The sequence below is a fragment of the Physcomitrium patens genome, chromosome 6, assembly GCF_059467195.1.
Source record: "Physcomitrium patens ecotype Gransden chromosome 6, ASM5946719v1, whole genome shotgun sequence".
Classification (NCBI taxonomy): Eukaryota; Viridiplantae; Streptophyta; class Bryopsida; order Funariales; family Funariaceae; genus Physcomitrium; species Physcomitrium patens.
Genome location: NC_143415.1, coordinates 9859244 through 9931332, shown reverse-complemented (window position 1 = coordinate 9931332; position 72089 = coordinate 9859244). Strand labels below are relative to the sequence as shown.

The window sequence follows — 72089 nt, the reverse complement described above, 5'->3', positions numbered from 1 at the left end:
TATAAATATAATTTATATTATTTTTATAAATCTAATAAATTTTAAAGGATTTATATTGGTTTAAAATCTAATTTTTTCCTCAACTTGTAAGATGATTTTTTTATCTTAGTGTATTAATTGCAATTAGAAGTCTACTTGTGATGGTAAAATTTACTTCTTAATCCAAATTATAAAATGAATTCAATTAAGAATTTCTTATAATTAGTAGTATGAAGTAAAAAATACTATCAAAAAAAAAAGGAGAAAGTAGGAAAACATAACAAAAAGAAAGACAATCAAACAAATATACACTTTAAAAACTAATCACAATCTATTAACTAGATTTTAATATGGTAAAAATTAATAAATAAAAATAAAAATAGATTTAATATAAGTAATTATTTTAATTTTACAATGACTTCAAGAGATATAAATCCAAATTAATATGAATATTTAAAGATAAAAAAATAAAATTTTAAAAATTATGTAATTAGATTTTAATTCAATAATAAATTTGATGAATTAGGTAAAGATTTAAGCTTCATCAAGGCTTACAAGTGGTGTGTACGGTGTCTTAGACGAAGATAAGATTAAAACCTTAATCTTATCCTCCTACCTACATTTAAGGTACTACAATCTATTTGAGATATATACACTTTTCTTCCTATATTTATTAGAATAGTTGTTGGTCATTCTAGTTTCTATTTATAAAATATTTCTTTTAAAATTTTTAAATTTATTAAATTTAATATTTAAAAATACCTAGTTAGTCTTAGAATCTTAAACGGCCTCTAAGTCTTGCTTCAATTTTTTATGATGGTATCTAAAAGCAATAAAATTATTTTTACCAAAGTATTATAAATATATTTTTAAAATTCCTAAAAAATTATAAATAATTTTAAAATTTTAAAATTTAGGATATTTTGTTTTTAAAAAAAAATTAAAGCTACTTTATCCTAAATATTTTTTTATGGCAATAAAATCAACTTAAAACAACTAAAGAAACTTGTTTTCTTTATAAGTCATTAGTAGGTCAAGAAGTTATTTCTTATGCTTTTTTACATACTAACTATTGTTTATAAGTTTTTAATAAATAATATTTATGAATAAAGAAGAAATTTAGATAATAATTTCAATAAATAAATACAAATTATTAAAATTAAAAGAATACTAAATCAACAAAAATAATTACTTTTAAACTTTCTTAAGACTTTATTTTATGATTTTTTTACTTAAAAAGAGTTTTATAACTTATAAAACCTTCTAAATCCTTATTAATACTTTTATTATCAAATAAATTCTTTAATTTTAAAAAATTTATATTTAAAATATATTGATACATTTTTTTTAAAAAAAATCACTAATTAAGATGTATTAATAGGACTTATACTACTCAATATACTTCTAATTTCTTTGATCGTGATATTTTTATTTATGCATTTTTTTCCAAAATTAAACTTGGTTTATAGAATTTTAAGACTATTGTCTATTTTAAGTCTTCTATTGTGTCATATAAATAAATCAAATTATTTATTTTAAATTTTAATGATCTAAATAATAATATTATATTATTTGGAAAGAAAAGAGCTAATGAAATGCTTCCGAAATTTCTCATAAATCTCTTTTAGAATTTTTATTATTCTTAAATTCATGAAAATCTATAATAATATTATTATAAGTATAAAAAATATATTATAGATCCTTTATGTATTATTCTTATGTAATTAAATTAGTCTTGTAGAATTAATAGAAATACAAATCAATAGATATTTAAGATTCTACCAAATAAAATATTCTATAGTAAATATGATTTTTTTAAAACTTGATTTAAAAATATAAAAATATAGATTTTTAATTTTTTTTTATTATAGCCTATTTATTTGATCTAATTTATCTTTTATTATATAGAAAAAAATCTAATAAAAGTCTTAAAAATATTTTTCTTCTTAGTGCTAAATATCTCTTCTTATTCTACACCTAAAGAATAATTTTATCTTTGAATTTCTTTTTTGTAATATCTTGATAATTTATTTAGCTAAAAATATTATTGAAGATTCTTTTAGATTAATAATATCTAGTCTTTTTTTGTTTATTGACTAAATACAAGTATTTCAAGCCACTTTGAAATGCATTAGAGATTTATCATTTTTTCATATACAATTTCTTATTAATTTCTTTGGTATATCTAATCTATGCTACTAGAAAATAACACACACACACACATACACACACACACACACACACACATATATATATATATATATATATATATATATATATATATATATATTAATTATATTTAAATTTTTATTGTATTAGAAATTCACTTTTTTCTAGGTTTTGATTACAAAAAAACTATCCACGAGTTTGATATCAATAAAAGACCAAAAGGTATTAAGAAGAACTAAAATCCATATTTTTATTAAATAAAAATAAATCTTAAATTTCTTAAAAATATTGTATTTTTTTTCTTAGCATTTTTTTGATAAGAGAATGATTTATTAAAGTCATATTCAATAATATTCTAATCTCTTCAAAAAAATTTAAGAAATCTTATCTAAGAAGTTATCTAATAAATTAATCAGTAGCTCTTTTTTCTAATAACATATGAACACTATAAATATTTGATATTTTAAGCTTATTCCTTGGAATATCTTTAAAAATAAATTAATAATATTATATTTTTGAAGAAAGAAATAACATAAGATATAAGATATTTAACATAAAAATAAATAAAAATACAATCATTTCATAATTTTGAGTCTATCAAAATCTCTTTTATAACTAGAGTTTATCTTAAATATTTAAAAATCTTAATTTTAGCTATAAGAGCTTACTAAGCTCTTGTATCTTTTATCCACATAATTTGTACCCTTATAAAAATAAAACATTGCATCTTGGTTAGACGTTACAAATATAATTTTTAAGACAACCATTTTAGTATGGTCATTGAGGACTCTTATATTACAAGATATTTATTTATTTATTATTATTATTATTATTAATATTATTATTGTTATTATTATTATTATTTTGCAATACAAGAATTATAAAAAATAAGATAGATTAGATATTACAACTTAAAATTTGTATATTTTTTTTCCAAAATATCTTTTGATGGAAGTAATAAGTTGAAAAAATTTAATTAAGATCTTTCTTAATTGTTCTTAATTGAAGAAACAACTATCTATTTTTTTGAAAAATGATTGTTGGAACAAAGAAAGAAATCTTTAATAACAAAAAAATTCTTGTAATTAACAATATTGGAGATTTTTTTTAAAGTCTATTAATATTATAAGACCTTTTGTATTAGCAATGGTACTACCATTGAATATATTCAAGCAATGGTACTACCTTGAATATATTCCAACTAAATTCTTTGATTTATTACAAAAATTGAATGTGGTTTTATAAGTTTGATTATAGATATTAGATATGAATTTGTATTATTTGGTTTCCATTGGTATCAATTGTTTCATTAAAATTTAATTTAATATTATGCTCTAATTCCATAATATAATGTGCATAAGGTAGATTATTTTTTGATATATTATTCTCTTAGTGTGTCACAATTATCTTGCTAACTATAAGAAATCTCTATTAATTTTAAAAGTTGAATATAAGAAGATACTATTTTAGGCTTGTAAACTTATATTATGTTACATATAATAGATTAGAGAGTAGTGTTGTATGCAAAAATATTATGTATATCAAGATCTTATTGTTTCAATACTAAAGTGACATTATTATTTTTTTTTAAATCCAACATTCATTTGACACTACATGATCTTTGTAATATCTAAGACATTATAGTTCTCTTATTATTCTCAATTGAACCATGCTTGCTCTATTTTTTTAATCTATGAGTTGCAACATTTTATATATCTAATTGGTAATTGTATTTGTTGACTGTTGATTTGCTAATAGTGGTAATTTTGAATGTAGAAACATCTTATATTATTAAAGATGTGCTATTTGATGTACTTAGGTATTTAATTAGAGTGGTAATTAATATTTATTCTTGGTCAAGTTGCTATACAATCTCTTTTATGGATATTAACATAAAAGTCTCTTCTATTGTAATTAGGTCCAAATTATTGATTGATTGTTCTACACTAATTGTATCTTATTCATTGTATTAATGTCCCTTCTTGTGATAGTTATTTATTATTTAATTTTTAATTATTTCTTGATTATTTGAAGGCTATTTAAACTTATGAATAAAAGGACATTCTTTAATTCTAAAAGTCTATAGCTAGATAATACATACATTAGGATTTTATATAGTACTAACATCAAAATTAAGAATCCATGATTGTGAAGTACACATACTTGCTATTGTGCAAAATAGTAACAAGATAAGAGTTCATTTTAGAATATCTTTAATTCAATCAAGGCTTGTATACCAAGAGAGTCCCCCGTGCAAAGGTTGTGGCTACGAATCAAGATTGCATGGTGGGTAACGCATTCTTCTTTTTGGAATTGGTAAAGATCAATTAGAGTTGATTAAACATCCCAATTTGGATTATTTTTTCTGAAGCCAAACCTTTGGAAAAGCTTTTGTAAATGCAAAGAACACATGGTGTTGTCAAGAACTGAATAATGATACTAAATCAAATTGGTATATAAATTGGTGCAATTTAAGAGTGGACCTAAACAACTTATGAACAATATGATTTTTTAATTTTTTACTTATTAGACCAGTATTTGAATAAGTACTATTATCTGCCTGTAACTTTAGTTTTCAGTACAAAAATTACAAAAATAAATCGTTGATTTTTAGCTAGTCTAATAGTAGAAAAATGAATCTAGAGATCATTGTTTTGTTTTTTTTTTTTTGTTTTTTGTTTTTTTTTTTTTCATTTCATGATGGTTGGAATCTAGTCTCTTTCACAATATTTCTTTAACCATTACTAAGATAATTAAATAATATAATTCTAAAAAATGAATAATATAGATTTTTTTTTGTGACAAGATGGAACCATAAAAATTCAATTGGTAATAATTATTATTATCACATTAAAGCATAGATATGATTGTTTAAAAAAATAAATAAAACACTGAACTTGTCATAATTTTGAAACTTGAAAATGGTTCAAAAAAGAAGACTTATAGAAATCTCTTAATTTCAATATAAAAATCAAATGAAAGGACTTTAATATATTTTATTTTATTGATACAAAACCTTATGTAAACAGAAAGAAAAAGAAACAGAAACAGAAAAATGTTGCATGAATATTTTCTTTGGTGACTGCCATATAATTATATTATAGTATGGTTCTTCAAAAAAAATAAGTTGATCTTCAAAAAAAATAAGTTGATCTTCAGCATGCTATTATGAAAGAAAAAATTTAGTAAATAGGAGGAGTTTGCTTTAATCCTAATCATGCACAAGAGAGAGGATTGCATATACACCTAAGAAAACAAAGAAACACCTAATGTAACAAGAGTATAAATTGAAAAGAATATTTTAATAATGTAGAAGTTAAAAAGAGTTAATAAAACCATACAAAGAAAAATTATAAATAGTGAGATGCTCCATAAAAATAAATAAATAAATAAATAAAATAAACTTACTTAAGATCTACTTATAAAGTTAGAAAGATGAAAAATTCATGAATTTAGAGAATTAATGAGCAATATGGCACTTACTGAACATCACTTGTGCATTTTACACTTGACATAGCACAATCAATTAGATTGAAGACTAATTCAGAAAAAGAATCTATTAAAAGCAAAAATATATATCAAATTCTGACAAAACCAAATTACATATACTAAAATACGAACTCATTAAATTTCAAAGAAGATAGAGTTTAAAAAAGAGTACATGTAAAAACACTTCGTGATGCTCTTTAAAAAATTACAAATATATATATATATATATATATATATATATAGTTTTATTTATTTTTTTAAAATATATAGTGAATTTAAAGTTAATAAAATTAAAAACAAATCTAATTTAGTAGTACTATTATATATACATAAATTTTAAAATTAAATTGAAATAAAAAATCTTGTTTTTTTTTAGGAAAACAAATATAGCAAAAAAATTAAAATATCTTAGAATAAAAATCTAGAATAGAATTTAAATCTTTAGAAAATAAGTTGCTATTTTATTTAACCACAATATAAAACATAATAAACTTCTAAGAAAAAACATGTATCTAATCCTTAATATCGCACTTGTTTTAAAATTTAGTAATATAAGATTAAAATAAATCTAGTAGAAAATAAAAATAATTAAATTAATTAGCTAATTAAACCTAAATACAAAAATGATGTTTGTAGAAAGCCACTTAGAAAAAAAAATCATAAAAATTTATTAAAGTTAACATACTTTAGAACGTGTCTTCTAAAAATTCTATAAAATTCTTCATATTGTTTGAACATCTATAATAATTATAAAGACTACAAGATGACAAATACCAGGATATATCATAATTAAATCATTTAGAGATATGATATTAAAAAATATATATTATTTAATTTAATAAAATAAAATAAAATATATCAGATATAAATAGAAATTCATAAAGATTAAAAATATTAATTTAAAATTTTATAAAAAATTTTAATCTTATCAATAAATATTTCTTAGAATATATTATAAAATAAAAATTTAAAAATAGAAAATCCTTACATATAAAAAAAGTAATAAAGATATTTTTCAATAAAAAAAAGTTAATTTGAGATACTTCTAAATTTGAACCAATCATACCACTTATTATTAATCAAATAATTTATACTAAGATACTTCCAATAATAATACATCATATTTTTATAAACATAATCAAATAAGATTAATTTTCTTTCTTTTTTACAAATGTTTTATTAAATGAGTATATAATATTTTTTTTTTCAATATATTCCATGTATGTACTCAATCTCATTTCTTTAAATACCACAACATATATGAAGATTAATATTTTTTTAAAAATATTTTAAAATTAAAAAGAACTATTATATTACTGTGTGGTTGCATCTTATGTGTTTTTAATCATAGTCAAACTATCAAATTCAATAATCTTAGTAGTATTAGATTAAAGAACTTAAAAAGATCCAGCTTTGAGGATGACAACAGATCTTTATACAATATATTGATAAAACATCTCTTATGATTTTAAAAAAGTACCAAGATTCGGTTGAAATTTAATTTGAAATAATATATTATTTCAAGGTATTAAAAAATATTTTTTAAGAAAAAGTACTTGATTAGAATCTAGTATTTGTAAACTGAAAAACAATACTTCTACAACTAATCCAAGAATGTTTTGCATGCAATAGAAAATAAGAAATATACAATTTTATTTGTTGTATTTAGGATTAGTGTTTATTAGACTATATTTTAAGAAACCGCAACCCTTTTTTATTTTTTATTTCTTTGACACAATTAGGATAAAATAATGTGTAGGTTACTAGAGATTAAATAAATAATATTCAAATACCTAAAATCGCATTTTCAAGTAATTGCAGCACAAGCTTAGAGAATTGAGTATATATGTTAAAATTAGTTAATAGCTGAAAAAATATAGAAAATTATATTACTATAAAAAATCGATAGATTTCACAATATATTTCTTCTATGTCTAACACTTGGCATCTTCTTAACTATCTATAATCTATTATAGCTTTGTAGCAAGACTCCTATTGTCATTTATTTATTTATTTAGTTTTTCATAAGTTATTTCTTATAATATTTGGCCATAGTCTAAAGGACTTTATTATACTATTAAACATATTTTTCTTTCACACCATTCTTTTGAATTTTTGTGTTGCTTCAATATTTTTTGTAATACCAATTGTATTTTTTTAAATAACTTAAATTTAGAAGAGAAGTCTTTATAATTATTTATTCTCTCTTTGAAAAGACTAGCCAATGGCTAGATCTTTTAGAGCTAGTGGCTAATTTCTATATAATTTATGTAACCTAATTCCAAGTTCATTTAATCCAAGGACATTCCTAAAATCAATGAAGCATTATTTTATAGAATCCTAAGTTGCAAGATTAGCAAGGAAGATAAATGTCTTTATTTGATTGTGATCTTTAGGGATTGACAGCTAATTTATAATGATAAATGATCTAAATTAGCATTTCTTTTATACAAGCCTTTACTATAAACCAAAAAATCTTCAAATTAAATTTGTTATTGTCATTGAATTTATCTCTACACTTGAATGTGGTTAGTTCAATTTTCATGGTATTTTTATAAAAGGTTTATATATATATATATATATATATATATATCAAATTTGGTAGTATATGCCATGATATTAATTTTTAACTGTTAGTATTGTATTTAAGGATTTTGTTTGCAATAGTGCTAAAGAATAACTAACCATCTTCATTATTTTCATCTAAGACTTTGTTTTATTAACAACTTGTACTAAATTTGCAAAACCTTTGGCTCCTATAAAGATTGATGCATGTATGTAGATGAAGTGTTGTTGTCTAGTTTGAGAAGACTTGACTACTTTCAAACCATGAATATTTTAATTTTTGAGTACCTAGGGAAAATAAACAAAGTATTGAGATTGATATAAAAACTTGAGTCACTTTGTTGGAAATATAATTTAATATAAAATCTTTTTTTGAGCTATAGAGTTCAATCTAATCTTTAATTTGATGAAGTTGCACAGCATTATATAATATGAATCTCCAAGATTTGATATATTTGTTTGATAATATTGCAATATGTGTGATTATTTGTTCTTTTTTTAACTATTTTTTTTTATTGGCCTCTTTAAACATTATAAAGTAGTTAGTTTTTTGAAATATAGATATTGTTAATTCTTTGTCTTTTTTTTTTTTTTTTTTTTTATGTAATTGAAATCCTCTTGTTCATAGAATATACATATCAATTAGAAGAAATTCTTTGTCCACCTATAAAAACTTATTAGTATATTTTAAGGTTTAGGGTTTATGATTTAAAGAGTGCCTATCAATTTTAAATAGTCAAATTAATTAAGGATGTTTACAACTTGTTTTTCTAAATCTTCTTTTCCTTTTAAGGTCAAGGTGGAGACATCAGTGTATTGCCCTTGTGTTTCATATAACAAGATTACAAGTACACAAAGATGCCCTCAACCATAAAACCTATATATTACTCAAAAATAAATAAAGTTTGTCTCTATCCATGGAAACTTAGAACGAGATAGTTAACTCAATGCATATATTCTAGCATGACATAAGAACTACAAGATAATCTGGAACAAGAACCAACATTAAACAAAGTGTTGTTAAATGTGATTATTAAGATTTATGTTTACCACCCTAAATCTACTTAGAAATTTAATCTTTTTAATTAGGTTTTGGTTGAAGCAAACATAAAGTACCCATGTACTTGAAAGTTTAATTGACAAGATGAGTCTCTGCAAGCGTAGTAAAAACAACACCAAAATTCAGTCTGGTTGTGGTCCAACAGTACTTGTTAAATTTTTAAAAAGATGGTCAAAGTGGGTGCAGGTGGTTGAGATTATTAGAAGCTCAAAACATCAACACAACTTATTCCTTAACAAAGAGTGGATTAGCTAGTGGGGGTTAAGTTACACAGTGCTTGAAGTATTCAATGAAAAACACCCCATCTGTGAGAGGCATTTCTATGCAAAGTTGGTTCCGCATGGCTACTGAAAGGCTGTAGCATACAATCTTGCCGCAATAGAGTTTTCCTCTGTTTGTGTCAGGAATGAAAGTGCTGAACGAATGAATGAATGAATGAATGAAAATAAATGAACCACCAGTAAGCTATAAATGAGCAGGCTAATTCCATGTCCACCTGGAGCGTTCCACAGTAGAATCTTCCCCTGTGCTGTGCTGTGCTGTGCGGTGCCTGTGGCTCTGGCGGTGGCCCTGCAATTGCAATTGATGAGCGCTCCTGAGCCAGCCCAGTTAAGTTAATTCAGGGGATCAGGTCCCATTGACCTCCCTGCAGGCATTTGGTGCTCTGCCCACTTCTTGCCCCCCTTTGTCTCCCGTAAATTCATCCATACATTCTCGCTTGCTTGCTTGGTTTGCCTGGCACAGTCTGAACCTGGCAAACCTCCTTTCCGAGGTCCTTTTTTCAAAAATCCTCGGAGCAGGAGATTGATTGGGGGCTGCAGGATTCTTTTCATGAGAAGGGCGTTTCGTTTGGGGCCAACTGAAGCCGCAGCCTTCCAAAAACAAAAACCCACCAATCTCTTGAGCCCACCAACTGCCTCAGATCCTAAGTAAGTTAGTAGTAATAGTAGTAATAGTAGCAGCAGTACCACCTCAACCCTCCCCCTCATCACTGCATGCACTGTTTTAGATGGCTCTGGGAACTCCAATTAAACACTGTATTTTACCACAAGATTTTTCTATATATGTGTATATATATATATATATATATATGTTAGCATTCTGTGGTCTGTATTTCCTAGGTGGGTAGACCTGCAGGGGTGAGTTAGCATCCTCTGCCTGATTTGATTTGTTGTGCAGAGTGCCTTGGATTCAGTTGGTCAGTCCCCTGAGGGAGAGCAGGACATAACATGGTCCACTATGCGACAAATCTGTTTTTCTGCATTATGTTGTGAATTGTGTACTCATGGAGATGAACACTTTTGGGACATGACACTGCCCTGGACATGATTTGTGTCAGAATGGGGTTAAGATTATGCTTCTCCTGAAGGAAGGAAGTCTGATTGATACCTTTTGGGGTGATCCCCATCTGAGCAATTAAACACAATAAGGCTGGATTTTACTGATTCTTTTTTCTGTTCATGCTTAAGATTACTTTGCATGTTACTGGCTCCTAGTGTACTAGATAATTTTCATTATACAAGATTTTCAGATATTATAAATAAGTACATAGGTGTTGCTATTGCCACCCCAATTTTTGTTACTACCACTACAAGTTGTCATCCACCACATGCCACCATTATTTTTGCTATTGCCATCACAAATTGTCCTAAACTCCAAACATCTTCATGTAGAAAATTTTGTTCTTGAACCCCAACTTTAGACCATGGCATGTCCATATTACACAAACTCCAACCCTATCTCTGTCTCAAAGCTAACCTTCAAGCCCTTGGTAGCAACACCGCAATGCGATTCTCTTCCCCCACCTAGTAACACCACACAACCTACAAAACCCAACCCCTCAACAAACTCTCAGACTTGTATTCCCTTCACACCCACAACATCCAAAATATATTGGAGAGTGAAGGGGGTGGATTTGACCTCCTATCTGTAACTAACCCCACAGCAAATGACTTTTCTGTGTACTTACACCTTGTTGCAAAGTCCAATGAGCAAAAACTGACTAGCTTATTTGTTCAAGATTAAATATTTCAAGTCAAAATAGTTAACAAAAACAGTAATAATAATAATAATAATAAGGTCTATATGCTTTCTTTTTTTGAATGGATGTTCAGATGTAAAAATTTCACCTCATGAGAGTATGAGCATGGAAAATAGTTGAGGGAAGTGGGTATTGATAATACAAAAGTGCCTTTCCAAAGTATTTTTATGTCTTCATTACTTTTGTTTTTGTTTAGTTTTTCAAATTAATAACACAGAGAATTATATTTTTTTAAAAAATGAAGTATATGCTTTTCCCATTCTGGTTGGACAGCACTCTCACAAAGGGCTAATAAATCCTTGCAAAAATTACACACATATATATATATATATAGAGTACATACATCATATATAGAGTCTATGCCTTTGATAGAGAATCAATACAAAGCAGTTAAAGAACCTGAGCACTAAGCCCTAATATCAGATCAGTAATTAAAAAAAATCCTACATGTTCTTTGATGGATTTTCATAGTTGGATTTCCAAAGCTGACAGAGACCAATAGGTCAAAACTCTCTGCTGTTAAAAAGGTCTTTGATGGCATCTTCCAAGGGTTGTTTTTTGCTGATGGCCTTTGATTAAATTCTTAAGGACCACATGGATGGATGAATGTATGTGCAAATGTATCAAGATTTTTAGATGATTGTATTCTTGTAAGGTTCTAAGTTATTTTTCTAAGCATTCTAAACTTATTTCTCTCAATGAGTGCCCTCCAAAGGGAAACAAATATCTATGCATGGAAAAGATTTCAATTGTTTAAGACCTTATCATTGGCATGGATCCAAATGATAGATATGATATAATACAGGTTTGACAAGAACAATAAACACCAATGTAAAGAAACAAAGCTCCACTCTCCAAAACTTCCAGTGAGTCTCAACAATTCTATTCTTCCATGGTGGACATTGCATGTAGACTGATGATGTAGTCACAGAACAAGCATCAAGTTCTAACAATAGTTGAGATGTGATGTCATCAAGCTCCACCAGTAATATTACTTTAATTAATATTATTTGCAAAGTCTTTTTTTCTTGGCTCAACATGCATGTGTTTATTTGTAGTGCTTGGACTACAAGCACACCCCAAATTGCCATATGTACACTTATTATGTCTATACACACCTGAGACCTCTAATTGGCTAATCTAAATCTCTTCTCTCTTATCTTAGCTCGGAAGAAGAGAGATGAGTGGGACTTGCACAGGGTCAAGGAAGAAGGGGAGAGGGGACTGGGACCCATGTTGGGACAAGAAAGAATGGATCTGGATCAACCAATCAAAGATTGTGGGTGTATGTATAGACATAATAAATGTGCATATGGAAATTTAGGGTGTGTTTGTAGCGTGACCTGTACGGAGGTGTGACTTGGCATGGTTCAATAAAAGGGAATGGCTATTGTCTGTCCTTGTGGAGGAGCAACCAATAAGATGTCACACAGTCTAGTATCTTCCAGTCTGTCAGCCTGGCGTGCAACAACATCCTCGTTCATGCGCACATCCGCCCGCCAGCGGTTTCGTGTTCTGCTGTGGGCGTCGTCGACTGAGTTGAATGAAGAGCGTCCTCCTGGATGTGGAGCCTGGTGAGGGAGAAGGGTGACGTTGGTGAGACAGGCTGTGGCTCTCAGCTCGACCCATCCAAGCCCAGAACAGCAAACAAACCAGTACCATCGTCTGAAGCTGGCCACCACCATTGTCGTGGAAACCCCTGACTAATTCCTCCACAACACAATCCCCATCATGCCTCTTCTTCCCTGTTCGGATCAACGGCTGGGTGGTTGTGCTGGTGGGGCTTCTGAAGCTAATCTACACATTTCATCAATGTGATCATGGAATCGTCTAGTGTGGGGTGGGGTTGTGATTGACGAGAGACATGGACCATGTCGCACAGTGGAATCAAAGGGCGTTAGCACTGAAATATTTAGGGTCGAACGGACAAAGACAAAACAGGTGAAAAGCTGTGATGGGTCCACACGGCTTTTTATCTCCAAGATTCACTCAATCCTGAAGTCTGTTTTGTGAGCATGTTACAGGATTTCTCGTTTCAAACTATGCGCTTGACGACATCAACGTTGCCTTAGCCCCTGACGACCAAGTCCATCCACGTCAGTCTGGTTACGAGAATCATGACAGCGCAGCAGGAGGTTGTCGTGAAGCAGCTTGCTATCCTACTCTTTACTGTTTGTACGAGACCATTCTGTATCAGTTTTTGTTAGAGTATTGTAGTGGACGTCTCACCACTGCCAGAAATCCCATTTCTCCATGCTAATAATTAGAAGCGACATTCTTGGGGCACCGCTTGTGGATCCACACCGACTTAGAGATTACACTTGCAACGTTGGCACATCTAGCGTAATTTTGCTTCCTGTTCAGACTTCCTAACCGTGAAGTTGTAGCCGTGTGGATCAGTGACTACCTATCCACAGGGGCTGTTATCAAAAATGCTGGATGGTGGTCAAACTTCAAACGATCAGATTGTTGTCGGGTTTCGACACCCCGGAAAGGAGAAATACACTGCAAAAAAGTGGACAAGAAATCCAGCAAGTAACATTTCGCTACAAGGAGTGTTTCGAGTAGGCTACATAAAACACTACTTTCATACTGGCCTTACCATCTAAACTCTGTAATATAGCATTCGACCCCTCTCTTTAGCTTTTAGGTGTTCCACACAGCTGCATAAAATATAGAAGTACAGTTGACCCTCCCTTAACCGATATGATTGTTGGAAGCCAAAATGTATCTAATATTGGAGGGTATCAAGTTACAAAGTGACAGATTGTGATTGGTTGATGAGTGTCAAATTGTGGTTGGCTAATATAATGAAAACATGAAGGGAGATTTCACATTTTGGAAAATGCAAAAGTTGGTCCCGAGGGTGTTCTCCAACTTTTACAGACAAAACTCTGTAGAGTTATGAAGTAACGTACTTATTTAGCAAACAAAGCAGAGCAATGTCAAAGATACTTACCAATGTGCAAAAGCTTGCAATCTACCAGAAAAAGTCAAAAAATCCATTTATGAACTAGAAAGAACTTAAAACATGGACAACACATGATTTCAATCTCCGAAAACTGCAATTGGAAAGTACTATTAGCTTGATTCTCAATAAGCGCCAGTATGAGAGCCTCGGCCTGTGTGGATTCTCTTCAAAGCGCCAACAACTTCCACCTCATCCTCAGTTAGACGAAGTGTTGGCTAACTGGGTTTTGCAATGCCAGTATCGGGGTGTTGCACTCACCGATGAATTAATACAAGAGAAAGGAAGAAAATTTGCCATGCTCCTTAGCATTGCATATCAGCTAGGATTTTCAAATTGCTGGGTTCAAAAGTATAAGCAGTGACATAGATTTCGAGCATTCAAGTTGCACAATGAAAGTGCATTGGCTGACATTGCTGCAATTAAGGTATCTCTTCTTGAGCTTCAAGCAAAGACCAAGCGGTATGCCTTCCATAACATTTACAACATGGAAAAAATTGGGTTATTCTACAATCTCTCTCCCGATAGGACAATAGCTGTTCGCCAGATTGCAGGAATGAAAAAAGGATAAAACGAGAATTACCATTGCTCTTACCGCCAATGCAGATTGCTCAGTCAAATTGAATCCTTTTTATATTGGCCATGCATGGAAATTGCGCTGTTTTAATAAGAAAATCAGCAAACAACTTAATTTTTTCTACTATGCAAACAAAAAAGCATGGATGACTGCCTAGTTGTTCCAATGATGGCTGAAAAAAGTCAATGAAAGGATGAAAATTGAAAATAGAAAGATTCTCTTTCTGCTTGATAATGCTCACGTTCTGGAAAATGTTGAATTGTCAAATATGGAGATTGTATTTCTTCCACCAAACACAACTTCAAAAATTTAGCCTATGGATGCAGGGATCATCACTGCCTTTAAAAGGCGTTATCATCGCTTTCAACTACAAGAATGAAACATGCGAGTTTGATATTTCTAAAGTCGATCAACTAACAGCAATGCATTGGTGTAATGCCGCGTGGAACAATATTCTTGTGGACATCATCAGCAATTGCTTTAAGCGTATAGGCTTACTGGACATTGCACTCATAGACCAAGAAGTCGAATTTGAGGAAGCAAGCATCAAGGATGAACTTTTAGCCATAGAGCAATTGAATATTTGCAATCCAATGTCAATTGAAGCTCTTCTAAACCCTGTTGAGGAAGAAATTGCCCATCAACAATTCACAGATGAGGAAATTGTCGAACTGGTGGTAGGCAACAAAAACGATGCTGATGAGGTTGATGAGTTGGAAGAAGTGGAAACGGAAATGACAAACAGAGAAAGTCTGCTAGAAATTCGTCAAAATCCTTGACCTTTCAATCTCTTCGCATGTTGCTGCCCATAATATTGCTCGCCAAATCCCGAATGAGCTGTGATGCCAAAAAAAACGTGAAACATTGCTTGATTCTTGGCTCCAACGTTTGCTGTAACATCCCTGCATAGTTAGCTTTGTTCTTTACTTTTGTTGTTTTCCTTCATTGTTCTGTACACATTAGTAAACCGATTTTGCTCAAGAAATACATCGGATATAAGAGAGAAGAGGGTATTTGTTTACGCCATAAGAACGCAGTCGGTGGAACTCATTTTGTATTGAATATCGGAGGGTATCTGTTTCCAGGGGATCGGATAACGGAGGGTCAATTGTACACAAACTCAGTATAATACTTAGAAAATAGTCTAGGCACGTGTGTTCAAGCATTGAAATTGCTCACTGGAACGTTAGGATTTAAGAGACCGAACAAAAATGCTTGAAGTCAAAAGTTTTACTCCTGGGTGAAATGTGCAGACTGCAAAACATTAGAACAATTTTCAAAGGCCTCCTGGTGATGGTAAAGTCGAGCTGGCAGTTGCACTAGCTGGTCCTCCACACTGTTAAAATAATTTTCCCCATAGACTTACTTTCTTATGCAGCAAGGGAGCCGGCAAATCTGTCCTTGTAGAACTTGTCAATCCATTGCTCTGTCTTGGTTTTCTCCTTCTCGCCCGTCACTTTTTCTTCGAATGGAGTGCGAAGGAAATTATTCAAAATTTGTTGACTACTACCCAACCACTCCACCCTTGTATTCATTGCCAAGTGCATACGACGTTAAACTGCAGTACACTGCATCTCATCAAGCATGCACAGTTATAAGCAGCACATTTAAAATTTAGGATAACTTTACAACAAATGAGAAATCCCTACTGATAAGAAAAGTCCTCTAATGAAATAAAACTGCTTCTAATATCATTAGGAAAAGGAATCCACAGACCAAGATAATTTTTTCTAATCTTTAGCTTGTAGGACAACTCATCATGGGCTTCGTAGCGACTGCAAGAAAGATTAATTGTACCAAGGTGCAGCTGCATCCATATATTACATTAACCTACGATTACAATAAGACAGAAATTAGTCAAATAAAGACGCAGCCTTAGACTTGCAGTTACGCAGCAAGCTGCTGATAGTTGATGTAATTTGAAAAGGGCCCAAATGGATGATGGACTGAAATTCAGAGTCAGTCAAGAGCAGGGTTATTATATTATATCACTTTTCATCAGCTCATCGAAGATGCACCCATGAAAGTTGTACTCAGCAGTCGGCTTACTGTGCTGAATCATAGTTTTTAAAAATCGAAGAAAAGGATGCAGGACTTAGGGTCACAATGTGCAGGAAAAAAATATATGAAACTCTAGAGATGTGACAGAGTTCATCAAGTCTAACCATACAGTACTAGATGTCAAGTATCTTGCAGGACTGAAACATCGTCATGACTCACCCACATGAAATTTTCTACTCCCATTAACAGTTGTGGATTCACTCCATCTAAAGATAAGATAATCCGGAATTACAACTCAGGAATTGTTAAGAAAACTTAAGCTCATCAGCACGTTTCTCCTGTGAACACCCCTATTAAGCGACGCTAACATAGTTGTATTAAGTGGACATGTGGAGCGCGTATGCAATACGTCGATAGAAGTGAACCAAAAAGCACAAGAAACGCTGAAGTTGAGTGACAAACCTCTAGCAACACACTCCATCAAGAGGTTAAATTTTCGGGATGAAAACGACCGCCTGAGTGCGTGTCTCGTTTCGACATTTTTCGCACAGCTTGTGCGAATGTAGTAATAAGAAATTCATGATCATGCAAGCTGTGTATCCCTGCTACCACCGCAATTTCCTGACAAGGTTGCAGAATAGATTCCATCTGCATACAGCGCTGTTCAATTACATTGAAACAAGAGTGTTTCCACTGTTGAAGCTCCAAGTCTATATTACAATCACCTAGTTCTCTGTTGTGATTCACATTGACGCATATTTAGCAACAGATGGGAGAATACAGGCCCAATGCAAGATAGAAGTTCGTACATCAAAGATTGGACTGCATACATGACATATTAGTACGAAAAATATGCCTTGTCAAAGTTTTAAAAAAAGTTGTATACTAATTAGGTGATGCTTTGTTTTAAGCTCGTTCCGCAAATGATCAAGACTGTTAGTCATAAAGTTTATAATTGCCGGAGATATAATTGCCGGTGGTCCAGACAATTAGCAGTAGAGTGTCAGACGTTGACTCTGTTGCTGTTGCCTGGGCCTCGAAGCATAGAACTTTCTGGATTCGCTCTGTTCTGCATAGAAGTTAATCTATTAAAAAAAACAAGTAAATTTCTCCTATTGCTTGCCAGCAATAACTTGTGTGCTAACAATAGACTTTGAAGCATGGCGTAATCAATCCACAATAATTCCACTGAACGTGGACAACGCAAAGTTCTGCCACCTCTACATACACTTGACTAAAATTTCTTTGTTTTAATTCCTCTTCGGCCAGAGGAAGCTGGGTTGTCTCTATATGGAAAAGATCACATTACAAACATGAAACAGGAATAGCCCCGATCTCGAAATAAAGATCCGACCATCATCATCTCAACAAAAATCTCTGATATTCACGGTAACCAGCAGACCAATAAACGAGAAAGTCATAAAAGCCCATAAACCCTAAATACAGTCATGACATGTTTTAACAAACTGACCAGAGTTTTCTAAGCTTTCCAACCAAGACAACGAAGTATTACGTATCTGCGATCTTTAGCGATGTAACACAATAACTCACGTAGAGTTTAACGTCCAGCATTTGCATTTTCTCTACACAATAGGGACGATGAAATTGAACAATTGACTTCATGAGGTGGTTTTACTTATCCTGATCCAGATGGAAACGGTAACTCAAATCGTTCAAAAACGCTCTGAGCACCGCGTTTGACCTCAGAAGGTACGGGAAATGAAACCTGAATGTTATGAGCATCACAGCATCACAGATACCTCTGCTATCATTAGAATATACTCCATGACTACAAAACGGGCTGATTGCATTGCTTCGCTACTAACGTGCCTCTAAAAGTGCAGCTGTCATGGAAAAGGGTTCACACTTCAAGTTCAATCTTAGACAATTAACTTTATCAATGCAGTAATCAATGTTCGACTAAGAATCGACGCAGGCACTGGGGCACATGCACATGAGAGTGAAGGCGCTCGCTCGTAATCTTCGACAAACTCTCCCTGAGGTCCTGAAAACTGCCGTTCTTCCGTTGTGAGTGCCCGAGATATCTTCGAAACTGGTCCTTCACAGCTCGAATGGCCTCCTGCTCTACCAGGAGCTGCACGACTGCGATGATCAGCGCCAAAGCACATCTACTACCCATTTTTCTGCCACTTGTTTAACTTCGTCTGTGTCGTCAAACCATCATCAAATCGTGTCCATACGCTTGCAAATTTGCACTCACTATTTTTCTTTTAAAACTGCTCTGATTAGCTCCATCTCCGAGTGAAGCAATTCACAACAAAGTTCTTTCAGAGCAAACCCTTCTCGTCCGTGATCAGGTGTCCTTCACTCGCAGTATCTCTCGTGTAGAATGAAGTTTCTAAGTTCCACGTCTGCTGGTGGTGACTGTACATTGCCACCTAGGCAACAACGATCCCTGTCTTACGACCATCGATCGTGACTACAAAGTAAGAGAACTTGTCCGGCAATGAGTAACACAGGAGTATTAATGAACATTACGAAGTAATAATCTCTTTACACATGCATTTTTAGTCCTCAGAGTCACACATCTATGAATAATTCTGAATTCCTCACAAAACGAGAAGCACACAAACTATGTCGAATTAATGAGGAAAAAACTAAGAAGAAGAATAAGCAGATAGAATTGAACAGCTATGGAGCTGCGTAATTTGCCTTGCTGGGAACACGAAGACGGAATCCGACAAGAAAGCTTTACATCGCAAAACTGATCAAATAAAGAGGTTCCTTTATTTTTACACAAACAGGTTTGGTGACATATTCGTTGCCACTTGTATGGAAGATATCGGTTTGATGATTGTCATCAACAACCCTCACAAATAAGTTATAACACTGCAACCTGCAACCAAATCCGGCTTCAGAAACAAGTAGTGTGCTCAAGGAATATATCCTGCCGCAGCTTAGATGCGAATGAATCTAATTGTTGATTGATTTAAAACTTAAATACATAGAATCTTGTATTTTTTGGCCAATTTGTTTTATTATTAGTATTATTTAGGGACAAAATAGTCTTTTTAAGATGATCAGGTTTTTTTTAATCAAAATCATTAAAACTCTTGTCTAAAATTTTTAAAAATATATCTATTTTGTAAAAAAAACAATATGTAGTATTTTTTATTAATTAATTTTGGACTTTCTATCTATCTTATAATTATAAGATCTTATTGGATTTACTAAGAATTTAAAACTAATTTTTTTTATTATCTCTAAGGTAGTATTGAATAATAAGGCATATTTAAAATCTCTTGAAAAATGGTGATATTAAAATACATTGTAGTAGTGTTATTTTTACAATATAATTGATATTATTAAATTAAACACTAAATTATATCATTTTTATAATTCTACAATTCAAAATTTAGCATCTCAAATAAAGAGAGAAAAATAGACAATAAAAAATAATGACAAATATAATATTATTTTTCTAATATTATTATAATTATAAAATAAATAATAAATAAAATAATATTATTGATATAATAACTAATGAGATATTAGAATAGAAATTATATATATAATAGCAATAATTATTAGATTATATACAATTTCTATTTGATGCATAATTATCCATTCATTTACTATATTAATCCATCATATTGTGGAAAATGACGAGGGTTTGTATGAGAGTTAGGAAAAGGAGAAGCAAATGAAATGAAGAAGGTTGAGAACATAGGGAATATAGGCTGAAAACAAAGGGAGTTGGAATGAGGGCCATGACTATAATCATGGTTTCTAGAGATGATCTATTTCTTTATTGATGGTTCAGATATCATGGGTTGATTTAATAAATGAGTAGATCGTTTTACCAATTTTAATTTATAAATAAAAATAAAATATATAATTAAAAATAATAAAATATTTAATATACTTAACAAATTTTTTATTTGCATTACCAAAAATAATTCCAACCAATCTCTTAAACTATAAGACTTTTTATCATTGATCGATAAATGATAAATAACAATATGTACTTTACTAAATCTATTTTCAAGTATATAAACTCTTAAACTATTTAGCTTAGTATCTTCTATTTTAATTTTTATACAACAACTATTAAGCCTTATATTGTACTTACAATGACAAAATACATATTAAATTAAGTAAAATATTAATTTATAATCAAATAGAATAAATAATTTAAATAAAATAGATGCTATATCAATCCAAAAATAGTTATTTATAACATTATTATAATAGTTTTTGTAAATAATTTTTAAATAAAAATAAAAAGTTTCTCAAATAAATAAATTATTGATAATAATGTAGAGATTTTTAGACTAAAAGATAATCTATTTTTATATTAAAGAAATTATTTTAGATATTTTTTATGATATATATAAATATATAAATAGATAATCATATATATAAATATATAAATAGATAATCATATAGTTAAATATATAAATATATAAATATATAATTAAATAATTAAATAATAAATTAATTTCTAATTTCCAAGAATATGTCTTCTTTTAATATGTTTATACTTTATATAATGAATTTGGTTCTTTATAAAATATAAGATATCTAACTATAAGTCAATAAAATATTTCAAAAAATCTATTAAATCTTATTATTATTTTTTAATTATTTTATTTTTATTAAAATTTTTATATATATATATATAATAAAAATATTTTAAAAAATAGTAAAATTATAAAATACTTCATTATATTATTGTAAATAATATGAATTTTATTGATTCAATAATTCTTGGTTTATAAATGGTTTAATAAGTGAATCTATTTTTATTCTTTAAATCATAGTTTTTAATTTGTATTATTTAAATGAATTTAATTTTTTTTGTCTTTTTATAATTATTTTCATTTATTAAAAGATTTAAATATAATATTTTATTTAAATAATAATAATAATAATAATTTTTTTAATTTTTTAGTGATTTTGTAAAATACTCTACATTCAACCACATATTTGGAATATTTTAAAATATAAATAATATCATCTTAAAAAAAATATTGTCCAAAATTGGTAATAAAATTTTGAAAATACATATTATGTATTGCAAATAAATACTATTTATTTTCAATAACAAAAATATTTCTTATTAACTTTTTAGTAATTATTCAATGTACATAGCAAAGTCTTTAATGAATTCTATATATTTTGTGGTAATAGAATATTCCTAAAATCAAATTTAATCATTATATCTTGATAAATTTAACTCTAATATGTCATCAAATATTATTTAATTATTTTTTAATGTAATAAAACTTTAAAAAAATATATATATATATATATAATATCATTAAAGTATCTTTTTATTACTTCAAATTGATAATAAATATTCTTGTCCAAATAATTTAATTATGGCAATGTATCTTATACATATTGCACAATCTTCACTATCTTGTAATTATCAATGATAATTTATTAATTTAAAAAACTTCATTAATTCCAAGGACATTTCTTTAAAAATCTTACATTCAAATTACAATTCAATTCTTAAATCCATCATGCTATCAAATGTTGCATCTACTTTTTTCAAATCAATGTAATTCTTGAAAGCATCTAAGGTGCTAAAAGAATCTTGATACTAATTATAGTTTCTTATATCTACTTATATATAATATATTCAATGATGAAAACACTTGATTTCACATTATATGCAATCTTTAGCTTCTTAAAATCTTCTTACAACTCTTCTAGCTTATAGAATTTCTTCAATCATAAGAACATTTCTTTTAATATCTCACAACCATAAAACCATAATATTTTCAAAACCTTTATATTATCACATGTTGCATCAAATTTCTTCAAGTTAATGCAATGATTGAAATTTAATCCTTGAAGACATGTAAGCTAATTAAAGCTTCATAGTACCACTTCTAATTACTCACATCCGCCTATATCTAAGATATTCAATAATATCAATTCTTCAAATGCATCATGTGCAATCATTAGCTTCTTACAATTTGTAAACCTTAATTTTTCTAACTTAGAGAGATTTTAATAGTATCTCTTCTAAATTCTCACATCCATGAAACAACAATATTTTCAAAGCCTTCATACCATAAACATGTTGCATCTACTTTCTTTAAGTTGATGTAATCATTGAAATATAATAACTTAAGGTAATAATGAATAATATAATAAAGACATTTAAGGTAATCAAAGCTTCTTAGAACGACTTTCAGTTACTCACATCTACTCATATTCAAGACATTTAATAATATCAATCCTTCAAATGCATCTTATGTAATCTAAATCGTCTTGTAATTTTTAAATGATAATTTTTTTGACTTTGAAAGCTTCTTTATTCTTAAAAGCATCTCCTTTAAATTTATACTTCTTTCTAAATTTAATATTCTTAATTCTTTTAAATCATTCATCTTTATAATTATTAATTTTAGATTAATATAATTTTTGATCTTAAATACTTTAAGTTTCTTAAAGTTTTTAAAAGCTTTACATATTTCATCCAAACTTTTGTAATCTTTCAAATATATCTCAATTAGAGAAGATTCATAATGCATACCACTACCTATACTTTCAATTTTTGTACAACATCTCAAATTTAAATACTTTAGTGTCTTTATATTTTCAATCATACTTGCAATATCTTCCAAACTTATAAATTCTTGTAAATCAATACTTTCTAATCCTATTTTTATTTTTCCAATAATATCTAAATTTATAAGATTTGAACAACTTTTAAAATTTATAATAGTAGATGTATCTATAATAAATGATCTCAAAAATGTAAAGCCAATTGATTCTAATACAACTAGTTTTATCATATGTTTATATTTTATAATGTCTTAAAATACTTTCATATTATTTTCAAATATTAATATGGTATGTTCTTTAAGAAATTGAATCCTAAACCATTTTAATTAAATAGATTGTTCTATAAATGAATTTATCAACTTTGATCTTTTACATTTCATAAAATTTAATAAATAAATATATAAAAATTTAATATTTATACTTATATAAGGTTTTAAATAATTTCCATGTTATACAAAAAAATACCTCAAATATTTATAATATCTTGTGATATAATGTACATTTACATTTTGTATTTGAAAATAAATCTATAATATTAATTAATATATAGTTCAAAAATAAAACATTTGTATACTATCCTATAATATATGCATTCTATAATTTTAAATAAAATAATAAAATCTATATCATATATCATAAGTAAAATTGGCAAATGATTCATTATTTTTATTCTATCTCCTCACTCCATCAAATTCTTCTCTAAAAAATCTTTGATCCATATCACATAATAAATTATGAATGCTTATGATTCCATACTATCACGGACATACATATTTACTCTGATAATTATCTAGATAATAAGAATAGATAGAAGTAAGTCAAAGTAGATAAATATGATAATATCTTATAAGAATCTTTCTAAAAGCTTTATAGATGCTACTTTTCCTTTATGCATGTCTATAGGTGATTGGTAGGTTGAAAACTTGGCAAATAAGGAGGCCACATGTTGACATGTTGACCATTTGTAGTACAAGTTGGACATATGGCGCACTTCTAGAAAACTTGCCTTATAAATTAGACATGTGTCCTGCAAGTTGGACATGTATTAGAGGTTCTATAGTATGTTGCCTTATAATTCTTAATTAAGTAGTATATATAGAGGCAAGAGTAATACCTTCCTCACTCTTCTCAACTCCTTTCTTGCTTTTAGTCTAGTTTCAAGAGACTTATGTTTTCTAGTCTTTGGCAATAGTCATTCCAGTTCTTCCTTGAATATACATACTTTCTTCTATTTTGTCACTTTTCTTTTGACATTGATTCCACGAGTTTATGTATCTTCCTCCAATTTGTGTCTTTGACACATATTCATCAATTTTAATGAAAGATTTTTTTTTTTTTTTTTTTTTTTTTTTTTTTTTTTTTTTTTAAGTTTAAATGAATACTACTAGGATTTTTGATCTCATATTCATAAAATTAGATAATTTCATATTTTGGAATTATTTCAAACCATATGTCTTTGCTAAAAAAATATATTATATCTAAAAAAATGGTATTTTTTTATTTATTATTGAATTCATCAAAATAAGGCTTTAATCTTGTTCAAATGTTATTAGAATTGTGTCACATTATTATTCTTTTAAGTCTTTATAAAGCTCGCTCTCATATACAAGTTCTTGTTTGTCCATTTAAAGAAGAAATAGCAATTTCTAAACTTAAAGGATGTCCTACAAAAGCCTTAACTATTTCAATAGATATTTTATATAAATATAGTATTTTAAAATATTCATCTTGAAAAACTTGCTTAAAAAATACATGTGTAGATTTAATTTTTGTGAGTGAAAGTAATTCTATTTTACCTCCTTTATATATATAGTTTTTAAAACATCCCATTTGTAACTTCTTACTATTAAGTTTTTTATTTTTTTTATTTTTATCAAATATTTTTATATTTATCAATTATTAAAAAATCTTAAAATATCAAGGAAATAAATTAAAATAAGATAAATCTTAAAATATTCTTATATAACTCAAAAAGAATAAATATTCATTCCAAAAATAATATAGAATTAAGATTAGAATGGCTATTGCTAAAGATAAGAAGAATATAGACTCTTGAAACTAGACTAAGAACAACTAAGGTATTGATAAGAGTAAAAAAGACTTCATTCTTGCCTCCATATGTATTATCTAACTAAAAGCTATATTGTGGCATTCTATAGGACCTCTAATATGTGTTCAAATTGTAAGATATATGTTTTAATTTACAAGGCAATTGTTTTATATGTGTGCCATATAATTAGCTTGTTTCATAAGCTACCAACATGTGTGATATGTGGCTAATTTGTTGACTAAGTTTCTAACCTATAAATACATGTAAAGTCAAAAAAATGCCTATATAACTTCTAAGAAGCTTTTCTAGAAGATATTATGAAATTGATCTATTTTTATTTACTTCTATTTAATCATATAAAAAATTATTGGAATAAATATGTATGTCCGTGATATTATTCCTTCTTCTAAGAATGAATTTGATGAAGAGTGGTCATAATATGTTAAAGAAATTCAAAAAGCAGTGACTTATATTTATAACATACTTTGCTCTTTGTTCTCTTTGAAGATGGTTGATAGGTCTTCTTAGCCATCAATAATATCTTATACTAAGGTAAGAAGACCACCTTATTATTTGGTCATTTTTGAAGCCTCCATAATTCTTTTCAAATAAAACATTTGGAATACTATCAAAAGTTATTCCAACTTCTAATAAAATCACTAAACATTGAGAGTATCTTTCAAGGTTGTGATACTAAATATATTGTATCTCACTATCTATTTGAAAAAAAAAAATCATTCTTGAAGATCCTCATCATGATTACATTTTCTTAAAGGCTATGATAATTACAATATCTTGTTCAATAAGTCAGCAAACAATAGTTCTTCAGCTAAATCTCTTGTTTGTTGATTTTTTTTATCTTTTTAATACTACAAATACAAAATAATTACAAATAAGGATAGAAGGTAGAATGCTATCTTTCCTAGAGCTTTTTTCTTTTATAGCAAAGATTTGTTATTTTTTATCTTCATTTTAATACATGTTATTAATGAAAAGCTTCAATCTTCTTTGCTATATTTGCAAGATTCTTTACTAGATCTTATGTACATTCATTAATATCATATTTGCACAAATGAATAAGATATTTTAATTTATTTTGGCATTGCCTTGAATGTAAGACTTTTTCTACTTCAAATTGTTGATTATTATCTATTTTTATAGGAAGAAGTGGCATTTGTCTTCTTTTCAAGATATTCATTGTCTTATATGGCTTAAGATGAGACATGTAGAATATGAGATGGATCTTCATAGACTATAATAGATATAATTAATAAGCAAGAAGATTGACTTTTTTACAAATAAGAAATGATTTAAGCCTATAATAATACAACTTGTCATAAAGATAACTAATCTTAATATTGTGACAAAGTAACCATTTCTTGTTGCCAACATGGAATTGAGATTTCTTTATGATAGGCATTTACATTGGTCTTTTGTCATTGTTGAGATTCTTTTAATTATATCTTTATTATTATATATAGCTCAAATAAATGATTTGTCAAATCTTCTACTACAAGATTATTATCTTTTAAGAAGTCAAAAGTATCAAATCATGGATGATAATAATAATAATTAGCAAATAAAGATATTTTTTTATATAGAAAAATGTATTGTAATATTATAAGAAAATTCTATTAATAATAAATGAGTTGTCTAATATTTTTATTGATAGTTGATAGTATATCTCAAATACTATTCCAAAACTTAATTTATATACTCTATTTGTCTATCAATTTAAGAATAATAAGCCAAAGATATCTTTATGTCTATCTTTAGAATTAAAAAAAATATTTTTTAAAATCTTAATATAAATTGAATTCTCCTATCTAATACAATATCATTCAAAAATCCATAATAATAATAGATGTTGTAAAAAAAAAGCTTAATTATTTCTTTATTAGTGATAGATTTTTTACATAGTATAAAATATGCTATCTTGATAAAATAATTTATTATCACAAATATAGAATCATGCAAATTTGATACTAAAAGATTTGTATTAAAATCTATAGAAATAAAAGACTATGGTTGTTCCGGAATAGAAAATGGCTAAAGAAGTCCATAAAATGAATGACAAGGAATTTTTGATCTTGAAAAAATATTACATGATTGTATGAAGCTCTTAATTACCTTTGATATTTGAAACAACCAAAAATATTTTAATATTAGTTCCAAAGTCTTATTGTATCCAAAATACCAAATTGTTGAAAAGTTATGAAGAACTTGAAGAACACATAATTATACTTTATATTATAAAAATAGAATAGATTATTCTTGAATTTGAATTTAGAAGTATTATAAATTTTTTTAAAAATATTATTAATATTATAAAAAAGAAGATTAGAAGACATACTTGATTGAATTTTTTTGAAAAAAGGTTGAATCAAAAATCAATTTTGATTTCATTGCTTGAAGATAAAAATGCTTTGACTTCAAAAAAATCATTTTTTATTGATTAAAAGCTACATCTTCTTCTTATGGTGCAAGATAAGAACATATAAAAAAGGTGCTTGACAAACCTTGTTTTTTGGATCAATAAATGATGTTGAAATCAAATCTTGATAAAGATATGCTTTAATAGACTTGGCAACAATTCAAAATACATGTTGATATGAAGTATTTGAGGTTATTATGATTTGTATATACAATGATTGGACTAAAAGTTTTTTTTAGATAGAGATACTATTCTTGAAATGAATCCATAATTATAAAAAGCTTTTTATTATAGATCTTATAGTTAATCTTTGTTGTTGAAAATTTTCTAGAATTAAAAGCTATTATGTAGAACTTATCATTTTCTTCTATTTGTAACAAAATTATATCCATAGCAAAGTTTGATGCGTCTATTTCCATGAAAAATGCCTTGCAGAAGTTAATGCAAAATAAGGTTGGTGCAAAAACAAATGATGTCTTCAAGGCTTGAAAAGATGCTTCAACTTTTTTTTTCTATTCAAGTTTGACTTTACGTATCAAATATATAAGAAGAGCCACAATATAAAAAAATTCTTGATAAAGATTCAATAATAATTGAGTAATTTTAAAAATATTGTACATCTCTAATTATTTTTGAAATCCTCTTATTCATAATAATTTGAACCTTCTTGGGATCCATCAGAAGGCCTTTTTTGGAAATAATGTATCCTAAGAAGTAAAGTTAAATAATCTGAAATATACCTTTTTTCATCTTTTCATATAATCTTATATCTCTCAATTTTTGTAGCATATAATGAACATGAAGTTCATATTTTTTTTATATTTTTAGAGTAGATTAAAATATCATCTAAATAAAAGACAATAAAATCATCAAAAAATTCATGATAAATATCATTAATAGGATGTTGAAAAGCAGCTAGTGCGTTTGTGAATTCAAAAGGCATTACATTATATTCAAAATGTTCATATCTAGTTCAAAAAGTAATCTTTTATTTATCTCCTTTTTTGATGTAGACCAAGTTATATGCTCTTTATTGATCTATTTTTATATAGATCTTTGCTTCATTGAGTTGGTCAAGAAGTTATAAAATTAAAAATAAAGGATATCTATTCTTAATAGTAATCTTGTTAAATCCTTAATAATCAATGCATATTTGTAATGATCCATCTTTTTTCTTTACAAATAAGATATGAGTTTTTACTAGAGATTTAGAATAGTGTATAAAATTTTTAATCAATTTCTTATCAATATATTCTTTTAATATAACCAACTTATTTTGATACAAGTTGTAAATTGATCCAAATGATAGATGAGCTCTTACTTAAAGATCAATTAAACAATCAAAAGATCAATATTTTGGAAGAATATCTATATTTGTTTTTAAAAAATATCCTAAAAATCTTGATACTAACTAAGAATCCACTTGACGTCTTTCTACCATCAGAAATAGGTATGGAATTTATAACAAAAGATGATCATTTTTTTATTGCATGCATGAAATTTCTTGTACCTATTAATAAGATTTGGATGTACTAGAATTATGTATTTCTACTTGATTAACAAAATTTTAGGTTAAACTTCAAAAAAAATTAAAATGATGAAAAATCTAATCTATTTGAAGATTATATTTTTTTAACTGTAATAATCTTAAAATAATTAAGTTGAAAGAAGATTTTATCACATTAAATATTATTATGCTATTATAGTCTTTAATTTCTACATCTAAAAAAATAATCTCATGAGTAACTTTTCTAGAAGACAACAAATGACCATATATGACTTATATATATATATATATATATATATATATATGAGTTTAGTTTTTTTGACTAAAGATATTTTATTTTTTTTAATAAAGTCTTTATCTATAAAATATGCTGAGGCTTTTGAATCTAATAATGCAAAGGCTTTGTAAGTTTTAGGTCCTAAACATATATCTATAATAAAACAAGATGAAGGATTTGACAAGAGAATAAGATCTATATTAGATATTATACATGATTCCAACTGCATGATCTATATTATAGTTGAAAAAATTCGTTTTCTAATACATTGTCTTCTTTGGCTACCATGCTTCTTATTTTGTGATTGTATTATTATTTTAGATAGTATTAAGCAATGTATTTAGCTTCTCCACAATATAAGCATAAACTACCTTGATGACATTGAGTCTTTTCTTACTTTGTAAGAGATTTATAATACATCATATTAATTTGTATTGATTTTAACCTTATTGAATAAGTTTTTGAAAATTTTGGAGTTACTACCATTACTTGACTTATTTCTCTTGAATAAAATCTTTGTTCTTAATACTTTAAAAATAGTCAATTATTACATATGATGGCTTGAACAATAAATCATTTTAAAGAGTTTACTTTTGACATTGTTAATAATATTTATTTCTTATCAAAATTAATTGATAAGAGCTTTGTTATTCCAATCTATATTATAAGTAAGGATTTGGAATTCAACAACATATATGGTAGCTGATTTTGATCGTATTGTATAGATAAGAGCTTGGTCTGTTATTCTTTTTAGATTTCTTTCTCTAAATGTGGTCATAATTTTTTTTTTAAATAAATTCAAATCATAAAGGAGCCGTGAATCTTTTTCCATCAAAGGTAAAAATCAAGAAAAAATAATTCCAAATAGTAATGTGCTTATGAATCCAACATGAGTAAATCCATTAAGATATTAAAAAAGATTCAACTTTAAATAAAACTTAACTTGTTGCAAAAATCCTTGAAATTTTGATCTTATTTAATCAAACCTCTTTGGCATACTAATCCTTGTTTCTCTTGTTCTTATAGAAGCAAGACTTTTTGAATTTGGTTGTGATACTAATCTATTTGCTTCTTTTAATTACACAATTTCTTAGCATAGATTGTGAACTTCTTTTATTGGTGTAGGAATTGTGCTTTTGTGGTTGGTTTTGGTGATGTGTGAAATTTCTATCCTAAGAATATTCACAAGTTCATGAAGATATACAATAGTTGTAAATCAATTCTCTCTTCCCTCAAGTATAGCATCCATGGTTTTTTCTTTTATTTTAAATAACTTAGTAAACTTACAAATCAAATTAAAGAAAGATAATTTATAATTTCTAATATTAAATAAAAATTTCTACAAAAAAGAATGATTGGTTCTTTTTTTTAAAAAAAAATCAATGTTGAAAAATTAAATTATTTGTTTAAAGATGAATAATTTATAACCTTTAAAATATAATAATAAAAGTGAGGTAATTCACTCACTTCTAAAATAAGTAAAAAAATCCTTGCTTTTATATACTTATGTACAATATTCTTCATATTTCATAAAATAAATACTCAAATACCATAAAATTTTGATATATAGCTTTTTAACTTATTAATACATATTTTTTAAAAAATTGAGCCAAAACTTCATCTAAAAACTCAAGATATGGCTCCAACCATTACTATCAACAAAATAATTCACTTAATACCTTTGAATTACATATATTGTCTTCAATGCTCTATAATTCCTTTATATAAATTCCAAATGCAAAAATTCTTTTATAAAAAAGACATCGGCCTTGAAATCACCTTTGCTATTGCATGTCTTGATTTCCAAAAGCTATTGTACAATTCTTTGTGTCCTCAAAAGAACAATAGTATGCCTTAAAAAGTCATCTTAACTTCAAATGGCTATAATTTCATCACCTTAATTCTAAATCTTCTAAAATTTGTAAACAAATTGTAGTTCAAATTCTAAATCTTATAGCTCTTGTCTCTAATTTTCAAATACTTCTTCTAAATTTACCGAAATCGTTATTATGATTGTAGACAATCTCTTGAGACCTTATTGGGCATGACTTTCGACTAATAGGGATAAAGATCTTCATCTCTTGTTGTCATCCATCCATACCTTATTTTCATCTTTCTAAATAAACTTCTTAGAGATTTGGATCTTCATCTTTGAGCTCCAATCTTTTCTTTGAATTTTATATTAAATATCTAAATCTTATATAATTTAAATATTATAATAAAGATAAGTAAATCTCAAAATAAATTTTCTTACATCAATTTTTTTATATTAATCTACTAGCCATTCTAATATATATCAATACTTATAAATATATTATATTTTTTACTTAATTTTTACATACTATAAACAATTACAATACAATAGCATTGACAAGAATGAAAAAGGCTTCACTTTTGCCTACATATGTACTATGTAACTAAAAGTTAAGTAGCAACATTCTATATGATCTTTGATATGTGTCCAAATTGCAAGACACATGTCTTAACTTACAAAGCATGTTTTTTATATATGCACCACATAGTTAGCTTATTCTACAAGCTATTAACACATGTGATATGTGGCTAACTTTTTGATCAAATTTTAATCTATAAATACAAGTAAAATTAAATCCATGCCTATGAAGCTTTTAAGAAGCTCTTTTAGAAGATATTATGAAACTAATCTATTTTTATTTACTTCTATTTAATCATATAGATAATTATTGGAATATAAATGTATGTTTATAAGATAAAATTGTGTATTTTATTATGAATAAGAAGATAACTCTTATTCTGAAGTTTCTTGGCTAATAATTATTTTCCTTCAATGAAATCTTTTGATTCATCTTTTGCATCCAAATATTTTAAGATCTTGTTTGATTCTACCAAATAGTTATTTTTTAGGGTCTCACATGATTATATTTTATAAACAAGATATATTATCAAAAGTTATTTTTACCTTACTATCTTTGCCATATAATAAAGACATATTTTTATTGCTTACTTTTGTATCAATTTAAAGGTGGAAATTCCTTACCAATATTTTCTTGCCTATACCAAGTATTCCAACTATATCAACTATATCATTTTGTAAAAGTTTTTATTCTAGCTTTATAATTCTTATTTGAAAACTTGATTGGAAATTTATGACATTATTAAAAATTTGTAAATCAACATATAATTACCAATAGTGAAATATTATTATTGAATCCATTATATTCCTAATTCTTTTATAATTTATACATATTTATATATACATACATGTATACAAATAAATTTAAATTTAAAAATAAAAATTTTTATAATTATAAATTAATTAATAATTATATTTAAATAATTATTATAATTTTTTTTTCTAATTTTTACATAAGGCCACAAAAAATATCTAAATTATATGCATATTCTATATTTGTGGCAATTGAATATAATTTAATGAATATTTATTCCATACTTATATCTTAGAATTTTATACAACTAATATATTTTTTATTCTTTCTTCTAATATCAATTTCTTGCATTCTATAAATTTCATACGTATTTCATTAAATAAAGTTCATTTTGAAAAAATTTCAATGATGAAACACCTTTTGATTATTGCTATGGAGTTTTGATGATAATTTATACTTTATAAACTCAACATTCTACTTTCCTCATTTTTTAGAATATCCTTATCATCAAAACCATGTTTATCTTTTGTCAAAATATTACTGGATATTATTTTAAAGCTAAATTCATCTATTTTTAAAATGGTCCGTACTTTCTTAATAATATTGTTTGCATGATGACTTTCAAATAATATGGTTTTTGTGATTCTTTTGAAATCTAACCATGTTGTCACACATACAACTACAACTTCATTTCCTTTTAAGAATGTGGAATATTTTTCAAAGTTCAAAAGAGGAAATTCCAAAATTTTTTTTTATTGTATGCACTACTCCACTTTCATATTGTTGAATATAACTTTGCTATTGTAATATGTAATTGATAAATTTTAAATCATTTGAATCATAGAAAGCCTTATTTGCTTCATTATATAATCTTACATATAATTCTTTTTCATCTTACTTAATTTCTTTCCAATTACATGGATCAAATTGGTTACACCTTTCAAGCTCTAATCTTATATATAGTCCTCTTTTATTTGCAACTTCACAAATTATATTATAAAACCACTCCGATTCCAAGAGAATCTCTTGATATGTTTCTTAGTTAGACCTTTGCATCAAAACACGTAGTTGCCAATCTTTTATACAACTTTCTAAAAATACCTTTGTCTTCACAATAACTTGAAATAAAACTTCCAATATTAGTTGAAAAACATAAAGATGAGGTCAAAAAATTGTTTAAATATCTTTCCTTATTTTTTCTAATATAAACAAAAAGTTCTTACATTGTCTTGCATTGAAATGTTCTTTCATTTTGAATTTGAATGCTCACAAATCCTAGTTCTGAAAAATCCATGTCTAATAAAAGTTTTATTTGTTTGAAAAAATTGACACAAATATAATACATGTATAGTGCATTATCCATCAAAATCCAAATAAATTCAATCAAATTTATATACATCATTTACAATTTCAGTATTATTTTTTTAATTTCACATTTTTGTTAATAGTGAATCTAGAAATGGGATTTTATTAGAAAAAACTCATCAATCGATCCAATTTATTGTTGGAAATCCAAGGCTCTTCTAATTAAGAATCAAATAACAAATAATGGCAAATCCACCAGTGTTGGGCAGTATACTCACAATTTGGAAAGATAACAAATAGAGGGTCTAACTAGACAAAAGTCACCAATCCAGCAGACTAATTGCAAAAAAACTAATGCTCCTCCAACTAAGAACCAACTAACAAACAATGGTGTATCTAATTATATTGAGTACTACATTCTCAAAGCTAATAAGATCCAGCCAACATCAATATTAGATTTTTTTTTTTTTTTTTTTTTTTTTTGTTAAAAAAAAAAAAATAATCCAAAAAAGAATTCTCCTAGCCTGGGCAACCAACTTCTATTGATGGATGGATGAGAGAAGCATAAAAAAAAAAAGAAAAAGAAATTGATATAAATATATTTAAGAGAGAATTTAAAATAAATTAAAGAAAAAATTACCTTAAATTATCAAAACTTGATATTCAAAGAGGACCACTTGTCAACCTAGGTTGAAATCAGATCCTAGGGCACAAAATCATGCATCTATGATAACTTTAGGATTTTTTTTTTTTTCAAATCAAAGAATAAAATTTGAAAAAAAAACTTTATAGGATTTTTTAAAGCATTGGTTTTGGGCAATTTGAATTTATAATAACTTTGTAAGAGCTTTACAAAGTTAGGGTTATTTTTGGTGAATCTAATTTTATAAAATAAAAAAAGGTTTATATTTGAAAGAAATTTTTGAATATGGTAGTATCTATTTATTTAGTAGATTATACATACCAAATAGATGATATAATTTTTTCATTGTGTGTTGTAAATTTGAGCATGATCAAATAGTTAGATTGAAGGATATTGAACTTGAAATAGGTTAGGGTCTTAGAAATGGAGTTTTGAGGGTCAATGAGGGTTTCTAAGATCTTTAAAAATCTATAAGTTAGGTTGAGGTGAAATTTATATGCATAGATAGTAGAATTGATTTCTAGTATATATTTAAATTTTGAGAGATATTCAATAATGGAATTAAGAGAATTCGGCTTAGGAAGATTAGCATCAATATTGGAAAAGGAAGTTGGCCAATATCTATGTGGTTTTTAGAGTTTATCATCTATTTGGTATGTAGGATCTTCTTTAAATTTTTTGTGCTTTTTACTAACTTAGTTTTTATAAGATGTGCAAAGTTTGAATCAAAATCAATGGTTTAATCATTTGTTATTGAATTTTTAATCTGTTATAGAATTGTTAAGAATTTTATTTAAGATTTAAGATTTAAGATTTGATTTAGGAGTGATTAAGGTTGGTTTAGGATCTAAGATTTGGTTAGAATTTTATTATGATTTAAGATTTGTTAGGATTTAATTAGAATTTATGATTTTTTTAGATTTGATTTAGATTTAACTAGGATTTGATTAAAATTTGATTAAGACTTTATTAGGATTTGTCTAAGATTTGTCTAGAATTTTTTTATGATTTGATTAGGAATTGATTAGGATTGGTCTAGAATTTAGGATTTGATTAAAGTTCAATCAAGATTTAATTAGGATTTGATATAGGATTTGATTAAGATTTATTAAAATTTTAGTTAAGATTAAATTAGATTTTTTTTAGGATTTATTTAAATTTTTTATTTTTATTATTTCTTTATGATTCTTTATTTTTTTTAAAAAAAATATTTTTAGTATTTTTTTAAAGATTTTTGTTATTTCTTTAAGATTTTTTTTTGTTTTTATTTGAAATTAATTTAGGGCTTCTTTTTGATTCTTTTGTAATTTCCTTTAAATTTATTTTGGATTAATTAAAGTTTGATTAGGATTATTAAAGTTTTTTTAAAGTTTATTTAAGATTCTATTAGACTTGATAGGATTATTGTTGTATTTCTACTTACCTTCTATAATTTGGTGCCTAGTATATTTTCAACTAAGAATACATGTAATACAACATAAGTAGTGAATCCGACATGAAAGCTTGAGGCGGGAGGTCTTAGAATTTGATTATTTTTATTTTTATTTTGAATAAATGGAAAATGATGTCATATTACATGTATTCTTATTTGAGAATGCACCAAGTTCCTAGTTGTGGAAGGTAAGTAGAAATGCAATAATAATCCTATTAAGTCTAATAGAATCTTAAATAAACTTTAAGCAAACCTTAATAATCCTAATCAAACTTTTAATAATTAAAAATAAATTTAAAAAGAGTTATAAAAAATACAAAGAATTCCTAAAATAATTTCAAAGAAAAATAAAATAATCTAAGAAAATAATAAAAATAGAAAATTTTAAAGAAATAATAAATAATCCTTTAAAAATACTAAAAATAAAAAATTTAAATAAATCTTCACTAAATTCTAATTTAATCTTAGTTAAAATACTAATGAACTTTAATTAAATTTTAGATCAATTTCTAATCATAATTTTAATTGAACTTTAATCAAATCTATTATCCATACAAATAATTTTTATTCTAATCCAATTGGAAAATTTTTGAAGAACTTAGAGATACTTATTGACCATCAAACTCTAATTTCTCGGACCTCAACCTACAAAAATCCTCATATGCTTTAATCTAACTATTTAATTGATCTTAAATTTTGCATACATATTAATAACAAGTACACTAAAAAATTGCCCAAATTTCATCCCTATACATACCACAAAACTCAAGAAACCTTCAAATTTATAAACATATTTTTAATTCTCAAAACCTAAATCCATTGAAAATATTATTAAATTTGAAAATCTCTCAAAATCTCAATATTGATTCAAATGACATAAAACAAATGCTTAATAATCTTTTCTCATTTTTTTCTCAAATCTTACTTTTCAATCTCTAAAAGAATCTTGGAGTCGCCATATAGGTACAATTTTTTGCCTTGAGGTCTCATTTCAATGCATATTGACACTTGGTCTTCTTTAAGTATTAATTTTTGATAATTTGAGGTAAGTTCTACTTTAATCTATTATAAATCCTTTCTTAAACATGTACATATTAATTTCTTATTTTATTTATTTTAATTTGACTCATTTATGTCTCTACAAAGTAAATAGAAGTTCCTTCTATGAAAAGCATCATTAAGATTAAATCTTTTACTACTTTTCTATCATTTATGCTTATTTTTCTACTATATCTTTCTATTAGATTCTTCTATAATAACATCCATATTTCTATTTTTTACTATTTAGTTGTGTTACTATATTCCAACAAGAGCAAGAGTTTTAAAGGAGCTATAAGAAGAGCTTCAAGTGAAGCTTCTAGTGGAGTTTCTACTAAAGAACAAAGTATGTACATGGATCCAACCATTGCAAGCATGTTTCAAGCTTTTACATTATCTATGCAACAATAGCAAAGTAATGATTGCAAGAAAACTTTGGCAATCAAAGTATTATAAGCACTGATTAACTAAATTGACCAATTTGATGGAAGAAAAATTTCAAAGTATTTAAGATTTTATGTGGGAGAAATGGAATTAAATGAGGTTTTTGAAAAGATGTTTGAGTTATTTGGATTTGCTACAGTATCAAAGATACAAAAACATGTTATATCAATTATAAAGCATTATAGGAGTTCATAGGAAATATTTTTACATATATTAAAAGAAAAATATTTCTTAAAAGATATCAATTGTGTTACTAAGAAATTATTTTTAGAATTAATTAACCTAACAAGAATTTATAAGCAGTAAAGCTATTAAAAAAGTTTAAAAGATAATATTTTTAATTATTGAAGGTAGAAAGATTAATATTGGAGCTAAAGAAGGTTGAGTTATTTCTTCAAGCTATTGATAGAGAATTATAAGAAAAATTGAAATTGCTTCTTGAAGACAAAGAAGAAGATGAAGGATTGACAATGAAGTAGAAATGATTAAAGATGCAATGGATTTATTTACAAAAGAAGAGAAGAAGAAGAAGGATAGAATTAATATTCTAAGAGTAGTATAAGCACCTAAAACTTAAGTGTATACAATACCTCCAACAATGCCCATTATTTAATTTCTAGCATTTACATTTAAAAAAAAAGATATAAGAATTGAAGAGATTATACATGGTATATGAGATCTTTAAATCAAATTTTTAATATCTGAAGAAAAGACTTCTATAAAAAATTTGAAGGCTATTTCTAAATAAGAATATATACAAAGATATATTTGGTGTAACAATATTTCTCCTATTAGAAAGAATTGCAATGAATTTAATAATATGGTACAATAAAGAGTCATTTTTTAGATAGATAGAAAGGTGGCATTAAAGCATATAAAAAACCTCTTTCAAACCAATTTTAGCAAAGAAAGTGTGAAAATATTAATTCGAGACTATTTAGTAGTATATAGAGTAGTAACACAAGAAAGTACAAGTTATAGTGCTAGGATGGATGATGACTTTAATAGAAGTATAGAAACAAGTGAATTTTGGACTTCTTTTATTTCTATGATGCAATAAGGAAAAAACGTCTCAAGAAGCATTCTTAAGAACTGCTGCAATAATATGTAGTATAATAGATTAGAAAGAACTTATAGACACTCTTTCAATTCATGCAGATATTACTAAAAGCCAACATGGAGCCTTGATGGAAGGAAAGAAATAAAGAAATTTTGATGATATAAGAGAAGAAATTCTTCTAAGAAGCAAATTCAAAGAAACAAATTTCATGAAATAGCTTCATAAGAATTGCCTAAAAAAGATACTTTAATAATATTGGAAGAAAAAATAAAGTAGAAAAAGGATAAAAGTAAATTAATAGCTTATAAACTACTCTTTGATATTGAAAAACAACAAATTTAAAGAAGGTGTTGAAAGAATATGTATTAAATGTAAAAATAAGATTTATATTGAAAGAGATTTTAGAAATTGCAAAGAAGAAGTTTCATGATATTATTATTGACAACATTAAAAAGAAAAAACAATCAATGGATGAAGTTAGAATAAATCATGCTATTGATGTAAAGATATATAAGGATAAAGAAGAGATTGACAATTGTTATAAATAATCACTAAGTAAAAGTAATGGTTATAATCAATGAGTGTATTTTGAGGATTATAGTAATAAAAAATAGAAGCTTCAAGCCATTATACTCAAAAGCATTGGACAAGGACAATTACAAAAGTATTGGTGAAGGTGGGAGATAAGAAGAACCAATTGTTATTTTAATTGAATAGGATTCTAAGATAAATCTTATGTCTAAGGATCTTTATAAGAGGCAAAGGTGGCTAATTGATATAGAGCATAGATAAGTAATACGAGCAGCTAATAACATATAAGGTAAATTATAAAGAATGTACTTGGATATTAAAATCTAAATTAGAGATATTACAATAGAACAACATTTTTTTTGTTTAAGATAGAATATCTTATCTAAAAATTTTAGAATAACCATATATTACGGTAATAACAATGGAAACAAAAGTATTTGATGATGGTTTAAACTATATATGGATATATAATAAAGATGGAAGAAAAACAATATAATTTCTAATTAAGCCTCTTAATTATAAGTAAAATCAAGATAGGCTAAAAAAAAGCTATTGCCAAGAGTTATTGAAGAAATTATAGATTTTAGAGAAGTACCACTATAAAATAAAATTATAGAGGTATAAAAGAAGAAATACCCTTGTAAGTTATTGATATCTTTGATGCAAGTTTTATTGGTATTTTTGAAAATAGAAGTATTATATACAAAAAAGTTGAAGATTTAAAAAAAAAATAGATATATATATATATATATATATATATATGATATTAAAAAAGAATTATATATGTTAGAAACATTAGAAGATAATAAGAAGATTTTAGGTGTTTATGAAGAAAATAGATTGAAAGATTCTTTGAGATTCATTGCATCTATTGAAATTAGAGATGTTGATAAGATTGTGGAGATTCATTCAAAGGACGTTTGTTTTATATTTGAATCTTTTCAAGGACAAAAAGTTATTAGAGAGACCAAAAAAAGGGACTGATATGCCATAACAAGTGATAGAAAATATAAAAGAAAAAAAAATTACTATAAGGATTTCACAATAATTTATGGGCATGACATAGGAAAATTTGAGCTATCCTTGCTAAACTTAAAGAAAAGTATTGGTAAAAAAATACATATTGAGGTATACTTTATGTGTAGAATGATGTGAAAGTTATCAAATATATTCTAATATATAATATTAAGATGGTTTACATCAAGGATATCCTTTGGCTATTTATTTTAAAAGGATTATTGATTTTCTTATTATAACAAGTGAATTATGGCAAATGAGATATTTGATCTTAATTTGTGAAGATTTATCAAATCTTCTAGAAGAAATAAATTCTTTAAGATAACATGATGATTTTAACTTAGATAGCAAAAATGATCAAGAAGATTTAGATGAAAAAATAGAGAATATAATATAAATCAAACAAGATTTGGATTATTTGATGCATACCAAAGTATGCATAGATTCAAAGAGGGTGAATGTTGTATGCTAATACAATTATATAGTGAAAAATTAAAATATGGATATAATAATAGAAGAGCATAATAAAAAGGTGTAGTAGAAAAATAAGGATAAATGATAGAAAGATAGTAAAAGATTATTTAAATACTACTTTTTATAGAAAATACTTCTATTTACTTTGTAGAGGTATAAATGAGCAAAATCAAAGTAAGTAAAATAAGAAATTAATATAGGTATATTTAGAAGAGAATTTAAAATAGGTTAAAGGAAAAATTATCTCAAATTACCAAAACTTGGCACTCAGAGAGGACTAGTTGTCAACCTGGGTTGAAATCAGATTCTAGGGCACAAAACCACGCACCTATGGCGACTCTAAGATTTTTTTACAAATCAAAGAGTGGAATTTGAGAAAAAACTTTATAAGATTTTTTAGAGCATTGGTTTTGGGCAATTTGAGTTTATAATTACTTTATAAGAGCTTTGCAAAGTCAAGGTTATTTTTCGTAAATCTGATTTTATAAAATAATAAAAAAAATATATTTGAAAGAAATTTGTGACTTTGGTAGTAGATCTATTTATTTGGTAGATTACACATACCAAATAGATGATGTAATTTTTTTTATTGCATGCTGTAAATTTGAGTATGATCAAATAGTTAGATTGAAGGTTATTGAAGTTGAAATGGGTTGGAATCTCAAAAATGGGGTTTTGAGGAATAATAAAGATTTTTAAGATCTTTAGAAATCTACAAGTTAGATTGAGGTAAAATTTACATGTATGGATGGTAAACTTGATTTATAATATATATGTGAATTTTAATAGGTATTTTATAATAAAATTAAGAAATTTTGACTTAAGGAGATTGGTATCAAGATTAGAGAATGAGGCTAGTCAATACCCGAGTGGATTTTAGAGTTTATCATCGATTTGGTATGTAGGATTTTCTTCAAATTTTTTATACTTTTTGATAATTTAGATATTATAGAATATGCAAAGTTTGAATCAAAATTAATAATTCAATTATTTTTTATTGAATTTTTATTCTATCATAGGATTGTTAAGAATTTTATTTAAGATTTAAGATTTGATTTAGGATTGATTAGAATTGATTTAAGATATTGGATTTGATTAACGTTTGATTAGGATTTAGGATTTTTTATGGATTTGATGAAAATTTATTAGAATTTATCTAGTATTTTTCTAAGATTTAATTAGGATTTGATAAGAATTGATCTAGGATTTAGGAATTTATTAGGATTTTATTAGAGTTTAACCTATGATTTAATTAAGATTCATTAGAATTTTAATTAAGATTAAATTAGGATCTAATTAGAATTTATTTAGAATTAATTTAAGGTACTTATTTTTAATATTTTAAAAAGATTTATTATTATTTATTTAAAAGATTTTTTATTTTTATTTTTCTTTGAGATTAATTTAGGATCGTTAAGATTTAATTAAAATTTATTTAAATTCTATTAGACTTCATAGAATTAGTGTTGTATTTCTAATTACCTTCTACAATAAGCTACCCAATGCATTTTTGAGCAAGAATATATATAATATACTACTACACACTCTTCAACTTTTCCACCCTTCTAAGCTTTTTTAGGCTTCATTTTCTACTTGAGAAAAGACAATATTATAACATGTTTCCACTAAATTTTAGAATTTTTAGAAAGCAGCTTAGATCTCTATACAAGTAATGCATAATAGAACATTTTTTTTTTTTATGCCTTTCTGTTGATCTCATTATACTTTCGACTTTAGAGGTTAGAAGTGGGACATAAATATGAGGGATATCATGTCCACCTTCAATCTTGACATACACTAGAAACAAAGATTCTAGAGTTTGTCATTTAACATCATCTATACTTCTCCTATTTGATTGTAGATTCTAGCATCGTCTTTACATGTAATAATTCATAAATAGATGGCAGACGTGGTTTAGCATCCATAGTTTGGACATTACTACCAAAAAGTTTTTTGTTCAGATTTTATTTGGTAAGACCCATGAAGTGTAGAGACTTTATCATTGAGGACTCCAAATAATGGATGTTAAATTGAAGCCCTTGCAATCTTATCAAATTCTACTCATCAAAGATTGAGTTGTTTCATGCCATAGATGAGTATCTTCTATCCTAATGCTCTTTTATTATGGTTGTATGAATGACATATCAATTTAGTTAAGAAATTGATGTGAAAGAGTTGCTTATGCTGATCAAACCTTAGACTCTGCAACATTGTCATTTACTCCTATTAAAGCAAATATGTTGTGTTACCTGCATCTTAATAGATATACAATACAATGATATGTTTTGCACCTCAATTAACATCAGACCTCAATGTTTTGTTTGAAGTTGAATGGATTGACCTTACTTCCAACTATATATTACTGCCATCACAAATCCTCAACATCTTTCAAATCTAAAATGTTCATGGTTGATCATAGTGTCCAAGATTATAGGGATGTAAAGAGATGTACAATGGTGACCAGATATGCACAACCAAATTTATTCTAAAATGTAGAAACTATCCATTGATGTGTTTCACGCTATGCCACTGCTAGTTAGCCCATTCTACCCTTATGTACAATCTATTCGTCTATGTCCAGCATTCTAAAGGACATAACAATCATTATTTCATAATAAACTTGCTACCATATAAATATGATGGCTCTCCTTATTTGATGAATTATAAACTATTTCCATAGATGTTTTTTTGACTCTCCACACATTGTAAAAATTCCACATTGAAAACATTTCAAAAAAGATATATTGACAGCTTTTATTCTCACAAATTATTCAATTGGTCTTAATACCTTTAGAAATCTAAAAAATAAGTCAATACAAATAACATTCTTAAGATGCATTTTTTGCTACATTTATCTTGGTCAAAATCAAAATGGTAGAAAGAATCTCTTTCCCTTCAATGTATGATTTTTACATTGATTTGTACCACCAACAATGGATCTCAATATAGATCTTTTACAATGCTCCAAAAGACAAGATTTCTTCTCATTCATATGATTTGAATGAGAAGAAAAGAACCTAATTAATCTTTTTAATATATATATTTTTTTATTTTTACATTTTTAAGAATTTTATATCTATAATTTTAATAATATTTTGAAACTTATAAATCTGCTAAAAAAATTATTTAGCTTTGGTTGTCAAAAAAATAAATATTTATGTAAATATGTTGTATTCAAAGAATGCCAAATCTTGTGCTTCAAATTTTGTAAATTTTGGAATTTCTTCTATTTTAAAATAAATTATAATATAATTTAACTATTTTTATTCTAATAAGGTTTATACTACTACTAATTGTCATTATTAATAATTTTTTTGTTGCAGTAATGAAATCAAAATAAAAAAATAAATCACTTTTATTTTAAAATATATTATATAATAATAAATTTTATTGTTCATTTTACAAATTTGAAATTTTTATTTATGGTTGATATAACTTTAAATATTTTTGGCATAAAATTTGTCATGCGATAAGGTATTTTTGAAAAAATCTTATATCTTTGATGTATTGTTTTGAAGTAGATGTAATTGAAAGAATAGTTTATTGTGCAGATATTTGTATTAACAACAATAAAAAAATAAAAAATGAATTAATAGTCTCAATTGAATAGGAGAAGATTTATCTTGGTGATGAAGAAATTTAGTAATTAATGTATAAGTATTATAATTTCTTAAAATCTTTAATACATATAATAAATAATGAAAATAAAACACAATAAAGATCATGATGTTTGCATATTCACAAAGACGAAATTTAATTTAGACTATTATTTTTACGTAACACTACATATTTCTCAAAATAAAAAATAATTTATGATGTCGATTATTTTTAAAATCCATGAACTTATCAAAAACCACCACGACAGAATCCGCGAAGAATCGTGAAAAGGATCAGACAAATTCCACAGAGAATCGCCACTTCCATAGCCGACCCACACCCAACCCACTGGATTCCAGATTAGGCGACAAATTTCACCCAGGATGGCCACGATTCCACCATTTCCTAGCTTCTGTCCTTGCTGTCGTGCTTCGTTCTCACCAATCCATTAGAGGGTGCATCATCATCAACTGGAGTTGGTAGTGTTGGCGAGGGTAAGAGCAAGAGGCCAAGAGTTTCATAAGGAAGAGGAGGAGTAGGAGTAGCATGAGGAGGGAAGTTCATATATCAGGGAAACCCTCGAACCACTGTAGAGTGACCGGAAAATGTAGAGTTGTTGGTTGTCAGACCTGTCACGCAGCTTTCCCTATAAACAAATCGCGAGGCAAGGGGAAGGGGAGGATCAAAAGACTCTTATCCGATTTTCCTAGCACTCATCTGCTGTCAGACTGGCGTGTGAATAAGCCTTCTTTACTTCCTTCTCGCAAAATTGTACGCCCTAGCATGAAAGGGGACATTCACACAGATCGGGCAGCCGATGATGAATACCTTGAAGGAAATGAGAATGATGATGACGTTAAGGAGCCCGAGAGATGGGCGCTCTCGATCTCGCTATTACTTGGTACGGCTTTGGAGAATATGCAAGAGACTGTGCGTGCTCGAAACACGCTCCAGAAAGTGGAGATGGCTTTTGATGGTCAGGAACATGAAGGACTCAGTGTTCCGCTTTCAAAACATACTGATGCGATTAATGCTGATGAAGAATTACCGGATCTTGATAGTTTCAAGAATGAGTTCGAGGAATTCAAGAGTGAGAACAGAGGCTATACCAGTGCAGCGGAGAGTGCAGACAGCTGGTCTGGCATCGAACTCTCAGACGCTGACGAATTCAGCCTGGAAGAGTGGGAGGACGAGTGGTCAATGGTAGAGAATGTAATTCCTGCATAACTTAGCATTTGTTGAAGTTGTAAATGACAAGTGATTTCTGTGAAGATACTTCCGCCAGGAACATTGTCCTCTTGATGCTGACACAGCTGAAAAGGATCACTCCTGCTTAGGTTACAGCCACACGTCGCCTTGGTCTCGCTTTGGTCGCAATGTGCCTTCTCGAAGGATCTGTTCACTTGTCGCCAGGCGAGAACTTGATTTTCTTGTTTTCTGTGCAATTGTATATTGGACTTGAAAACCTTCCAGAGGGTTATATGCTTGTAGTTAGATTGTATATTGGATGGTCAATTGGCAAGTCCTTATCTGAGGTGACTTTTAGTTCCCTCTCTCAAATAAAGCTGTTTTTGGTTGTAAATATCCATCAAATCTGAGGCGCGTGCTTTTATTTTCTAGTAATAGGCATGGTTTAAATTCGGCATTCAACGTGAATGAAGAATTTTAGCCTGGCTTTGTAACATCAATTGCTGTGTAGTTTGTTGGCAATCCATTTCAAGTAAAAATAAAAAAAATAACTCAAATTTTATGAGCTCTATATTGTGATGTGATTCATCACATGATCTGAACATCGTACCATTCACAGCCTGTAACCTGAAGTGACCATAACAAATATCTTGCTATGTGGCATTAGCCTATGGCACTAATTTATGATCAACGTGCTGTTACATTCTAATAGTATTGAAGGCACATTTTATAAGCACGTCGACTCCAGATCCGGTAGCCTTCTTCGAGAGCTTCCTCTCAGGTCTACGAAATGATTAGCCCTAATTTATTGCCAGGACCAGCTCGGCCGCGCGGAATGTTTGTTCTCCCTCGATGAAGTGCAGTCGCCACAAGAGCTGCTTCTTCAAACACTCGAAAGTCGATCTCAGCCGCTCGATCTGCATTCGCACGACGATATCAACTAATCTACATACGATATGGTGACTGGAAAAGTTGCAGAAGACTAGACGAATGAAATGACTTTAGAATATCAGTATGCAATAATATATATTTCAAAGGCCGTTCTTCAGCGCTGAACCAGGAAGATGACGATCTTTAAGCACTGCCATGATTATTAGACTCGCCGCAATCCAGATTGTGACATGAAGTTCGCATTTGTTACAAACTGCTACCAGAAAATATAGATGATGCAAAATCAGCCACAGAAATTGGACTACTCGTGAGCAGGGCAATCTTCGGAAGGAAGGGTACAAAAGAAGCTCACAGGTGAGATAAAAAAATGTCCATGTATGCCGTTGGTCTTAGTAGAGTCTCGTATACCTAAGTGTCCGTTGGAGTGATATACAGCTTCAGCTTGTCAAGGACTCTACGAAGTCTAAAATTGATAGCTCCAGGCATTCCACTGAATCTTCTTCCTACTTTCGCTTCCAGGAGTAGCCATGCTATTTGTGTTCAAACAGATCCAACTTCGATCTATTTCAGAGCATTGAATCATTCGACGTTTTATATCTACTGATGCTGCTCTCCAGAACTCTTTAGTGGATGGAAAGTTCTAAAGGTTAGAGCACTCTCCCACACTTGGCACTTGGTGCACATTTCATGCATGTGTGAATGCAGACTATGATTCAAGAAGACGAAAAGAATGACATGAGGCACACAGCAAAATCCAACTTTACAAAGGTGAATGCAGACGTAGAATTCGTAACGAGATATAGTTTGGTTTTGAACAAAACAATCATGGAACGACGCCATGCATACATGCAGCGATTTAAACCCAGCTCTTGCAGATCATCTCTTTATGCGGACTTGAAATTGATACTGAATACATCTCAATGGAACCGATTTCCTGCGGGACAACTTCCAGAGCAAGAAAAAGGAGCGGAGGTAATAAAATCACTCTTTGATTTACAAATCAGAAAGCGTAACCAAGATTTTCTAAATGCACATTTTTTTGTAACGTTAACAAGCTGTTTGTCATTATTTGAAAGTAAGCTAGTACAGGTCAAGCCCTGCAGTGGTCCTAAACATTATTCTCCAGCAACGACACTCTGACACGTCTTTGCTGTCAGAACCTACTTAGAAACGGGATGCTCCTTCAAGAGCTGAAGCACTGCCTTCCTCTCAGGCATGCTTGGCATTGCACCTTTGAAGCGCACACAAATAGAAGCTGATGCAGCTGCAGGTCATAACAGAAGTAAGATAAGGAAAATCAGACGTAGGTGGTTCCACCTCGTTTCGACTTCATGAAAGAAACTGCAGTAATACAAAACATTGGCAAGTAATTACGAGCTGTACATTAGATAAAAAGTAAAATCAAAATAATGCAGAACCAAAAATGAAGGGTTTACCAGCAAATCTAAGGGCTTCTACAAGAGTTTGACGCTCGATAAGAGCAACAGCGTAGGCAGCTGTAAAAGTGTCGCCAGCACCGGTTGTGTCAACTACAACTGGAGCCAGGATTGCAGGTTGATGAATTGGAGACTCCTTCTCAGACACAAGCATGGAACCGTTCTCTCCCATCTTCACCAGCACTTGCTTGACACCCTGATCCATCGTAAAGAATGTTATGCACTTGAACCTGTAAGCTAATCACATTGTTTAAGATCTCAAGTTCCCCTCTAGAAAAAAATTAGGTACTGACGCAAGGAAACCCAAACATTATGGCAACTAAATTACAAATAAGCTGCCAGAAAATCTATAAACCGTACCATCTCTAAAACCTTCTTAGCTGCCGTCAAAATTTCTTCTCCTGAATTGGTTGGCATATCAGTTAGCCGGGCCAGCTCCGTCTCATTAGGACTTAACACTGTAAGACATTTCAGAAGTTCTTCTGGAATAGGACCTTCTGCACCTCCAGCATCCATGATCACAGGAACACCGGCACTCTTAGCAATCTGCAGGCCGGAATATGATAATAAAAATTATGCTCAAACTTACTGGAAAAATGACGTTTCACCGTAAAGAAATCATACGGAAAAGGATGATCGTTCTCAATTTTATATAAGTGTTTCATTGGATTCTGTGTTGTGATTGAGTAGGACGAGGAATGAACAACCGCTCGGGTACTGCTCTCTACCTTCGCAGCTTCAAGATTGACTGCGTCTGGAATCTCACGTTGCAGAAGCACTGCACCTGCTCGTTTAATCAATTCCTGCGCGTTGGTGGTTAGACTGCTTATTCCATCTTCTAACTTCGGCCATGCGACATTGGCTCCTCCGACGATGATAATTGAGTTTTTGCCTCCTGGCTGTAATATCACAACTGCGTGACCAGTTGGAGCGTCAACAGTATTTACATGATCTAAATGAACGCCTGCAGAAACAAGTGCATTTCTAACCAGGTTGGCATGGGCGTCCTGTCCGACCTGCATCAAATAAAAAACTAGTTCTCAGATATCCCTGCTCAGCGAAGCTCGTTTTCACGCAACCAATTCTGACATAGGAGTGTTTTTTGTGAAAACGGGAATCTGTACCTGGCCACAGAAGAAGGTAGGGTACGAAAGACGAGCGGCACAAGCAGCTTGATTGGCTCCCTTCCCACCAGGAAGAGTCTGGCCACTTCTAGCAGCTATGGTTTCACCCTCGGCCGGTAGACGCTCAACCTCCACATAAATGTCGGCATTCACCGATCCAACTACAACCAAAGGGGAGCCGATCGTCATATCTCTTCGAGGTACAAGACAATCTCCTCGGAACCCAACGTAGCCCAACAAATCAAAATAACTCTAGTTACTAAACGAGTTTCTACGGCTACAAAAACCAGCAATTCCTCCACGCGCGCGCACACCAAACCCAGCACCGAGGCCTCTGCTCAGACTTATAACCCAGTTCGACAATTCCGCAATCAGACGATGGGACGAACCACGATCGGTGAAAGCTTCCTCACAATTCGAAGAAATTCCTGTCTTATCAAGTCCCTACCCATGCGAGAGAACAATCAGTTCAATTCTACCCCCTGAACTGAAAAAAGAAAAACACCCATTGCTGCAACAACCACGCTCAAGGGCTATGTAATCCGACCGAGCTGTGAATGATTGTCGTTACCAAGCACAACTCGTGATTCCTCCACCTTCGTCTCAGTTTCATCAGAGTGGATATACACAAAGACGCATCTGAAGCCCAAATCCACCGGCACAATCAGCACAGACTCAACATCTTTCGTGAAGAATCTACGAAGAAGGATTGCTCGGAACCTCGGCGATAACGGCGAATTTAATTTCACGATTCCCGTGATAAGCTTCAGATGGCCCAGCTTCGTATTCGACATTCTTACAATTAAATGTGGCATCCAAGATACAATACTTGGCTCCTATCTAAAGATATTGTGATAGATATTTGTTTTAGGGTTTGGAGTGTATGGAAACGCTGCATGGTTTGATGCCTTGTTTGATGATGCTGGGAACACAAAAAACCTCGTTTCTTAGACTCATTTTGCTTTTATTTCTCCTTCATGGTGTTGTTTCAGTGTTTGTAGTTTTCCAACCTGATACCTTCACTGCTATGGTGCTCCTTGTGTCGATGTGGAAACGCTGTAGTAACTTTTTAATTTTTTGCAACATGAAAAAATATATATATATAAATAAATATATATATATGTATTTGACATGTGTGTGTGTATTCTATCTGTTTGTTTGTTTTTATCTTTTTGTTTCAAATGTTCTGACTCAATTCAATCGCTGGACTAAAATTATTATGAATATTCAGTGGTTGCCACATTAAAAAAAAACCTAAAAAAGGAACAAATAAATAAATAAATATATGGATAAATTATGATCATTACAATAGCTTTAGTAATGTAGATGAGAGACCTGAATGTGTTTAACATCATTCATAATCTTACATTAGCATTTATTTGGTATAATTTTTAAAATTCATAAATTACATATTTCTTTAAAATATTTAATCATTTATAAAGGATTTCAACGTTTTTAAAGATATTGAATATTTTGTTAGAATGTCAAATAATTCAATCAAAATTTGTTTATTTTTAGTAATATTTGGTTTGAATTGGATGTATGTGTGTATGTATGTATATATATATATATATATATATATATATACACATTTTTATTTAACAAACCAAATGTTTTCTTACAATTGCAATTGTTAAAATCTTGTAATTTTAAATACGTTTTTGTGTGAAATTTTATAGTTTACTTATTTATTTATTTTGTAACACAAGTCTTGTCATATTGGTTACTAGCTTTCATAAATTAAAATAAAATCGAATGCTAACTCATCAAAATCCATTGCTAAGGTCAATCAATTATTTTGACAAAGATGCTATATATTGTAAGTCTTACTCCAATGCAACCACTGTGCATTTTGGTTTATAATGAGAAAAAGATTAAAATATAATAATTTTTCATACATACAACTACATTTTTTTCTTAAAAAATTAATCAAATTACCTGAAATTCGAAATTACATATCTATTTAATAATTATTTCATATTAATATCTTACAAATGATGTTTTAGCAGCATTAAAAGAATATCATTCAAACTGCTACTTATGCATATTTATTTTGAACCTTATTTACATTCTTGCATGCTAAGATATGATTGGATGATGTAAAGTTGCTGAAGCCCAATCTGAAGTTGTGCTATGTGTGTAAAAACTACACACACAGTACAACATGTTAGTGTCTATTCTGTTGGATCATATACAATTCAAAAATACTTTAGTTGTAGGTAAAGCTAAAATAATTATGCATTGTATACCATCAATAACATCTAATGTAGATTTTCCATGCTCTTCTACATTACTTACAAAACTGTGTATGATTTAAATCTTTGGTGTTAAAAAATTATAGTTTGGTGTCAAAAACTAAGTTTTTTTTCCTCACATGGATTAATTTAAACAAATTTTTTATATGCAAATATATGCCATTGAGGTCTGTAACTTATGCAAGTCATTTTTTAATATTACAAAACTCACAATTTCTTATTAAATTTGCAACAGAGTTATTAGAAAGTTTTGGCAATCAATGATAACTATAGTATGCAATATGCTAAATGATAATAGAGGGATAAATTATAAAATTTTAAACATGTAGAATCTAAAAGAACTAACAAAAGTATTGTTTCAACAATTTTAGAGAGATTTTTATGATCATGAACATATTTACTAAGCAAGAATTGTTGTTTTATGGTATTATAATATGTTTCTGCATTCTTTTAGAATCTTCCATATTTTTTTTAAAAAATTATAGGAATTGTAGGCCTTTAGTCTTTTTTAAAAGCTTTTTTAGTAATTTTTTTTAATAGTTAGTTAACAAGTCTTGTAGAAGAGTTTATTTAGAAAACTTTATTTAATAGCTAAGGTAAGAACATACAACTATCTTAGATTAAAAAATATCTAAAATTATAAGTAATATATATATATATATATATATATATATATTATTTTTTATATTTAAAAATAATTAATATTTATTCTAAAAATACATATAAAGAGTATCTTTCTTAATTTTTAACCATGGTGAATGAAAATTTTATAAATTATACAAAGTTTTAAAATTATAGTAAGATCATATAATTTTATAATTCTTAGGTTATAATTGTGTACAAGAGGTAAGATGCTCATTTTAAGAACGTGTAGTAATTGTGCTAAGATTTCAAATTTGGAATTTAGGAAGATGAATAAAGATTTTTGTTGAAACTTTGTCGCAATTTAAATGTGCATGTGCTAGTCTCAATTGTGACATGAAATTGCTGATTTATCAACATGTTAGTACTACTTTAAGACATGGGCAAAAATATAGTAGCCTATTTTTGTTCTAATTTGGAACATAACTTTCAAAGATTAAAGTGTTTTTTATTTTTTATTTTTGGTATCTATGTCAAATAGTAAGAGACCATAGGTTTACATTAATACCACTTTTTGTGCAAAGACAAAGGATAATTTTCTCCTCTATATTCTTTAATTCACGATTTTTTTTTTTAAATTTAACTCTTTAGATGTGAAAATATTAAGAAAAAATCTATAGTATTTTAAGAAGATTGATAAGAATAATTATACATTGGAAGTAACAATAATAAATAACAAGCTTGTGACAATCTTTGTCTCTAAAAATCAAACTATGAATGCTATTGGAAATTACAACTTGGCTTCATTCAATGCACAAGTTTGAAATTGTAAGCCCAATTTTTTTTTTTATTTTTTTGGAAATTTTGTATATTTTTTATTTATAATTAAAAAATATTATATTAAAAAAATTTAAAAATTCAAAAATACTTACTAGAATAGGATCATAGTTGTGTAGTATATAAATACAATACTTTTAATCTTTTTATTAAATTCATCTTTAATAATAGTAATATAATTATTCAAGGTTATGGTCTTCTTAGAAATCTTGATCTTATTTGCAACTTTAGTACTTGTAGATGTTATTTCAATTCAAAAGATTAATGATCTTGATAGAAACTTAAACTCTAAATTTACATATGAATAATTTCATTTCTTGGCAGATTGTTAAGGACAAAAATTCAATGAAAGTAAATAAACAAGTGGGACTTTCTCAACAAAGTATGACAAAATAGAAATAAGAAGTATGTATATTAAATAGAAACTATAATGGCTATTGCCAAAAACAAGAAGACTAGAAAGTCTTGAAACAAGATTAAAGATTAGAAAGGCATTGATAAGATTAAAGAAGGCTTCACTCTTGCCTCTATATGTGCTCTTAACTAAGAACTATGTGGCAATGTCCAATGGGACCTCCAAAAAATGTTGACTTTGCTAGCTACATGTCTTAACTTGCAAGGCAAGTTATTTATGTATATATCACATAGTTAGCTTATTCCACAAGCTATTACATGGAGTTAACTTATTCCACAAGCTACCAACACATGGTTAAGTTGTTGGCCAAATTTCTATCCTACAAATACATCTAAAGTCAAAACTGTCTCTACAAAGCTTCTAAGAAGCTTTTTTAGAAGAATTTCTAAAATAAATCTATATTTACTTCTACTTAATCATATAAATAACTATTGAGATAAATGTATATATCCGTGATATTACTTTCCTTTCTAGGGACAAGTTCCACAAGAAGCGATCATTATCTTTTATAGATCTTTACAATACTTCAGCTTGGTTTTGATAGATGTCATTGATGAAAAGCTTTGACCTTCTCTACTATGTTTGCAAGATTCTTTATTGGCTTCCATGTCCATTTGCTAATATCATATCCATGCCAATGAATAAGATATTTTAACCTATTTTGGCAGCAACTTGAATCTAAGACTTCTTCTACTTTGAACTCTTGATTATTATCCACTTCTATAGGAAGAGGTGGCATTTTTCTTCTTCCAAAGATATTCATTGTCTTATATAGCTTAAGAAAGGACATATGAAATATAGGGTTGATCTTCATAGACTCCGATAGATGTAATCGATAAGCAACAGGATTGATTTATTCATAAATAGAAAAAGGTCTCAGCTTACAATTGTCACGGCCATAATCATGTAAGCTAATAATTACATATAGAAATAGGTAGAAGTAAGTAAAAGTAGATAAAAGTAAGTTAATTCTATAATATTTAATATAGAAGCTTCCTAGAAACTTCTTAGATGCTGCTTTGACTTCATATGTGTCTTTAATTGACTTTTTGGATTAAAAACGTGGTCAACAAGTTGGCCATGTGCCACACATGTTGTTAGCTTGAAGATCAAGTTAACTATGTGGCCCACACGTAGAAAAACTTGCCTTGTAAGTCAAGGCATGTGTCCTACAAAGTCAACACATATTGGAGGTCCTATAGAACGTCGCCATGTAGCCCCTAGTTAGATAGTATATATAGAGACAAGAGTGAAGGCTTCTTCACTCTTGTCAACTCCTTTCTTGCTTCTAGTCTAGTTTCAAGGGTCTGTAGTTTTCTTGTCTTTTGGCAATAGCCATTCTAGTTTCTCTTTTCAATATACATACTTATTATTCATATTTTGTTACTTTTCTTTGAGTGAAGGCTTACTTGTCTGAACTATTTTTTCATCGAGTTCTTGTCCTTGACAGATTGACAAGAGTGTACTTACAATATCAGAGCTTTGTTTTTCTTGAGTAAGAGTGGATTATCCCTTTCTCTTGACAAGGCATAAGCGTATTAGAAGTTTGCGGATTACCCACTTCTAAACTGATATTGTTCTTAGTATCTTCTTTGTTATTAAGTCTTTCTTTTCTTTCGTCTTGAGCAGTATCAAACAAATTTTTCTTCTTAGTGTCATTATGGCAGAGCTTGTTGAAATGAAGAGTGCAATGGCACAAATGCAAGAGCAAATGAGGGAGTTAATGCTTGCGATGCATCAACTCAATTCTCCAACACAGGAAAGAACAAGAATAGCAAAAAGTGGGGATATAGAGATGATCGGAGCTGCTTCAACATCTACAACAAATCACATTCCTTCTCCAATTGTACAACACCCTATAAGCACTAGAGAACCAAGAATTGCCTTACCCAAGAAATTTGATGGTACGAGATCAAAGTTTCGAGGATTCATCAATCAAGTACAATTGGCAATTGAACTTCAACCGCAAAGCTATCCAACTCCAGGATCACAAGTCAGGTTTATTGGCACTCTACTTTCTGGTTCTGCATTATTGTGGTTTTCGTCTTTTCTTGAACAACGAAATCCAATATTGGACAATTTGGAAGCTTTTTTGGCGGAATTTCGATCTATGTATGGTGAACACGATGCAACTCGTGTTGCAACAAATAAGATCCGAATTCTGCGACAAGAAAATCGCTCAGTAACAGTGTATGCTTCACAATTTCGACAACTTGCAATTGACATCAAGTGGGATGATGCTGCACTCATCAGTCAATTTCTTTATGGATTGCAATACAAAGTAAAGAAATTGATGCTCAACTTACCTGATCCTCAAACTTTGAGTCAAGCAATCGATTTTGCGGTAAAATGTGATAATCGACTTTTCGAATTTCGATCCGAGAATCATTCACGGGAACCTCAACGTTATTACTCAATGGCAACATCAACATCTTTACCAAACGTACATTCGGAAGTAGAAGACATGTAAATTGACGCGGTACGTTTTAAACCCTTAACTGAGTAAGAAAAGATTCGTCGTCGTCAAGAAGGATTATGTTTATATTGCGGAGAACCTAAGCACACTGCTCAACATTGTCCAAAGAAACGACGCAACTATAAAATGAGGGGTACGACGGTCAAAGAAGACAACATGTTAGAAAACGGATTCGTCCAGCTACAATAGGGACCGTGCAGTTGGAACCTTGTACAATTCCTAATGAACGTCCTATCCTCTCCTGAGAACCCTCTCCTTGTTTTATAATAGACTTATATTTAGGACCTAAGAATTACAAAGCCTCTGCTTTATTAGATTCGGGAGCCTCAGCATGTTTTTTAGATGAACAATTTGTTAAAAGTCATAAAATATCCTTTGTACAGAAACCTAAACCAGTACATGTAGAAGTCATAGATGGTCGTCTCTTGTCTTCTGGAGATGTCACTCATGAAATTCATCCTATAAAAGTAACAATAGACGGTCATGATAGCTACATAGCTTTTAACATAATTAAATCCCCGTCCAATCCAGTTATTTTAGGTTTATCCTGGCTAGAAAAATATAATCCTCGAATAGATTGGAATTCACGTAAACTTGACTTTTCCTAGAGCATTATTAATAGTTCTACCAACCAAGTAAAAAATTATAAGTCTAGTATAGTAAAATCCGTACTGATAGGTGCAAAAGCATTTATACACGCAGCAAAAGAAGGATCAACTTTTGCTATTTATGCTGCACCTATTTCTGAAAACGTAAAGACTTCAAGTGGCATTCCAAGTCAATATCAGGAGTATCAAGACGTTTTTGAGAAAAAGAATGCAGATATTCTTCTTGAGCATCGCCCATATGATTGTTCAATCGACCTCAAGGAAGGAACTCAACCACCATTTGGATCAATTTACAGTTTATTGTAAGATGAGATGGCTGAACTCAAGACATATATTGACGAGAATTTAGCGAAGAATTTCATACGCCATTCAAAATCTCCAGCAGGAGCTCCAATTCTATTCGTAAAGAAAAAAGATGGATCTTTACGAATGTGTGTTGATTATCGAGGACTCAACAAGATCACAATCAAGAACAAGTAACCATTACCTTTGGTATCAGGACTCCTTGACTAGTTGAATCAAGCTAAGATCTATACAAAAATAGATCTAAGAGGAGCATATAATCTAGTACGGATCAAAGAAGGAGATGAATGGAAGACTGCGTTTCGAACCAGGTATGGACATTTCGAATATAATGTCATGCCCTTTGGACTCACGAATGCACCAGCTGCTTTTCAACATCTCATGAATGATGTATTTTGTGAATTCTTAGACAATTTTATCGTCTGCTATCTAGACGATATCTTGATCTATTCTAAGAACGTCGAAGAACATGAAATACATGTTCGTCAAGTATTACAAAAACTTAGAGATGCAGGATTGTACGCCAAGATGGAAAAGTAAGTATTTCACACTACTCAAGTTGATTTTTTAGGATACATCATTTCAAATGATGGTCTCATGATGGATTCTAAGAAAGTCCAAATAATCATGGATTGGAAGATTCCAAGGACAGTAAGAGATGTCCAATGTTTCTTGAGATTTGCCAATTACTATCGGATCTTCATCAAAGATTTCTCACGAGTTGCAGCTCCACTTACACGCTTGACTAGTAAAGATAAATTCCAATGGAATCAAGAAGCGGAAGCAGTATTTGAAGCCTTGAAGACATCGTTTGTCTCTGCACCAGTCTTATATCGTGTTGGCTTTTCCAAGGCATTTTTTATGGAAACAGATGCATCAGATTTTGCCTTGGGTGCAGTTTTATCACAAATGGGAAAAGATGACAAACTTCATCCGATAGCTTTTCATTCAAGAAAATTCTCAGCAGCCGAGATCAATTATAAGATCCACGATAAAGAGCTTCTTGCGATCGTGGATTCCTTTTAAGAATGGCATCATTATCTAGAAGGCGCTTCTAGTCCAGTCACTGTGTATACAAATCACAAGAACCTCGAGTATTTCATGTCAGCACACGTGTTGAATCGTCGTCAAGCTCGTTGGAGTATGTCTTTGTCAAGATTCGAGTTTATTATCACTTATCGACCAGGAAAACAACAAGGTTTGTCTGATGCCCTATCTAGACGTTCTTATTTTGCACCAAAAGAAGGAGATGCAGCTTTTGAGCAACAAAGAACGGTCTTCTTGAAACCGGAGCAATTTCATCTCCGAGCAATGAAATCAACATTGACTGTTGATTCAACTTTTCTCAAGCAAATCCAGTCCAGTATGTCCTCAGACCCTCTTGTTTATGATATCAAGAATAATTCTTCCAAGTCTCATGATCCTTCTAAGTTCGAGTTCAAGAATAATCTATTATATTTTGAAGGACGCCTATATGTTCCAGAAGGAGAAGCACGTTTACGTGTTCTTCAAGCACGTTATGTCTTTCCAGCAGCAGGGCACTTTGGATATAATAAGACTTTGGAACTCATATCAAGAGATTTTTGGTGGCCACAAATGTGGAAGTCAGTCAAAGACTTTGTACAATCATGTGATATTTGTTCAAGATCAAAAATTCCTCGTCATCGACCTTACGGACTTCTTCAGCCATTACCTATACTAGAACAACCATGGTCTTTTATTTCTATGGATTTCATCACAGATCTTCCAAGCTCAAGATCTTATGATTCTATATTTGTGATAGTAGATCGTTTCACCAAGATGGCACATTTTATGCCATGTACAAAATCTATCACAGGTGAAGAAACAGCTAAGCTTTTCATTGATAATATCTATCGCTATCATGGATTACCTAAAGATATCATATCAGATAGGAGAACTCAATTTGTGTCAATATTTTGGAGGACCCCTTTCAAGATTTTAAAAGTGGACATAAAGCTATCTTCGGCATTCCATCCTCAAACTGATGGACAAACAGAGCACGTAAACCAAGTCTTGGAGCAATATTTAAGGTGTACTATCAACTACCAACAAGATGATTGGACAACCCTTCTGCCATTGGCAGAGTTTGCTTATAATAATACGGTACATTCTTCCACGCAACAAACACCTTTCTTTGCCAATTATGGCTATCATCCACGACTTGATGCTTTTGATTTTTCAAAAGTTGATAATCCTGCAACAGAAGATATGGCAAATCGGTTGTCAGAGTTACATGCAATAATGAAGACGTAATTGAAGGAAGCTCAAGAACGACATAAGATAAACGCAGATGTATATCGTAAGGAGCAACCACAACTCAACGTGGGTGATAAGGTATGGCTACTTCGTCGCAATATCAAGACTACTCGACCTTGTGACAAGTTGGACTATCGTAGGCTTGGCCCCTTTTCTGTTTCTGAACAGATCAACCCAGTTGCATATCGGTTATATCTACCGGAGTCAATGAAGATCCATCTTGTATTCCACGTGTCTCTTCTTGAACCATATAAGACAGTGGATATACAAGGAAGAAGACAAATGCCACCGCCTCCTATAGAAGTAGATAATAATGAAGAATTTGAGGTGAAAGAGATATTAGACTCAAGGCGGCGTCGAAATAAGCTGAAATACCTTGTTCATTGGCGCGGATATGATATTAGTGAACGCACATGGGAGCCATTCAAGAATCTAGCAAATGCATCAACTAAAGTCAAAGTTTTTTATCAACAACATCTATTAAAACCAAGATGAAAATCTCTCTTATAAAAGAGACAAGATTGAGATGAGACATTACGATTGTCACAACCTTCAAGACGACACAATTGAGATGAAGATCTTCAAGACTGACATGTTCTTCTTCGAATAGATGGTGAGATACAACGCGTTTGGTATCACGATTTGGGAAGGGACTCTCGATGTTTGGTGATTTTACTAGAGGTAGGAACAACTCCTGATGGTGTTCTGAATATTCTATTCGAAGGAAGTTACGAAGGCCTCAACAATGATCAAATAATTGGATGGTCTTCCCGCCCTGGTATGGGACACTACCGATGGTTGAGAGGCCCTATCAATCATCTTCGAAGAGAACAGAGATCAGAGTATGTGGCGAATACAATTCGTCGCATCATAGATTTCCTCAACATATGATGACCGCTCCTCGTGAAACTCGTCTCTAGAAGGGGGGGGTAATGTCACGGCCATAATCATGTAAGCTAATAATTACATATAGAAATAGGTAGAAGTAAGTAAAAGTAGGTAAAGTAAGTTAATTCTATAATATTTAATATAGAAGCTTCTTAGAAACTTCCTAGACGCTGCTTTGACTTCATAGGTGTCTTTAATTGACTTTTTGGATTAGAAACGTGGTCAACAAGTTGGCCATGTGCCACACATGTTGTTAACTTGAAGATCAAGTTAACTATGTGGCCCATATGTAGAAAAACTTGCCTTGTAAGTCAAGGCATGTGTCCTACAAAGTCAACACATATTGGAGGTCCTATAGAAAGTCGCCACGTAGCCCCTAGTTAGGTAGTATATATAGAGACAAGAGTGAAGGCTTCTTCACTCTTGTCAACTCCTTTCTTGCTTCTAGTCTAGTTTCAAGGGTCTCTAGTTTTCTTGTCTTTTGGCAATAGCCATTCTAGTTTCTCTTTTCAATATACATACTTATTATTCATATTTTGTTACTTTTCTTTGAGTGAAGGCTTACTTGTCTGAACTGTTTTTTCATCAAGTTCTTGTCCTTGACAACAATAGTCCAACTTATTACAAAGACGAGTAGTCTTAATATTGCAACAAAGTAATCATATCTTATGATTTATGTTGAATTATGGTTGTTCTTTGCAATAGGCATCTGCATTGGTCTTTTGTCATTCTTGAGCTTCCTTAAATTGTGTCTTCATTGTTGCATATAGCTTTAACAAATGATTTGCTAAATCTTCTGTCATAAGATTATCAACTTTTAAAAAGTCAAAAGTATCAAATCATGGATGATAATCATAATTAATAAAAAAAGATGTTTGTTGAATAGAAGAATGTACCAGATTATTGTATGCAAATTATACTAATGGCAAAAGAATTTTTCAATAATCTTGATGATAGTTTATAGTATACCTCAAATATTGCTCCAAAACTTGATTCACCCATTTTGTTTGCTCATCACCTTGAAGTTGAAAAGCTAAAGAGAGCTTTATATCTACTTTTTGAATCTTGACTAATGTTCTCTAAAATCTTCATACAAATTGAATCTCCCTCTTTTATATAATATCCTTTCACAATTTATGATAGTGATAGATATTATCAATAAAAAGCTTGGCTATTTTTTCACTTAAAATAGTTTTTGTATATAATACAAAATATGCCATTTTGGTGAAGTAATCTATGATTACAAATATAGAGTCATATAAACCTGAGACTAGAAGATCCATGATAAATCCATAGAAACAAAAGTCCATGGTTGTTTTCAAATTGGTAATAGTTGAAGAAGTCCTTAAGGTTGATGGCAAGGAGTTTTGGATCTTCAACAAGTATCTCATGATTATATAAAGTCTTTGATTACCTTTCACATTTGAAGCCACCAAAAATCTCTTGGTATTAGCTCTAAAGTCTTATTGTATCCAAAATATCAAGTTGCTAGAAAATCATGATGAGCTTGAAAGATACATAATTATGCCTTGCCTTCTGGAATATATAAGCAATCTTTGAAATATAGTAGGTTGTTCTTCAATTCAAACTTTGAAGTGTCATAGAATATAAAAAAAATATTTTTGATATTATGAACAAAAAGTTCAAATCATATACTTGATTGAATTTGCTTGACTAATGATTGAATCAACAATCAATATTGATTTTATTGTTCAAAGATGAAAATGCTTGGGACTTAAGAAAATTATTCTTTATTCATCAAAAGATGCATCTTCTTCCTTTGGTACAAGATAAGAACATCAAAAAAGGGCGTCTAATAGACCTTATTATTTTTTGGATCAATAAGTAATCTTGAAATTGAATTTGGATAAAGACATACTCCAATGAGCTTGATGATGATTCAAAATACATGTTGACATAAAGTACTTGAGGTTCTTATGATTTGTATACACGGTGATTGAATTTAAAGTACCTTTTAGATAATGACACCATTCTTGAAATGAATCCATGATTGCAAAGAGTGTTTTGTCATAGATCTCATAATTAATCTTGGTTGCTAAAAATTTCTTAGAATGGAAAGCTACTAAATGAAGTTTGTCATCTATTCCCATTTCTTATAATACTACATCTATAACAAAGTCTGATGCATTTGTTTCCATAAAGAATGTCTTAAAAAAATTGACGCAATACAAAGTTGATGCAAAAGTAATTTTTTTCTTCAAAGCAACAAAAGATGCTTTGGCTTTTTTATTCTACTCAAGTTTTTCTTTAAAAATCAAACATATAAGTGGAGCTACAACTAGAGAAAAGTTCTTGATAAAGATTTCGTAATAATTGGTAAAGCCCAAAAAATCATTGCATATCTCGTATTATTTTTGGAATCTTCTAATCTATAATAGTTTGGACCTTCTTGGAATCCATTATAAAGCCATTGTTGGAAATTATGTATCGTAAAAAGTCAACTTGAGTACTACAGAATATATACTTCTCCAACTTGATATATAATGTTGCATCTCTAAGTTTCTATAATATACAAAAAATACAAAGTTTATATTTCTTTGTGTTTTTAGAATAGATTAGAATGTCGTCTAAATATCAAATGACAAAATCATCCAAAAATTCACAAAAAATATCATTCATAAGATGCTAAAAAGTAGCTAGTGAATTCATGAATCCAAAAGGTATGACATTATATTCAAAATGTCCATACTTAGTTTAAAAAGCAGTCTTCTATTCATCTCCTTCTTTGATACAAACTAAGTTATATGCTCCTTGTAGATCTATTTTGATATAGATCTTTGCTTCATTGAGTTGGTCAAGTAGTCTTAAAATCAAAAGCAAAGGATACATATTTTTTATCGTGATTTTATTGAGTCTTTGATAATCCACACATATCTGGAGAGATTCATATTTTCTCTTTATAATTAAGATAAGAGTCTTGACTTGAGGTTTAGAATGGTGTATAGAGTTCTTTGTCAAGTTTTCATCAATATATTCCTTTAATGCATCCAACTCATTCTACGATAAGCTATAGATTGGTCCAAATGGTGGTTGAACTCCTTCTTACTAATTAATTGAACAATCATAAGATCAATACTCTAGAAGAATATTTATATTTTTTTTTTTCAAAAATATCTTAGAATTCTTGATATTAGATAGAAATACTACTTGACATTTTTTTACCATTAGAAATGGACATAACATATATAGAAAAAGATGATTTTTTTTTTTACAGGATACAAGAAAGCTCTCGCATCTACTAATAAAGGTTTGGATTTACTAGACTTATGTACTTCTACTTCTCTAACGTAATCTTTGATTATACTATCAAAAAAATTAAGATTAGAAGAAATCCAATTTATTTGAAGGTTATATTTTTTTAGTTACAATAATCCTAAAATAATTAAATTGGAGGGAGATCTTATTACATTAAATATTACTACAATGTTATGATCTTTAATTGCTACATCTAAAAGAAAATTCTCATAGAAAACATTTTTAGATGATAACAAACAATTATTTATGACTTCCACGTGTACGGATTTAATTTGCTTGATTAAAGATATTTTTTGATTTTTGACAAAATCTTCATCTATAAAACAAGCTGAGGCTCTTGAATCTAATAAGACAAAGACTTTGTGATTTTTAGGTCCTAAACATACATCTATTGTAAAACAAGATGAGGGGTTTGAAGAGAGAATAGGACCTCAACTAGGTGTTGCACATAATTCTAGCCGCATAGTCCCTATTATAGGTAGAGAAATTTGTTTTTTGATATATTATCTTCTTTGGTAATTGTACTCCTCATTTTGTAATTGCATTGCTTCTTTGGACAATATTGAGTAGTGTGCTTAGGTTCTCTATAATATAAATACAAATCCTCTTAGCAACATCGAGTCTTTTTTTGCTCTATGAGAGGTTTAAAATATATCATATCAATTTACATTGGTTTTGGCCTTGATGAATACATTTCAGAAAACTTAGGAGCTATTGCCATTACTTAACTTATTCCTCTCTAATCAAGTCTTTGTTCTTGATGCCTTTTAAATAATTGATTATCGCATGCAATGGCTTGAGCAATAAATTATTTGAAACATTCTGCTTTTAGTATTGTTAATAAGAAATTTTTGATGCTATACTTCAACCCATATTGAAATTGATTGATAAGTGCTTTATCATTCTAGTCCATATCGCAAGCGAGGTTTTAGAATTCAATAGTATATGTGGTGGTTGATTAAGATCTTTATTGTAAAGATAAGAGTTTAATCTTTGCTACTTATTCTTGATCTTTTTTTCCAAATGTGGTCGTAAATACTTCTAAGAATAAATTTAAATCATAAAGAAGTCATGAATCTTTTTCCATCAAAGATGCAAACTAAGAAAAAACACTTCTAGATAAAAATGCATCTATGAAGCCAACTTGAGTAAATCCATCTGTATATTGGAAAGAGTGTAACCTTAAGTAAAACTTAACTTATTGTAAAAACTATCAAAATTTTGATCTTGTTCCATCAAACTTCTTGGACATATTAATTTTTGCCTTTCTTAAGCTTGTAGAAGTAAAATCCCCTAAATTTAGTTGTGAGGATGATTAACTTGTTTTCCTCAATTGTACAACTTCTTGATATAGACTTTGGACTTCTTTCATATGTATAGAAGTAGTACTTCTATGGTTGATGTTGATGATGAATAAAATTTTTTGTTCTAAGACTGTTGATAAATTCATAAAGATCTGCAATAGTTACAATCTATTCTCACTTCTATTAGGAGTAGCATCTATAATCTTTTCTTTTATAAAGAATTCAAAAAAATTCAAAAAGTTAAATTAGAGGAGGATAATTTGCTACGTCTAATAAAAATTTCCACAAAGAGGGATAATCCACTCTCTTTAAGGAAAAGATTAATGTTAAAAAATAATATTTTTTATTTAAAGGTCGATAGTCTATAATCTTTAAAATACAACATTAAAAGTAGAATAATCTACTTACTTCTAAAACAAGATAAAAAGTACTATGTTAGCACTCTTGTCAAACTATCAGGGACATGAATCTCAAAGAAAGAGAATCCTCGATACACTCTTGTGTCATTGAAGAGAACTAGAAAGTCATTCAAAGATGATAAAATATTAAACTAGAATTGCTATTACTAAAAAAAAGAACACTAGAAAGTCTTGAAATAAGACTAAGGATATGAAAGGCATTGACAAGAATGAAGAAGGCTTCACTCTTACCTCCATATATACTCTTAATTAAGAGCTATATAGCAATGACTAATAGGACCTCCAAAACGTATTGACTTTGTTAGCCATATGTCTTAACTTGCAAGGCAAGTAATCTATGTATGCGCCACATAGTTAGCTTATTCCACAAGCTACTACATAGAATTAATTTGTTCCACAAGCTACTACATGGAGTTAATTTGTTCCACAAGTTATCAATACATGCTTAACTTATTGGCCAAGTTTCTAACCTACAAATACATTTAAAATCAAAATTATACCTATGAAACTTCTAGGAAGATTTTCTGAAAGACTTTATGAAATTAATCTATATTTATTTACTTCTTTTTAATTATATAAGTAATTATTGGAGTCAATGTATATGTCCATTGTTGGGGTAGTCTTAGGGACATGAATCTCAAAAAAAGAGAATCCTTCATACACTCTTTTGTCACTGAAGAGAACTAGAAAGTCACTCAAAAGATAATATAATATTAACTAGAATGGCTATTGCCAAATAAAAGAAGACTAAAAAGTCTTGAAACAAGACTAAGGACTAGAATGACATTGACAAGAGTGAAGAAGGCTTCACTCTTGCCTCTATATATACTCTTAATTAGGAGCTATCTGGCAATGTCCTATAGGACTTCCAAAATATGTTGACTTTGCTAGCCACATGTCTTTACTTGTAAGGCAAGTTGATTGTGTATGTGCCACATGGTTGGCTTGTTCCACAAGCTACTATGTGGAGTTAACTTGTTCCACAAGTTATCAATACATGGTTAACTTATTGGCCAAATTTTCAACTTACAAACACATCTATTAAGGATATGAAGCTCAAAGAAAGAGAATCCTCAATATACTCTTCTATCACTGAAGAGAACTAGAAAGTCACTCAAAAAGTGATGTAATATTAATTAGAATGGCTATTGTCAAAAATAAGAAGACTAAAAAGTCTTGAAACAAGACTAAGACTAGAAAGGTATTGACAAGAGTGAAGAAGACTTCACTCTTCCTTCCATATATACTATCTAATTAAGAGCTACATGGTGATATCCTATAAGACCTCCAACATGTGTTGACTTTGATAGCCACATGTTTTATCTTACAAGACAAGTTATCTATGTATGAATCACGTAATTAACTTGTTCTACAAGCTATTACACAAAGATAACTTCTTCCACAAGCTATCAATACATGGTTAGCTTTTTAGCCAAGTTTTTAACCTACAAACACATCTAAAGTCAAGACCGCATCTATAAAGCTTCTAGGAAGCTTTTTTAGAAGACTTTATGAAATTATTTTATATTTACTTACTTCTAATTAATTATATAAGTAACTATTGAGATAAATGTATATGTCCATGACATTACCTTCCCTTCTAGGGATGAGTTTCACGAGGAGCAGTCTTCATATGTTGAAGAAGTCCAAGATGCGATAAATTGTATTTGCTATATAAACCAATCTTTGCTTTCTTTGAAGATGGTTGATAGGTCCTCTCAACCATCTATAGTGTCCCATACTAGGGCAAAAAGACCACCCTGTTATTTGGTCATTGTTGAGACCTTCTTAACTTCCTTCAAATAAAATATTTGGAACACCGTCAGGAATTTTTCCTATTTCTAATAAAATCACTAAACATTGGGAGTCTCTTCTAAGGTCGTGATACTAAACACATTGTATCTTGCCATCTATTCGAGGAAGGACATGTTGTTCTTGAGGATCTTCATCTGGATTTTTTCATCGTGAAGGTTGTGACAATTGCAATGTCTCATTTTAAAGTCCACAAATAAAAGCTCTTGAGTTGAATCTGCTAGTTGTTCGTGCTCTATCTCATCACAAATTTATAGAAGCTACAATAAAAGATAGAAGGTAGAATGTTATTTTCCTTTGATCTTATTTTTTTTTATAGCAAAAGTTTACTATTCTTCATCTTGGTTTTGATGGATGTCGTTGATAAAAGACTTTAATTTTCTTTACTCCATTTACAAGATTTTTTGATGGCTCTAATGTGCATTCACTAATATCATATCCACGCTAATGAAAAAGATATTTCAACCTATTTCAGCACCACCTTGAATCTAAGACTTCTTCTACTTCAAATTCTTGGTTATTATCCACTTCTATAGGAAGAAATAGCATTTGTCTTCTTCCCAAGATATTCACTATCTTATACGGCTCCAAAAGTGACATGTAAAATATAAGATGGATCTTCGTAGACTCCGGTAGATGTAATCAATAGGAAACATGATTGATTTGTTCACAAATAAGAAAATGTTTCAGCCTATGATAATCTAATTTATCACAAGGACAAGTAGTTTTGATATTACAATGAAGTAACTATACTTTATCATCCATATTATATTGTGGTTGCTCCTTGTAATATGCATCTATATTAATTTTTTGTTATTTTTGAGCTTCCCTTAATTGTATCTTTATTGTTGTATGTAGCTCTGACAAGTGATTTTCTAAATCTTCCACCGTATGATTATCAACTTTTGAAAAGTCAAAAGTATTAAGATATAGATGATAACCATAATTGACAAAGAAAGATGTTTGTTCAGTGGAAGAATGTACCAAATTATTATATGCAAACTTTACCAATGGTAAAAGAGTTGTCCAATCATCTTGATGATAGTTGAGAGTACATCTCAAATACTGCTACAGAACTTGATTTATCTGTTCCATTTGTCCATCAGTTTGAGAATGAAAAGTTGAAGAAAGCTTTATATCTACCTTTAAAATCTTGAATAGGATTCTCCAAAATCTTGATACAAAATGAGTCTCCTTATTTGATATAATATCTTTAGGCAATCCATGATAGCGATAGATATTATCAATAAAAAACTCAACTGTTTCTTTACGTGTTACAGATTTGGTATATGGTACAAAATATGCCATCTTAGTAAAATGATCTACTATCACAAATATAAAGTCATAAGAACATGAGATTAAAAGATTTGTGATGAAATCCATAGAAACAGAAGATTATGGTTTTTTTAGAATAGGTAACGGTTGAAGAAGTCCTTAAGGTTGATAACAAGGAGTTTTGAACTTGAGCAAACATCACAAGATTGTACAAAATATTTGAATACCTTCTACATTTATAGCTACCAAAAATCCCTAGATATTAGTTCAAAAGTTTTATTGTACCCAAAATGTCCTGTTGTTGGAAAGTCATGACGTGCTTGAAGAATACATTGTTAGGGTAGAGTGAGTTTGCCTCAAGAAATCGTTAGGCTTCCGGATGCCACTAAATACTCAATTAAGTCTAAGATGTAAAATTACCTAATTTATATATAATATTTTATCTTTAAGGGCAATTACATCAATACATAAGCCGAAGTACCAAGAAAACATCCAAATGTATGATAAAGTATCTTAAAACCTAAAATATCCTTATGAAAAATGTTTCTCAAACTTCAACAACTCATATCTCACGATTGGACTATCCAAACAACCTTAAATTTTACACAAAGTACTGATATACTCTCAAAAACTTCTACAAAAAAATTCAACTATAAATTCGCTATAGATCTTGAGATATTACTAAAAACCTAATAGTAGCTTTAAATCCTAGAGTCAAGGACAAGAACTCAATAAAAAAGCAATTCAGATAAGTGAGACTTCACTCAAAGAAAGGTAAAAAAATATAAATAAACAAGTATGTATATTGAAAGAGAAACTAGAATGGCTATTGCCAAAAGATAAGAAAACTAGAGACCCTTGAAACTAGACTAGAAGCAAGAAAGAAGTTGACATAAGTGAAGAGGGCTTCACTCTTATCTCTATATATACTATCTAACTAGGAACTATGTGGCGACGTTTTATAGGACCTCCAATATGTGTTCACTTAATAGGACACATGCCTTGACTTACAAGGCAAGTTTTTTTTACATGTCGACCACATAGTTAGCTTGATCTTCAAGCTAACAACATGTGTGGCACATGGCTAACTTGTTGACCACGTTTCTAATCCAAAAAGTCAATTAAAGACACCTATGAAGTAAAAGCAATATCTATGAAGCTTCTAGGAAGCTTTCATATTAAATACTATAGAATTAACTTACTTTTACTTACTTTTACTTACTTCCACCTATTTATATATGTAATTACTAGCTTACATGAGTATGTCCATGACATTATCCTCCCTTCTAGGGACGAGTTCTACGAGGAGCAGTCATCATATGTTGAGGAAATCTATGATGCAACGAATTATATTTGCCACATACTCTGATATTTGTTCTTTTTGAAGATGATTGATAGGGCCTTTCAACCATCGGTAGTGTCGTATATCAGGACAAAAAGACCACCCAATTATTTGATCATTGTTGAGGCCTTCATAACTTCCTTCGAATAGAATATTTGGAACACCACCAGGAGTTGTTCTTACCTCTAGCAAAATCACCAAACATCAGGAGTCCCTTTCCAAATCTTCATACCAAACGCATTGTATCTAGCCATCTATTTGAGGAAGAACATGTCATTTTTGAAGATCTTCATCTCGATTGTATCGTCTTAAAGGTTGTGACAATCATAATGTCTCATCTGGCAGGTCAGCAAATGAAGGCTCTTAAGTGGAATCCACTGGTTGTTGGTTTTCCATCTCCTGAGCCTCACAACTACAAAAAAGCTGCAAACAAGGATTGAAAGTAGAATGTTATCTTGCCTAGATATTATTTCTTTTATAAAGAAGGTTTTCATCTTGATTTTGATGGATGTCATCGATGAAAAGCCTCCACTGCCTTTACTGCATTTTAAGATTCTTTATTGGCTCTCATGTGCGTTCACTAATATTATATCCATGCCAATAGACAAGATATTCCAATTTATTTCGATGCTGCCTTGAATCTAAGACTTCTTCTACTTCAAACTCTTCATTATTGTCCACTTCTATAGGAGGAGGTGGAGCTTGTCGTCTTCTTGGTATATCCACTGTCTTATATGGTTTAAGAAGAGACACGTAGAATACTGGATGGATTTTCATTGATTCCGATAGATGTAAATGATATGCAACTGGATTGATTTGTGTAGAAATAGAAAATGGTCCCAGCCTTCGATAGTCCAACTTGTCACAAGGACGAGTGGTCTTGATATTGCGATAAAGTAGCCATACCTTATCACCCAAGAGGAATGGTAGTTATTCCTTTCGATAGACATCTTCATTGACCTTGTGTTGTTCTTGAGCATCTTTTAACTGTGCCTTCATCATTGCATGTAGCTCTGATAAATGAATCGCCAAATCTTTCAGAGCAGGATTATCAACTTTTGAAAAGTCAAAAGTATTAAGTTATAGATGATAACCATAATTAGCAAAGAAAGGTATTTGTTTTGTAGAAGAATGTACCGTGTTATTGTAAACAAACTCTGCCAATGGTAAAAGAGTTGTCCAATCATCTTCTTGGTAGTTAATGGTACATCTTAAATATTGCTCCAAAACTTGATTAACACGCTCCATTTGTCCATCAATTTGAGGATGGAATGTCGAAGATAGTTTTATATCTACTTTTAGAAACTTGAAAAGAGTTTGCCAAAATCTTGATACAAATTGAGTTTCCCTATTTGATATAATATCTTTGGGTAATCTATGATAGTGATAGATATTGTCAAGAAAGAGCTTAGCTGTTTCTTCACCTGTGATAGATTTTGTATATGGTACAAAATGTACCATCTTGGTAAAACGATCTACTATCACGAATATAGAGTCATAAAAACCTAAAATTAGAAGATCCGTGATGAAATCCATAGAAACAGAAGACCATGGTTGTTCTGGAATGGGTAATGGCTGAAGAAGTTCAAAAGGTCGATGACGAGGAGTTTTTGAATTTGAGCAAACATCACATGATTTTACAAAATCTTTGATTACCTTTCACATTTGAGGCGACCAAAAATCTCTAGATATCAGTTCCAAAGTCTTATTATATCCAAAATATCCTGTTACTGGGAAGTCGTGATGAGCTTGAAGAATACGTAAACGTGCTCCTCCTTCTGGAATATATAGGCGTCTTTTGAAATAGAGTAGGTTGTTCTTGAATTCAAATTTAGAGGGATCATGAGATTTAGAAGAATTATTCTTAATATCATGAATAAGAAAGTCTGAAGACATACTTAACTAGACTTGCTTAAGAAAAGTTAAATCAATAGTCAATATTGATTTTATTACTTGAAGATGAAATTTCTTCGGCTTCAAGAGAACCATTCTTTGTTGCTCAAAAGCTGCATCTCCTTCTTTTGGTGCAAGAAAAGAATGTCTAGACAAGGCATTGGACAAACCTTCTTGTTTTTCTCGTCGATTAGTGATGATGAATTCGAATTTTGATAAAGATATGCTCCAACGAGCTTAACGACAATTTAATATGTGTGCTGACAAAAAATACTCGAGGTTCTTGTGAACCATATACACGGTGACTAGACTCGAAGCACCTTCTAGATAATGATGCCATTCTTGAAAAGAATCCACAATTGTAAGAAGTTCTTTGTCGTGGATCTCATAATTGATTTTTACTGCTGAGAATTTTCTTGAATGAAAGGCTACTGGATGAAGTTTGTCATTTGTTCCCATTTGTGATAAAACTGCATCTAAAGCAAAGTTTGATGCATCTGTTTCCATAAAGAATGCTTTGGAAAAATCAACACGATACAAGATTGGTAGAGAAACAAACGTTGTCTTGAAAGATTCAAAAGCAACTTCCGCTTCTTGATTCCATTGGACTTTGTCTTTATAAGTCAAACGTGTAAGTGGAGCTGCAACTCGAGAAAAATCCCTGTTGAAGATCTAATAGTAGTTGGCAAATCCCAAAAAATATTGGACATCTGTTACCATTTTTGGGATCTTCCAATCTATAATAGTTTGGACTTTCTTAGGATCCATCATAAGTCCATCATTTGAAATGATGTAACCTAAGAAATCGACTTTAGTAGTGTAGAGTACATACTTTTCTATCTTAGCATAGAGTCCTGCATCTCTTAATTTTTGTAACACATGACGAACATGAAGTTCATGTTTTTCTAGATTCTTAGAATAGATCAAGATATCGTCTAGATAATAGACTACAAAATCGTCCAAAAACTCTCGAAAAACATCATTCATTAGATGTTGAAAAGCTGCTGGTACATTTGTAAGTCCAAAAGGCGTCACATTGTATTCAAAATATCTATACCTAGTTTGAAACACAGTCTTCTATTCATCTCTTTCTTTGATGCGTACTAGATTGTATGCTCTCTGGAGATCTATTTTTGTA

General features: G+C 29.5%; 1 protein-coding gene across 1 annotated transcript; it reads right to left on the bottom strand.

Moving 5' to 3' along the window:
* Positions 1–47402: 47402 nt before the first annotated feature.
* On the bottom strand, positions 47403–49485 carry LOC112284086 (ribokinase). The gene is made up of 5 exons (XM_024523611.3): positions 48990–49485; positions 48594–48881; positions 48226–48411; positions 47866–48061; positions 47403–47693 (listed from the first exon to the last, which is right to left on the bottom strand). The coding sequence occupies exons 1-5, from the start codon at positions 49176–49178 to the stop codon at positions 47590–47592; spliced, it is 963 nt and encodes a 320-aa protein (XP_024379379.1). The 5' UTR covers positions 49179–49485; the 3' UTR covers positions 47403–47589.
* Between the last annotated feature and the right edge of the window lie 22604 nt (positions 49486–72089).

Coding starts and splice junctions, on each gene's coding strand:
- LOC112284086 (XM_024523611.3), bottom strand. CDS start 49,178: ATGACGATCGGCTCCCCTTTGGTTGTAGTTGGATCGGTGAATGCCGAC. Junction 48,062..48,225: donor CTAAGAAGGTTTTAGAGATG/GTACGGTTTATA, acceptor ACGATGGATCAG/GGTGTCAAGCAAGTGCTGGT. Junction 47,694..47,865: donor AGAAGCCCTTAGATTTGCTG/GTAAACCCTTCA, acceptor TATGACCTGCAG/CTGCATCAGCTTCTATTTGT.